Source organism: Carya illinoinensis, chromosome 14 (genome assembly GCF_018687715.1).
Source record: "Carya illinoinensis cultivar Pawnee chromosome 14, C.illinoinensisPawnee_v1, whole genome shotgun sequence".
Taxonomy (NCBI): domain Eukaryota; kingdom Viridiplantae; phylum Streptophyta; class Magnoliopsida; order Fagales; family Juglandaceae; genus Carya; species Carya illinoinensis.
The window spans coordinates 20210110-20282198 of record NC_056765.1 but is presented as its reverse complement, the minus strand read 5'-3'; the positions used below and the strand labels follow the sequence as shown (position 1 = coordinate 20282198).

General features: G+C 36.1%; 1 protein-coding gene and 1 non-coding gene across 3 annotated transcripts; both read left to right on the top strand.

The window, feature by feature from the left end:
- Positions 1-43618: 43618 nt before the first annotated feature.
- On the top strand, positions 43619-52858 carry LOC122294226 (protein FAR1-RELATED SEQUENCE 3-like). 2 transcript variants are annotated; one of them, XM_043102799.1, is made up of 6 exons: positions 43619-43778; positions 44571-46944; positions 47107-47196; positions 47428-47577; positions 51089-51205; positions 52440-52858. In XM_043102799.1, the coding sequence occupies exons 2-6, from the start codon at positions 44704-44706 to the stop codon at positions 52488-52490; spliced, it is 2649 nt and encodes an 882-aa protein (XP_042958733.1). In that variant the 5' UTR covers positions 43619-43778; positions 44571-44703; the 3' UTR covers positions 52491-52858. The 2 variants fall into 2 exon arrangements, with proteins under 2 accessions (XP_042958733.1, XP_042958734.1); XM_043102800.1 differs by having other exon boundaries at positions 43621-43778; positions 44575-46944.
- Positions 52859-69081: 16223 nt separating this feature from the next.
- LOC122295260 lies at positions 69082-69186 on the top strand. The gene has a single exon (XR_006237921.1). It is a non-coding gene; the product is annotated as a small nucleolar RNA R71 (small nucleolar RNA).
- Positions 69187-72089: the final 2903 nt, after the last annotated feature.

Below are 72089 nucleotides of genomic sequence, written 5' to 3'. Positions count from 1 at the left end.
GCCTCATGGCTCAAATAATCAAGCAATCACAAATAACCAAAACCAAGCACTCCGTCCTCAATCTATCCAACCCCCGAACTTCTCAGACTCAGTCCGGAATCAGCCAACCAATAGCAAATATTTATTGTATGAGCAAAATATATTTAAATCCAAAAGTAGAGTTTAGAAAATACTTACAACGCTATAAGGTATTTTTTGAAAGCTTGAGGCATTGCAAACGGTGGAAGAAAAGCAATGTAACAGTGAAATTTCACTGTGGCCGTGGGTTGTAAAATATCCACTTTTGAACGGGGACAAACCAAAGCACGGGATTGATAGGAATGGTTTAGGGATGTTTATGAAGCTAAGGGAAGTGGAGTTTGGCTATGGGTGGCGGCGAAAATGGCGGAGGAAGGCCAAAATACCCAAATCGGAAAGCTAGCTCGTGGGGACAGTTCCAGCAACAGATTGAGGCCTGAAATGGGTGGGTTAGGATGGCAAGGAGTCGGTGATGAAGTGGTGAAGAGGTGATAGCCGGAGGTGGAGCGACGGCGGCAAATCGGAGCAAAAGTCGTTCGGCTTTGAGTGACTATTCCGGCTAAACGGCGGCTCCGTTGGCGGTGGAAATTTGTGGGGTGGTTCACCGGAGGGAAGGGAAGAGATTAGTGGTGGTGGTGTGCCGCACGGTGGCCGGAGGCGGTGGGTCTGGGTGGTTGGGGCGTTCGGCATGAAGGAGAGGAGAGAGAGAGAGAGAGAAACGCACAGGGGAGGCGAAAAACGCACGGGAAAGGGGAGGGAAAAAAGAAATAAAAAGAAAAAGAAAAAGAAAGAAAAGAGAAAAAAGAGAAAATGAGAAAAGAGAAAAGAAAATATGGAGGAAAGATATGAGGTCCAGTCCTCACTCCAGAAACCAAAACAGATCCACCGAAAACGATATTAAAAACCATAAAACAACTAAATAAAATATACACAAAATCAAATAAATTAAAAACCAATTTAAAACGCAATAATTTAAAATAAATAAACCACTATATTAATTAAATTAAAAACAACCCTTCAGTGAAAATACACGTAAAAGCAGGTCATCACACACCACCTCTTCACCACTTTATCCCCTACCTCTTGCAGTCCTAACCCACCCATTTTCAGCCTCGATCCGTTGCCGGAGCAGCTCCCATGAGGTCAACTCCAATTAGCCCCTTTTTGCACTTCCACCGCTATTTCCACCACCACCCACGACCAAAGCTCACTTCCTTTAACTTCATAAATATCTCTAGACCATTCCCTATCAATTTCGTGTCTTGTTTTGTCCCCGTTCGAAAGTGGGTAATTTATTACCCACGGCCACAATATAAAATACACTGTTACGTTGCTTTTTCTCTGCTGTTTGCAACGTCGTGAGCTTTCGAAAAATACCTTATAGCGCTGTAAGTATTTTCCAAACTCTATTTTAGATTTAAATATATTTTTACTCTTACAATAAATTATTAGACTGGTTGGTTGATTCCGGACTGAGTTCGAGGAGTTCGGGGGTCGGATGGATTGAGGACGGAGTTGTTGGGTTGATGTTGATATTTGTTTGAGATATTTGTGCCTTGATGTTTGCATTGTATAGTGCACACATGTTCATGTTTAAAAAGGGAAAATAGGGTTTTCGTGTAGTTGCATGCATGTACATGTGTTTATAAAATGGAAAATGGGCTTGTAAGCGAGAAATGATTTATAGTATATGTGAACGGTTGTACTGACTGGTTCGAGTTAGAGGCACAGGTAGGGATGGTGGTAAGCAGGGACAGTGGTAGAATCCCGCCTATGATTTCAGCCTATGGTGCACGCGTAGGGATGGTGGTAAACAGGGACAGTGGTAGAATCCCGCCTGTAATTCCCACCTACGATGCATGCGTAGGGACGATGGCGAGCAGGGATGGTGGTAGAGTCCTGCCTGTGATTCCTACTTACAATGCTCTGACGGTCTGGTTTTTGGGCCATTATCGGGGATAATGGTAAGGTTATATTTAAAGGATATGTTTTGGGCCAAAATGGGATTTTGGCGTGCGTGGAAAAATGTGGTTTTATGGGATCTGTGCATTTGCATTCTTTCATGCATATTGTTTGAGTTTTAATGTGTTTTTATCTTGTAGGGTTTGGATCTTTACTTACCTGCGGCACCATTTTTGGTACCGTAGATTTTGGTGCAGAGATCGAGGAGAAGAAGGAGGCTGAGCCTGAGGAGGCGACTCCACCGGAGTATTGATTTGGAAGTTATGCTTTGTAGTTTGGTTTGAAGCAATATTTGTATCTCGTAATATTTTATTATGTATGCTTTGAACGAATTTATATTTAAACAAAGAAAAATTCTAATACTTAGTTATATGACTTGTTTATCTGCTACGTGTTTTTCTTTTGCACACTTGTTGCATATACACACAATTGACACTTGGTGATAGGGTGGTGACCCCGTGTTGTCATCATCTGGACGTATCGATTTTCCCGTGTCCGTACGTGGGATTTGGGGGCGTCACAATTAGTATAACTATATATTAGTATTAGTTATACTATTATGGTGATTTGGTATATTATAATTTATATATTATATTTATACTATAACTCTTATAATATATTAATATATACTAGTACTACATATTATAGTTATATATTAAAGAATATAATAATACATTCATACTAAATATATATAGTTATATTTCTAGTAATTTAATTATTAACTTATTATGATTAGTATAACTATATAAATTATATAATAGTATATTAGTATTAATAGCAGACTATTAGTATAGGTCACTATAGCTATTATTGAAGTATTAGTTATAGCGATTTAGTATAACTATATATTAGTATAAGTATAACTATAGTCTATATTAGACTATTAATATTTTTTATACGATATATAATTATATAATTAATTATATACAACTATTATACAAATAATATATATAAATAATAATTGTTTTCTTTAATTTCTATTCGGTCCGGTCGAGGGTGAAAAACCCCTGGACTGGGACTGGACCAAAATCCTTCGGTCCCTTGAAAAATGGACCGGATCCAGTCCAAAAGTGGCCGGTCCAGTCAGTTTATCCGGTCCGGACCGTTCGATTCTTAGCCCTAGTTACATGTAAGTCATGTCATGTAATGTTCACTGTTGTAAGTATGCCATGTTACAAAATGTTGTTTGTTACATGCCATGTCAAGTTACAAAATATTTCTGGCTCATGTATGTGGGACATCACAACAACTAAATCACAAATTGCACAATAGTCCTATCACTTTACACAGTGTACAACCACATAACAATTTCACCTTTCAGCTTTCCAAACATAATAATTCTAAAGATAAAGAGATAGAAATTATACCACAAATTGAAGTGATGTCGTGTGGTGATTCCTGGTATTGTATTTGGGGTAATAATGAGTTGTTGGCTAATGTGATGGTGGTCGGGGCTGGGCTGAGATTATTGGCCGTGTGTGATGGAGAATGGCTTGGTGGGTTAGCACCATATGTTGTGCTTGATTTGGTTTGTGCAAAGATAGAGGTGATAGGCTCTCGATTTTCTATTGGTAGTGGCTTGGTGTTGCGACTATGGCTGATGGTGGCTTCACACTTGCACATTTGAGACATAAATGGGTCTGGTGCATGAAAATTCCCTTGATGCCTCATAGTGGCATGGAGTTAGTGACTCTTGGTTGGTGGCCAGGAAACTCACAATGGGTGGCTTATGGTGGTTTCTAGCTATATTGTGGTTTAGGTGTGCATGGAGGGAGGCGACAAAATGGTTGAGCTTCATGGTGTTGGTTGGTTATGGATGATGGTGATGATTGAGGAGCAGGGGAAGTGCTGGGCAGCTAATTAGTTTCTCTTAGCATGGTGGTGGACCTCAGAGCAACACAAGGTGGCAGGAGGCATTTAGCGACAGATCTAAATTGAAATAGAGAGGGAGTGAGTTACTGAGAGAAAGAGAGAGGGAGATAAATAGAGGCTGAGGGGCTTACTGGCCCAATGCTTGTGTCAGACAGTAGCGATGGGGTAGGGCCTAGGTCATAGTAGTGACCCATAGAGAATGAAGACACGAGGTGGGTTGTTTGGCTCAGGGAAAATGTGAGAAAGAGAGATGGAGGAGCTATCGGCAACATACAATGTTGTGGTGTGGAGGATGGTGGCAGTAGAGCCTTAATCAAGAGACGGATGGAGAAGAGAACAAAAGAGAGAGAGAGTCCGTGGGCGAGGGTGAGGCCAAGAGGGAAGAGAGGGGCAATCAGCTGGTAAGACATTGTGGTGGAAGTCCAAGATAGTGTTGTCAATGACGTTGTGGCTAGTTTGCCAGGCTTGCAGGGGTAACAAGAGGGGGACGATGCCAAGATGGAGATGAAGAAGAAAATGAAAGAGAGGGATTGAGAATGGGGAACTATGTCTCAAAATGACGTAGTTTGCAGCCTTAGGACTTTGTCCTAGAATGACGTGCTTCCCCTCTGGATGGGCTAAGCTATCTTTAAGGGCTAGGTTATGTTCTCCTAAGGATTTGGGCCTTATTGCTGGCTGGCTTCACAACACATAGATGCTAGGTTTAATCCAAGAGTTGAAATAAAACATAGGGAATGAAAAAGAAATAAGAAAGGAAAACAAGATAAAACGGAATTGGACTAAATTTAAAATCCAACTTTATTTTACTTGATCCCAAAAATAATATTTTTCATTATAAAATAAGTTTTAGTAAATATATATAAAATAAATAAAATCATCTTAATAAATGGATTTTTTAACATAAAATGAAATATTAAATATTAAATAAATATTCTCGATGAAGTAAAATCATTTATTTAAAATGAATTTTTAAAACTATATTATTTTCAAGGCTTCCAAAAAGTAAAGAAACTTACTTACATTTAGGCTTGGTCTAATAACACTAAAAATTCTCCATTTAAGTAATTTTAAAATTTTAAAAATATTTGAAAGATTTTATAATACTTGAGTCGAATTAAAACTCATCCGCTAAATTCAATAAATATTTGAGATTTAAAAGGTTTAGCCAATTCTCAAATGGAAGAGTGGGTCACACCGAGGCATCACATGGCGAAAGTAAAAGTAGACTTTCCATACCTTAGAGTCAAACGAAGAATAATTAATAATGCACCACCAAATGGATCCGAGGCTTAAAAAGAGAGGTCGTAATCTCTATAAAATGGGCATCCAATAGAAGAGGAAGACATTCAACTATAGTCGAGAATCAATAACCTAAAGAGAAAACCAAGAGAGAAGATTTTTAGGAGAAACCCTCCCATCTTTTCTCATGTATCCGAATTCCTCTTTGTACGAGTTAAGATTTCAATTCCTATATCAAAGTCAAGAATATGTTAGTCCGTATTCCTGTTTTGAATCAATAAAGTTCATATTTGATTCATATTGATGGTTTTGTAGAGTGCTTGTATTAAGATTTGTTTGCTTTGACTCCAAATTTATATTTTCTCTATCTTCTCATTGCATCTTGGCATGATTGCAAATTGAGTTTGAACCTTTTTCCATTTGATTACTTCTCACCCCCTTTTTATGTTCATGCAACTACAACTATCTCCGAGCATTGTTCATCTAAGGACTAGGATGAGTCATATTCAAAATCTTGTTTTCATTTTCCATTGCTATTGATATTTATTGCCTTATGCTTCTGATCCTAGCTTCTTGTAGGCTTTACTGTATTGGTTGAACCCAATGGTTTAATTGTGATGCCCACAACCTCCGCTTGGCATGGATCAAAGACTTAGAGGACGTAGAACACAAAGTTACATACTCTTATTCATGATAGTTAATATGCAATGCATCATAAAATGTAACTAACAATGTGCAATAATCGCAATGGAATAAGGGTAAATAACTTATGCCAAAATGAACTAAAATATCCACTAGTCCATCCTGTCTATCCTCGTCTGGTCCTAATATAATTTCTATCATCCCGAGTGGAATGATAGTGGGTCCACAAGGGGTAAGATTTACTTAAAATTCTAATAAGTTAAACAACCAATGTGCGCAAAAATAAATTATATATGTAAATGATAAATATGAAATATATGCTATATTGAAAATCAATATTTGTCTCTCATCCAGATTCCTCAACTTTTTCATAATAAAATTTGATGCACATTTTCTTACAGAGAACATTTTTCAATTCAACTTTCAATCAAAAGTATAACATTTCATCATCGTTATGCATCATTAACAATCACATTAACATAACATCATGACGTATGGTATCATCACAGTTCTCCATATGAATTGCAAGTACTTACTGGTAACATAGTACAACTCATGTTGAAATTACGTTGTCTGCAGGCTCGTTCTCAATGCATTAGTAATATAACATAACATTATCAATATAACATTATAACATATACACCCACCAGCCTTTGGTGTCATAAAAGTTTTGACCTCGCTTTGGCATTCGTTAAAGAAAACACATTCTCGAAGCTTGTTAATTGTTCTTCATCAACCCAAATGTTACTACTACATTTTTACTCAATTCAGAGTGGACAGAGGAGTTTTACTACCATAAATCACCATCCTAGCTTTTGGGGTTGTGACAAAAATTAAGTTTTCATACTATGCTTGAAAATATTTTGCATGATATAGGTTTGTAAGTATGTTTCACGTGAAAAATTAAAAATGACAATTTTGTATAACATGCTCAAAGGATGAAAATTGCACATGTCATATAAGCAAGTAGTCATGCACTCCATGTATCATATAACATGATATTTCATGCTCAAATGACATTTTTATCATTAATGTGGCATTTATCAATAAATCATACATAAATTATCAAACTGTAAGTTAGAAACCAACTTACAAACTTCCTAAGTTTAGAAAATCAAAGTAGAGGTAATCAAAGTTATACTAAGTTAGATTTTGAACCACTAAGAAAGATGTTCATAATTAAAAGGGTTCAAAAATAGATATTTATAAAAACGCCCTTAAACTTTCCAAAATTTTCACTAAGGCCCTAAATTTTTACTATTTGCAATTTGACTCCAAAATTTACCAAACTTTACAAACCGCACATTTTCTATAACAACCCGCAAGAAATTCAATGGTGGAATTTCTATAGATTTTAGGAATCTCGTGAAAACTCCATAAGTTTTCACGAATCGACTAATCGCAAAGGTTTTAGTCTGTCAACATAGTCAATGTTATCACTCATTATAGTGTCAGAAATGCGATTTTATTTGTTTGAGCTAGTTGGAAGTGTCAAAATACATTATAGTCTATACCACTAAACTCAGTTGAATCTTTAGGATTTTATGGCACAATAACTCATTTTCATAATTTCGGACGAAATGCTTGTTCGAAATTGTGAAATCTTTTTTAGAGGCACTTCAGGATTTAGTTTTGGTAAACGATTTTCACTATAGGTTAATATGAATATTTAGGATTTTTTAGTACTAAGTTTATTATGTTTTTCTGGAGTGAATAGTAATCTGGATAAGCTTACTAAGTGCAGTGTTTTCAAAATCACAATGTGAAATGTCCAAATTAGGTTAGAGAAATTTTATTTGGACACTTGACAAGATCTTAGCCACACATAGTGAACAGTATTAGACACTTGGTACAAAGAGGAACCATTGGATGGATTTGTAAAGGAAATCAAGGTGTGAGGTCATGCCACCTAAGCAAAACCTTTTTTCATCTGATCAACCAGTTTGAGCCAGATCAAAGAGGGTTTCAATCCTAGTGAAACCTTAAATGGTTGGAATCCAATTGAAAAATCCCAAAAGCTTGGTTGAAACCGAAACCCTAAACTGTTTCCCCAAATCCTAAAGTTGGCCTTCAAACCCTCTTTGATCCAATTTCTACCATTGTGTTTAATCACTTGATTAAATCACTTCCACATCCTATTAATTTCTAAAATTCTTGTTGTGACATCATTATCCAACTTTTTAAACCTTGAAATTTTGATTGGGCCAAGAAAAATTAAATTTAGGCTTGGTAGCATCTCAAACCCTAACCAAACCCTCTTTAAACCCCAAATTGAAGCCCACTTGGTTGAGGCCCACCAAGGCCCACGAATTTTGGCCACCTTGGCAAGGCTTCTTGAAGAAGTTTCCTACCCCACATGTCAGACCATTCACTACCCTTGGCTGCACCCAATAATGCCTTGATGAGATGGAGAAACCCACCGCATCAACCCCCATACCTCATAGCTTTTGCAGGCTATCTTTTGCCCCTCAGTATTTTCCACTTTATGTCACATAGCCACCTCCAATCAAGGTCATTCAGGTCCATATCTTCCCCTTACAGAAGCCTTGAGTCTTGAAAGACACACTTCCTTTTTTTTCATCACTTATTCACCCCGTTCTTAGAGAGAAACTCAAAAGTGATTCTCAGACTGATTTTTAGGTCTTTTTGCATATAGTTTTTCAACCCTTTGTAAGTGTTTTCACACGATAATTCCCTCATAAAATTTGTTCTTCTTTGAGTCTAGTTTACATAGATATATTATTTGTATCATTCCATGGTCATTTGTTTGGTCAAAAGTATTTTTAACCATGGAAAAGTCATTCTGAGCATGAAACTGGAGAGTATGTTATGTTTTGAAATTTTTGACCAAGCTAATGGATATATCTTGGTCTGAAACTTTTATGGAGTGTTTTTAGCATGTGTTTAAGAGTATTCATTGAAGTTTTGTTGCATGACTAAAGTTTTTGATGATAGATTTTCTTAAATCTAGAAACATGAAAATTGGAAGTGGAAAAATAGTTTTTATTTGGAGAAAGTTTGAATATTTCGTAGTTTGATCTCACTCTAATGGCTTTGATATTTTTATATGATGATCTTAAGTCTCTTATTTTCATATTAGGATATTATTTTGAAGATATTTAGTATTAGTTTCAAAGATATGATTTTTCTATACAAGAGGATTTCAGTTAGGCCTAAGATTTGATATTTTTGAATTAGATCCATGTTTTATTGATTTTTAGCCATGTGATTTTAAGTTGATGGTTGGATATTCTTTAGGACACATTTTTAAACAATGTGATGCTCTATTTCGAAGATCTCACCTTCTTAAGCCATTGATCAAGAGATTTATCAAAGCTAGTTGAGGAAAAAGTTTCTGTTTTTGGACTAAGTGTAAAACCAAAAACTCCAAGTGTTATTTTGTGATTTTCTTGACTTTATTTTGATGATTTAAAACATGGTTGATATTTGGATGATGTTATGAATATGTTAGAAGTAAGATTTGATTTTTTTAGAATTCTTGGAGATGTTTTGATTTAAGGTCAAAACTTGTGATTCAAGTCTTTGGATCTTTTTGCAAAAAGTTTGGAGTTGATTATTAGCTTTTTGTAAATGGATTTTTTAAGTATGGTTTTAAACTTAGGATAGGAAGATATTTGTTTCAAAATTTTAGTTTAAGCATGAGTTTTGAAGTTGGAAGGAATTGCAACAAAAATAAGAGAAATGACCTAGGATGTTTCAGCCATAGTGTGTTTTTCGTAGTTGTGATTTGTTTTAAATTTTTTCTGAGTTGATATTTGAGTTTAGGACAAAATTTACATAAGGAATGTAAATTTTGAAAATTTTTAGAGTTAAGATGTAAAATTCTTAAGTTATGGGTAAAATGGTCATTTTTCTAAATGTAGAGGGTAAACTGGTAATTTTATTCTAAGTTAGCTTGTTTTCATGTTTCTAATTGTTAGTAATTAAATTTCTAATTTTTAGAATATCTTCTTACAGTTCCTCGTGTTTTGCGCTTTATTTTTCTAGAGCGCGACAAATGAGGTAAGTTAGTTTCTAACTTACTATCAGTTTACTGCGTATGTATGATGGATAAGAAAACTAAAATTTATGAATGTATGTTATCATATATGCCATGTCATGCCAAGTCATTACATGTTTATCTGTTATGCATGATTTATTCAGTTACAAATATTTATCTATTATACAATCTATTCTATCACGTATTGTTATATGTTATAAGTATGCCATGTTAAGTATTTCATATATTACATATATATCATATCATGTAATATTCACCATTGTAAATATGTCATGCTAAATAAAGAAGTCAAATCAAGTTTTTGTTAAGTCAAGTTTTGTGACGCCCCCAAATCCCCACGCACGGACACGGGAAAATCGAGACATCCGGATGGTGACAACCCGGGTCACCACCCTATCGACGAGTGCCAAGTATGTGCAAAAGCAACATATGTGCACGAAGAAACACGCAGCGGATAACGAGAGTCATATAACTAAGTACCAGAATTTTCTTAATATAATACAAGCTGTTTAAAACATACATAATTAATATATTACAAAAACACAAATATAGTTTTAAACTAAATACAAAGCATAAACTTCAGCACCTCGGCGGAGCCGCATCCTCGGGCTCAGCCTCCTCCTCCTCCTCGAATCCTGCACCAAAATTTACGGAACCAAAAATGGTACCGTAGGTAAGTAAAATCCAAACACCACCAGATAAAAGCATATAGAACTCAAACAATATGCATGAAGTGATGCCAATGCGTAAAACCCATAAAAACATATTTTTTCACGCACGCCAAAAATCCCATTTGGCCCAAAAACAAACCCTTTCCAAAATATCACACCAAAAGTCACATTTGGCCCATATCCATCTCAAACCATTATCCATTTTATCCGTATGCACCATGACCTCCCCTAGGGATCATCCGCACACCCTGGCTCCAGTGCCACACCGCAGAGTACCACCACGCATGTGACACCTAACGAGCGATGCCCAGTTCCGCGCCCCGCGAGTTCGTAGCCAAGCATCCTCTAGCCCTCACCAGCGAAGGGCCACGGAGTCGGTGAGTAGGGCGATACCCGGTTCCGCGCCCGGCGCGTTCGTAGCCAAACATCCCCTAGCCCCCGCTCCCGTTGTTGCCCAGCGACAACCTAGGGGACATCACTCAGTTTATTCCGCTCCCGAGTGACCAGAGGAGCTCCACCGAGATAATTCCCCATCCCAGCTTGGGGTCGTGATACACACGCACCCGTAAGTCCACTTATGCCAATTAAACAGGCTTTTCTCAATTAAATAAAAACACACGTGCATGCACCATGTAAATGCTATGTCAATGCACAAAAATAATCAACCAACATATATCAAAAAAATAAGCAACTCCGTCCTCCATCCATCCGACCCCCGAACTCCTTGGACTCAGTCTGGAATCAGCCAACCAATAGATAAAATTATTGAATGAGCAATATATTTTTAAATCTGAAAATAGGGTTTGAAAAATACTTATAGCGTTATACGGTATTTTTAGAAAGCTTGCGGCATTGCAAACACCGGAGAAAAAGCAACGTAACAGTGAAAATTCACTGTGGCCGTGGGTTGCAAAATATCCACTTTTGAACGGGGACAAACCAATGCTTGGGATTGATAGGGAATGGTCTAGGGATGATTATGAAGCTATTGGAAGTGGTGGTTGGCCGTGGGTGGCGGCGAAAACGGCGGAGAGAGGCCGGATTTTCCAAAACGGAAAGCTAGCTCGTGGGAGCTGTTCCAGTGGCTATTAGGGGCCAAAAATGGGTGGGTTAGGACGGCAAGGGACCGGTGATGAAGTGGTGAAGAAGTGGTGGCCGGAGGTGGAGCGACGGCGGTGGATCGAGGCAAAAACCGTGGGAGCTTCAAGGGCGTTTTCCTGCCAAACGGCCGGCCGGATGGGGCTAGGATTTGGTGGGGGCTTGCGCCGGAGGGAGAGGCTTCGACCGGTGGGGACGGTGTGCCGCACGGCGTCCGAACGGCGGCGGGTCGAGGGGTTGGGTGGCTTACGGCGTGGGAGAGAGAGAGAGAGAGAGAGAGAGAGAGAGAGAGAGAGAGAGAGAGAGAGAGAGAGAGAGAGAGAGAGAGAGCCGATCGGGAGAGGAAGGAAGAAGAAAAAGAAAAGAAAGAAAAAAGAGAAAAAGAAAAAGAAAAGAGAAAAAGGAAAAAGGAAAAAGGGAAAAAGAGATGTAGGAAAGAGATGAGGTCCAATCCTCACTCCGGGAAAACAAAACAAAACCGCCGAGAAAGAGATTAAAAACCGCAAAACGACTAAAATAAATAAAACACAACATCAAATAAATTTAAAACCAATTTTAAAATGCAATAAATGAAAATAATTAAACTAATATATTAATTAAAATAAAAACAACCCTTCAGCGAAAATACACGCGAAAGCGGGTCATCACAAGTTTCAGATCACGTTCATGTTAAGTTATTCATGTCAATCACGACCCTAAGTGCTAGGATGGGGTAATATCCTAGTGGAACTCTTTTGTTCACTCTGGAGTGTCTAAATAGGTGTGAAATTCCTTGGGTTGACGAAGTACAGTCAACATGTTGCAAATGGGGCTTAATTAACTAGTCACTGGAGTGTACCAGGCACTAACGCCGATGGTGCCATATTTTATTTTACGTGTGTTGACTCACTAAAAAATGAGTAGCACTAAAGCTATCCCAAATGCAGGAGGATGTCGTGTAATAATTAGGAATAAATTCCTAAATCATCTCCTCAGGGAAAATTACTTAAAAATCAAACTCGTTGAAGAGGGTGAAAAACTTCACAAAGAGAATAAAATGATGGTATGTGCAATGGATGGAAAAGGGTACTAGTCATGGACTAGATTCATGTTTTTAGATTTTGATTGTCAGATTAGAATGTAAAGGGCTAATAGATTAAACTCATAAATTAATAAAACTAAATTAAGAATTAAACTAAATTAGGAAGTAATTGACAAAACATACACTGAAAATTGAAAAGCCCCAAAATCAATGTTCTAAGGTTCATCATTGTATTCAAAACACAAATTCTCAAATAAAACCACCGTAATTGTAATCACTATTAAAATGAAAGCTTCACGAAACGATAAAAGTAAATAACATGAATTAAATGAATAACAAATAAATTACTCAAACGTCTAAATCAAAATTCTTCAAAATAATTCAGAAACTTAAAACTGAAATGAAATAGCAAGTAAGGAATTGAAAAGATCAAGCCAATTGAATGGAGATGAAGATTCGAAGCGGTGGAGGAGGCTGAGCTGCAGTGGCAATTGGACTCCTCGAGTTCTTCAATCTGCTGCAGTGTGAGTGAATGATCCAGTAGAAATTGTGTAGCTACGTGAATGATCGATTATATGAATCTTCCTCTCCGAATCTAAACGAAAATCAAAGGAAAAATAAATTCTAAGTGTTTCTCTAATCAAAACAGAGTTTTCCAGGCCAAAAGTCGGCCATAAGATGTAAAAAATCATTTATATACTCTGACGGCAGAATAAACACTAATCTGTAAAATGTGATATTCGCTCGAGCGGAGTGTCGAGCGAACATCGAGCATTCAACTCTGCCTAAATTCGCTCGAGCGGAGGGTCGAGCAACATCGAGTGTTCCACTCTGCTTGACTTCGCTCAACGGCCAAATGCCTCCGCTCGATCAATCTTCTTTCTTGCACACCCGTTTGAGCCCACTGTCGAGCGGAAGTCGAGCGTTTAAATCTGCTTGAATTAGCTCGAGCGGCCGCTCGAGCGATATGTACCATAATCCATAGTAATCAACAGTTGATAAAATTAAAGCAGAAATTCATGCTTTTAATTAATTAAAATTACAAGTTTGATTTATTCATTTTTTCATATAAAAGCAATGATAAAGTAATGAAAGAATTAATATATATTGATTCCAAAAGCATTAAAAATGCAATAATTCAGCTCAATCATGTGTTCACAGCAAGTGTGGCACAAATAATTCATGAGGCCACAACAACTATGGAGCATGAAGTATGAGGCCACAATAACTATGGAGCATACACTACGTGAGACACAGCAATTGTGACACGTAGAATATGTGGGGCCACAACAACTGTGGAGTACGTATTAACGCACTCATAGCTGGTGTAAATACCTGTGTTGTGATACGGTAATCGACAAGGACACACGACTCAAGGGGACCCATGTAGCACTCATATAGTCACGTTATTAATTAAGTCAATTGAACAAGAGTCCAAATTTATGTCAAGGAGTTAAGAATAAGTAATCATGATGACCCCATGAGATAAGACTAAGTTTCAGATCAAGTTCATGTTATGTTATGTTATATTCACGTACATGTTATGTTCATGTTCACATTAAGTTTCAAGTTCATGTTTATATCATGTTATGTTATGTTCATATTCACGTTATGTTTTAAGTTCACGTTCATGTCATGTTATATTCACATACATGTTATGTTCAAGTTCACATTCATGTTATGTTATGTTCATGTTTACATTATGTGTCTCAAGTTCACGTTTATGTCATGTTATGCTCAGGTTTATGTTAAATTCAAGTTCATGTTTATGTTATGTATGTTCACGTTCATGCTATGATTCAAGTCCATGTTATGTTTCAAGTTCACGTTCACGTTATGTTGCTAGCCCATGTTATATTATAAGTTCAAGTTCATGTCATGTCAAGTCAAGTTCAGTTCATGTTTCAGTTCAGGTTATGTCAGTTATGCCATGCTATATGTCAAGTTATGATATGCTTACTTATGGTTTTAATTATGCATTCATACTTTTACTGCCATGCATGCATCATTAACCTGTGTGTAAGTTTTTTGTTCACTTGCTGAGATTTGTAATCAAATCTCACCGTGGTAGTCCCAACTACCATTCCCCCTGAATGGTAGGCGATGTGTCAGGATCAGAGCAGGGAGTGGATGTTGGTAGACTAAAGGACGTTGACTAGACGCCACAGACACGACATGGAGCTTACAGCTTCCATAGTTAGTTTTTGGACAGTATTCTGGCCTCGTTAGTCGAGTTACACGAGTTACTCGACGAACTTCCTTAATAGTGTATTTTGGTAATGTAAATATGAAGTCTGGTCTCCTATGTTTTTAAGATTATAGCCTTCTGAGACTCGTACTGAATTTGCGGATGTTTATTTTGTTAAGTATGCTTGGATTACGATTTAACTGTTGGGATGTTATAAGTTTGGTGCATAATTTTGCTAAAAAGAATTATCCACTGCAAATATTGCATAATGCTAGATGCATCTTAGAAATATTGCATCTTATATGTCATGAACTGGGGCAGGTAACTTTGTGTTGCATGTCCCAACGCTTCAGATGTCCGTTCGATCCCAAGTAGAATCTGGGGGCGTCACATTTTTTATGTTGTAGAACCATCTATACCCTTGTAATTTTAAGAATCAAAGTGAAACTATGTCAATTACACCCAACCTCTGGCATGCATTTCATTAAGGCCTAGGTGTTTTTTCAACTATTCAACTTCTATAGATGCATGTACTCAAATACATAGAGTAGAAACCTTGAATATAACCTTAGGGATAATTTAAAAGTTAATCTCAAGTCATAAAAGTTCATCTCGACATTTAAATATGGCTTAAGACCTAATTATCACAAAGCCATCTATTAAGCATGCATGATGTTTCTAGCTTTTTTTACCAGAGATGTTTCAAAACTTAATCAAATCATGCATTTTTATTTTTATCACAATCACAAAAATTTTCTAAATGCTCACTATTCAAATCTAGGCAAATTAATCAAAGCTTCATAAGTTAAACATAAATCAAGCAAAACATTAGCATGCTAGATGATCAACATGATATGAATTTATAGCCAATCATAGCATGCTTTTAACCTCAAGTTTAAACCTTCAAAATTCATTCTATGACATTATATATCATATAAAATTAAATTAATACATGCCATAGCTAAAAATTCAACTGAAAATAATTGATGCATTTAATATTTCCCAATTAACCCAGTTTGAACTTAGCATGCTAAACCTTATTTAAACTCAATCACAATTATTCCCATGGCATAAATTAAAGCCTAATATGCTATGCTAATACTAAACAAAGATTAGGGCAAGGTTACTTACAAAATTCGTGGCCCTTAGAACTCTCAAACTCATTCACTTCAAGAACACTCTCACAACTCACTTGGTTTCACCGTTTTGCACACTAAGAGGAGAAAAGCTCTCAAGAACTCAAGAGAGGGCTTGACAAGTGGTGTGAGGAAGTGAGGAGGTGAAAGTGGGTTACTTATAGGGTTCATTGGAGGGGTGAGGAGAGAGAGAGGCACAACAATGGTGAGGTTAGGGATTGATGGAGGTGGGCGGTGGATGATGAGTGCCAAAAATTAGATTGTGTCATCCTTTGTGCAGGTGCATAGTGCCCTATAACTTCATGATGTCATCAAGGTCAGGTGCTGCAGTAAGCCTATGTTCAAGGGCTTCTTTGGTTCAGATTTTAAAACCAAAACAAAAAAAGTTTCCAGGAGGGAATAACACTAGAGGCTGACGGGTTTGATTCCACCAAGCTGACTAGTTTCTGCTCACTTGTTTGTCTCATCTTTGTGGTCCATTTTGCATAGATGATGGCCTTCTTTGGAGCATTTTCAGGTGAGCAAAAAAGGCCATGTGATTATACATAAGCAGGAAATGAAAGGGAAGTAAAGTGATGGTGGTTCCATCAAGTGACATGCACAACACTCTCCCTTTGCCAATCGATTTGGCTTTCTTTGGGGGATAAAATGAAAAATGAGCTTTTGAGTTTTTTAGGGTTCTCAAGGGATTGGAGGGGAGGGGTGGTGCCATGTAGGAATGGCTCAAGGAAGAGCAGAAAAATCATGAAGAAACCAATCGTACGCGGTTTGGTTTTAACTAGTTTGCCTAAGGAAATGGTTGGACTTTGGTTCGGTTTCTTGGAGTAATTTCGCTCAATGCTTGGTCTGGTTCAAAAGTAATGAGATGACGTATGACTGGTAAAATTATAAATGAAAATATGATGGAAATGGTGTGGGCTAGGGTTTGATTTGTTGAAGTGCACAAGGTGATGCATTAAGGTGCCGATTAGTGATCATTTGGGTATTGACATGGTTTTACTTCTATTGACATATATTGGGTCAGGTCCAAACTTCTAAATTAGTCTAAGAATAATGTAAATCAAAAATAAAATCATGTATAGACAGAGCAATGGCCAACAAGGAGTGGAATGAACTCTTAAAAGGTGCTACATGTACTGCACTAGCAGCGGTAAAATCTAACCAATCCCCCCTTTACATTAACAAACAGAACCCAAACCAGTGTAGGAAAAGGTGGAAAAAATGTTTTAGATATGAAGCTACCTGGGATTTGCATGGCGACTGTCATAGTATAGTGGCAAATGGATGAAAGATCATCAGAATAGGAGGTGCAGAAGCCTGTACAATGAGACAAAAACTAGAAACATGTCAAAAGACCCTTCAGAAATGGAGGAAAAATACACAGCAGGAAAATCACAACCCTACTATAGAGGCACTATAGAGGATAAGTCATCTCCAAAACACTAGCACTGGCTCCCATATACTAGTGATGCAACAACTCCAAAGGAAAGTGGAAACCTCTCTAGTAGCAGATGAACTGAAGTGGCGCCAAAGGGCAAAGCAACATCAGCTTAATTTTGGGGACAAAAACACACATTATTTCCATCTATAGGTTTCCTAAAGAAGAAGAACTAATGCAATTAGAAGCGTGGATGATCAACAAGGGAAAGAAGTTGCTGATCAGGAAGGCATAGGTGATGTGTTCACAAGTTATTTTTCCTCACTATTTACTACCTCCTATCCCATTGGCTTTGATGATTATTTGTTTGCATTGCAATCAACTCTTACAACTGATATGAAAGCTTGGCTTCCAAAGCCCTTCACTCGGGAGGAAGTCAAAGCTATTGTTTTTCAAATGAATCCCTTAGGTTCACCTGGACTTGATGTATTCCTAGCACACTTCTATCAAAAACATTGGGAGATGGTGGGTGAGGAGGTGTGTTCTTATGCCCTCCAAGTCCTCAATCAAAATGTTTCACTCCAAGATGTAAATGACACCTGCATCTCCCTTATTCCCAAAGTAAAAGACCCCAAGAAAGTAGATGAGTTTAGACCAATTAGTCATTGTAATGTATTATACAAAATTGTGTCTAAAACTCTTACTAATAGATTGAAAGGTATCCTTCATAATCTCATTTCCTTGAATCAAAGTGCATTGGTACCTAGTAGTCTCATTTCAGACAATGTTTTAGTGGCTTATGAAGTCCTCAACTCCATGAATTCAAGAATGAAAGGAAAGAGAGGTTGTATGGATTAAAACTTGACATGAGTAAGGCATACAATAGGATAGAGTGGAGTTTTGTAGAAGTTGTAATGACAAAAATGGAATTTCCATTAAACTGGATTAAGCTCATTCAATCATGCCTCAACTCAGTGTCCCATTCGATCCTGGTTAATGGGGAACCATAGAGGAAATTTATGCCCTCAATGGGACTTAGACAAGGAGACCTTATGTCTCCTTGCATATTCATCATGTGTGCTGAAGCTCTTACCTCACTCTTGAATAGAGCAGAACAGTCTATACATATTACACCTACACCAATTGGAAGAGACCCCATCACAATTAATCACCTCTTTTTTGCGGATGACAGCTTACTCTTCTGTCAAGCAACAACTAAGGAGCTCTCTTGTGTTCTCAGAATTCTTGCAGTTTGTGAAAAGGCATCGGGTCAGGTCTTGAACAAAGAAAAATCCACAGTTTTATTTAGCAAGAACACTAAGACAATGGATAAGGTCCAGATAATATAGCTAGCAGGAGTCAAGGCTACCAGCAACTTTGAGAAGTATTTGGGACTACCTGCTCTAGTAGGAAGGAAGAAAGTGGCAGCATTTCATTCACTTCTAGATAAAACTTGGGCTAGGATGGAAAATTGGAAGAATAAATATCTATCGAATGCACGAAAAGAAGTCCTCTTAAAAGCAGTGCTACAGGCCATTCCCACTTATGCAATGGGGATTTTTTTGGTGCCAACCTCGATCACACGTAAGCTTAACCAACTTATCAGAAAATTTTGGTGGGGCTAGGACACCTCTAAGATACAATGGGTCAGGTGGAAACAGCTTAGCTACAATAAAGAGTCAGGTGGTCTTGGCTTTAGAGATTTCAAAAGTTTTAATTTAGTTTTGTTAGCTAAACAAGGTTGGAGAATTCTACAGAATCCATCTTCTCTAGCTGCTATGGTACTTAAACAAAAATACTTCTCCAAGGTTGGGCTATTAGATGCTAAATTGGGGTCAAGGCCATCCTTTGCATGGAGAGGCATGTGCGTAGGATTGGAAGTGTTGAAAAAAGGGCTCATGTGGAGGGTGGGCAATGGACACAAAATTAACATATGGAAGGACTGTTGGATAGCCTCCTTTCCATCAAACAATGTAGCTTCCCCTCTACCAATTGACTATTGGTGTGAACAGGCAAGTGATCTTATTGATACAAACCTTAAAATCTGGAAGCACCCTCTCCTCCAGGAGCTATTCTCTCCACAAGAAATTAAAGCAATCAAAACTATATCTCTAAGCATTGCAGAAAGAAACAACACGATGGTATGGCAACTCACTACCAATGGTCAATATTCAGTAAGAAGTGGATACCACCTTCACAGACGAATGAAAGATGATCTTGAATGGGAAACATCTAATAAAGCACAAGTCAAGCACGTATGGAAAAGTATCTAGAAGCTAAGGACCACTCCAAATGTCAAATTGTTTATTTGGAGAGCATGTAGCGAGGCTCTCCCAACTCTAGCCAACCTAGAAAAAAAAAAATTGTGGAGGAAAGTACATGTTTCATTTGCACACAAGCCCCTGAAACCTCGAGTCATGCCTTACGAAGCTGTGCTACTAGTCAGGATGTGTGGAACCAAAGTTGCAGAAAGGTTCAAAAAATGACTTGCCATAGTGACCTGTTCTTTGATATCTGGTCTACTCTAGTAGAGAGTTTAGATGTTATTGAACTAGAGGAGACTACTGTTACATTGAAAGGGATACGGACCAGAAGGAATGATTTATGTCATGGTAAAGCTTTCATGCATCCTACAAGAGTACACCAGCAGGCCATAGAAGAGCTATATACATTCAAAGAGACCACCAGAGTATCAAAGGGGGTAATGAGATAGGCTACTGCAGTAGTACATAAGTGGTCTAAACTAGTTCTGCATTACTTCAAACTCAACTGAAACGTGGCTGTCAAAGCAAAGGAGGGTAGAATTGGGGTAGGAGTGATAGTCAGAGATTACCAAGGCCAAGTTATTGGTGCTTTACGTGCTCAGAGGCCACTAAGAGGTAGTCCTTTCAATGCTGAAGCTTATGGCTTATTAATTGCAGCTGTTTTTTGCAAAGAGCTAGGCCTGCAACAGGTCTGTTTGGAGGGGGATGCTAAACATGTAGTGGATTTGTTGCAAAGCCAAGCTCTGGACTAGAGTTTGGGGGGCTACCTTATTGAAGATGCAAGATTGGTGCTGAACTCTAGTGTCAACTAGACAGTAACACATATCCATAGAAAGGCAAACATGGCAGCCCACCAACTTGCAAAAGCAGCCATCGAAGAAGCAGAGGATGTTTATGATATTGAATGGTGCCCAACTTGTATTTTGTCTATTGTGCACAAAGAAATGATGTACTATGTAACTCTATGTCATTTTGGACCATAGAGTGTTATGTTCAAAAAAAAAAAAAAGATTGGCCTAATAATGTTCTAGGAGGCAGGAATTCAACTAACCCTAGTAACAAGCCGAATCAAAGGCCACCTGTCCAAGCTCGTGTTTATGCCATTACCCCTAGAGAAGTAGACTACAATGCACTAGGAGTATAGGAGATGGAAGTCATTATTGTTTTTTTTCTTAAGACCCCTTTTCTTTTTGTTAGAGATTAGTCCTTTGTTTTAGTTGCTAAATATTTGGTAGATGATGATTACACTTTATGCAATATCACATTGTACGGATATATGGCATGTGACTTATTTGACTCCAACGCAACGAGGCCTTTTGTGTCAGTGACATTTGTACAAACGTGTAACTTGCCGACAGAATCACTACATCAACCAATAATAGCTACAATTATTGATGGAAGTATAGTCATGTGTACCCGAGTCATTAGAAATTATCCTTTTAGTCTAGAAAGAAGGATTGTGGAAGCAGAACTTGTTATCTTCAGTCTATTGGGGTTTGATTTGATATTAGGAATGGACTATTTATCCAAACACTATGCTAAGATAGATTTTTGGAGGAAAGAGATTGTGTTTGACTCACCTAAAGTTAGTATGATTCCTTGTATGTGAGGAATTGTATAGGTTATTCCCTCTTTGATCTCAACTTTTTAAGTTAGGAACTGCATCGCTAACGGTGTTGTAGCCTATTTAGCTTTGATAATTAAAGACTCCAATAGGGATACGGAGATTCAGGGGATATCGGTAGTTGAGGGTTTTCCTGAGGTATTTATAGATGAATTACCAAGGTTACCCCCCAATAGGGAAACAAAATTCGTTATAGAATTGGAACCTGCCATAACCCTCATTCATAGAGCACCATATCAGATGGCCCATTTAGAGTTAAAGGAGTTGAAGGTTTAGATAGAAGAACTTATGGAGTACGGATATGTATTGACTATAGAGAATTGAACAAGATAATGATAAAGAATAATTATCCATTACCATGTATCGATGGTTTATTAGATTAGTTACAAGGAGCGTCAATGTTATCAAAAATAGACTTAAGGTTGGGTATCATCACCTTAAGATTAGGGAGCAGGACATCCCTAAGATGGTGTTTCAAACAAGATATGGGTACTATGAGTTCCTAGTAATGCCCCTTGGATTGACCAATGCTCCCGTTGCATTCAGGGATATGATGAACAAAGTCTATCTAGATAGCTTTGTTGTCCTATTCATTGACGACATACTGGTCTACTCTAGAAGTGATAATGAACATAAGCAACATCTTAGCTTAGTGCTAGAAAGATTGAAGGAACATAAGTTGTATGCCAAGTTTAGCAAGTGTGAATTTTGGCTCATGGGAGTAAAATTTTTAGGGCATGTGATTTCAAGTAAAGGAGTAGAGGTTGGTCCTAGTAAGATTGAAGTAGTAGTGAATTGGTAGCGGCCTACATGTACACGAGGTCCGGAGTTTCTTAGGACTAGTCGAGTACAACTGAAGGTTTTTTGATGGTTTCTCTAAACTATTAGGACCTCTCACTACCCTAACCAAGAAGAATGCCAAGTATGTATGGACAAAGATATGTGAAAAAATGTTTTATGGAGCTCAAGAAAAAGTTGACAACTACACCAATGCTCGCATTGCCAAAACCGCATAAGCCTTATGTGGTATTTAGTGAAGCATCTAAATTAGGACTTGGGTGAGTGCTTATGCAAGATGAAAGCATTGTCGCCTATGCTTCCCTACAACTGTAGAACCATGAGCAGAATTACCCCATCCACGACTTAGATTTAGCCGCCATGATTTTTGCCTTGAAGATTTGGAGGCATTATTTGTATGGCGAGACTTGTGAAGTATTCACAGACCATAAGAGTCTCAAGTATCTGTTTAGCCAAAAGATTCTGCATATGAGGCAAATGAGATGGTTCGAAACAATTAGTGACTACTAGTGTGAGATTAAATATCACCCTGGTAAAGTTAATGTTGTGGCTAATGTGTTAAGTTGTAAAGCCAAAGTGAAAGGTTCTTGGGAATCTGCTCGAGAAATGGAGTCCCTTTTGAATGGCAAAAGGAGTTTGCAAATTGGGAGCCTTCATCAATATGCAACCCTCGATGCAATACAGGAGATTGTACCTATACAATGGGAGAAAATAAAGAAGCACTAGATGGAAGATGACAAATGGTCAGAAATTAGGCAGAGAGTGGAAAGAAAGGTAGGACCAGAAGGATTCACAATCGGAAAGGATGGTTTATTGCACTACTAGGATCAAAAGGTGATCCCGACTAATCCTGGAATTAAAGACAATATATTAAGGAAAGCACATCAGACTCCATACACCGCTCATCCAGGAAGTATGAAGATATACAAGGACTTGAAGCAACATTTTTGGTGGGAAGGCATGAAAAGGGACGTGATAGATTATGTAAATTAAAGATCTATACATAGAGTAGTCAAGGCAAACCATAAAAAACTCGGTGGAGATTTACAACTACTACCAATCTCATAATGGAAATGGGAGGATATTTCAATGGACTTTGTAATTCAACTACCAAGAACCTCAACAGGAAACAACTCTATTTTGGTCGTTGTCGATCGCTTAACAAAAAGCTTTCACTTTTTGCCTATTAAAAATACCAACCCCATGGAGAAGTTAACCCGATTATTCGTAGTAGAAATAGAACACTTGCATGGAGTCCCTAAAACAATCGTGTCAGATAGGGATGCTCATTTACCTCCCAATTTTGGCAAGGTTTACAAGATGCAATGGGCAAAAAGTTGAAGGGAAGTAGTGCTTATCATCTCCAAACTGATGGACAAATTGAATGGATAATACAAACTTTGGAGGACATGCTAAGAGCCTGTGTTTTGCATGGGAAAGGCGATTGGGAGAAACAATTGCCACTAATATAATTTGTTTACAATAATATCTTCCAAACCACTATCCAAATGGCACCATACAAAGCTTACTATGGAAGGAATTGCAAATCTCCCTTATACTGGGACGAGATAGGAGAAACAAAGATTTATGGTGCAGAGATTCTGTAAGAAATGAGAGAGCAAATTCTATTGATAAGGGAAAGGAAAAAGGTAGCTCAGGAAAGACAAAAGAGCTATGCTGAACATAGAAGAAGGAGCATCAAGTTTGAAGTTGGTCACTGGGTCTACATCAAGGTATCACCTATGAAATGGGTGATCCATTTTGAAAAGAAGCGCAAACTAAGTCCAAGATACGTGAGACCATATGAAATAGTAGAAAGAGTGGGTCTAGCTGCGTATACGTTGGACCTCCTAGCTGAATTTCTAGGGATTCACAACGTATTCCATGTATCTTCCCTTAAGAAAAGCTTTGGATGTATCTTCCCTTAAGAAAAGCTTTGGGAAATAGTTGCCACAGATCATAGATACAAAGTACATTTTGCTTCAACCTAACTTGACATAAGAGAAAGTTCCTGTTCAAATCATGGATTGGAAGGAAAAGGAACTTAGGAATCGGAAAATTTGTTTGGTGTAGGTGCTTTGGCAAAATCACGACATTAAAGAAGCCACTTGGGAGAAAGAGGATGAAATTAAAACCAAGTACCCTTACTTGTTTGGGCTATAACCTATTCAACATCACATTACTCTTCATAGCATCCATACATGTACTCACGACATCCATTTCTTTTCATTCGTGTAATTCGATCCCCTCATCTATTATTTTTAGTTTGATATGGCTTGAAGCAAGAGGGCAGCACATCGACTTATTTTATCTCCTAGGCAGGTATGGAGACAGAGAGAAGAGCGCAGAAGGAGGAGGTTAAACAATATGGTTAACTAGTATTAGATTCAACGAGAAAAATTGGAGTATCATAGGATTCAAGTATTGGGTCACGATCGGTAAGGTAATATTAGGACTAGAAGAGCATTGCCACATGAGAAGCTCCAGCCACCACTAGACCCTGTCCATTGGACCAGTGAAACCAGAACCCACAAGCTTAGTGTCAGGAGGAGAGACACAGCCCAAGCAATCACACCCTGCATGACCAACTAGAATCTAGTCGAGCGGCTGAGCTACACCAGGCAAACTAGGAACCATCCCATTATCTCTTCCCCGGATACCTCAGAAATATCTGACTCCTCTATTCACCGCTGACGATACCATGAGAAGGGATCTCCAAAGATAGAGGACGCATCAACAGAACACTGGAGGGAGTTAGAAGAAAGAGTTAACATGTACTATGACTCAGAGGAAGATACCATTTTCTATCATACCCAGAAGGAGGTGTCAGAGGATGAGAACGTCGATGAGGATTCCTCGTCTATTACGGGACTTTAGAGTCTTTGGTAAGTACGTATATATAATATATGTATTGTTAAGTATTATTCATTTGCACTAGTTCATACCCCTAATTTCAAGGAAAAAATCTTCTTATAAGGAGGGATGATGTGACATCCAAATTAAATGCACCTTAGGCTTAACCCTAGTAGCCATAACCCTAGCTAAGTAGAAGTTATGATACTTGAGAAGAAGAAAAGCTTTTACGCTTTTGGTTTAGTTAGAATTATTAGAAAATTCTAGTGCTTATTAATTTTAAGAAAAAGGTGCCAAGAGGCCAATGGAAGAATCACACATATCATATGGGAGACTTGACATATTGGTGGGCTAAGTGACTTGGTTAAATACTAGATGTGATATGAACCTGCAGAATTGGAATCCCTTAAACTTACAATGATGTGAACCCCAATAAACTCGCTTTGAGACCCAACAATAATATTGGAAAACAAACCCAAGAATGTCAAACTCAAGTCTATGGATGGAGAATTTAGACCTGTTGAGAACTTGTTTCAAGAACCTAGATTATATAAAAATCTAGACCCGTTGAAATCCCTTCTCAAAAACCTAAATTACGAGGAGAAACGCCACAAACGTTGTGATTTACCTTTGATAAGTTCAAGAGTTCAATTAAGAACAAGAGGAGAAAACTCACTCACAATGAAAATTCAATAAAAAATGTCTTACCTCCTCAAATGAGGCTACAAGTGGTTTAAATAAACAATCTCCAAAACCCTAAAGGAATAGTGTCGCGGTACTGTAGCATGAACAGTGTCGTGCTACAGTAACATCTAAAACCCTAGTTCAAATAAAATAATAACTTTTCAAATATGCCCTTGGCCAAAATATAAGGTCTTCCCAAAAATCCTAATTTATTAAAAATAAGACATGTGTGGGCTGACATCTTCAAGCTCACTTATTCTAAACTAATAAAATAAGCTCTTTTAATGGAATACATAAGTCCAAGGCCTTCAATAACAATAGATTCAAGTCGTGTCTTCCGTAACGTATCACATAGATGAAAACTGAATCTCCTCCTCTTAAGCCCATCTTGAAAACTGGATCTCCTCCTCTCAAGCCCATTTTGAATGTTGGTTTCTTGCTAAACACGTCTCAAGTGGATTGCACCCTCATCCATGCATGGCTTCCTTGATCTTCCTAACTCTTGATCTTGTAATTGATCTTTAAGACTTGGTCCTCCTTGGGCCCATCATTCCCCCTCTCCTCAAAAGGATTCGTCCTTGAATCTCCACCTGGATCAAAGGGAAATAGTTCAATAACATTGAAAATAGCAAGCACATGATACTTACCTGGAAGATCCACTATATATGAAATATCATTAATTTTTTCAAGAATTTGGAAATGTCCATCCAAACTACTTCTGTTATCAACAAGTAAAGGCACTAAATCAATAGGAATAAATAGATTAAAACCATAAACAATTTTGAAAGGACAATATGAAGTAGTAGTATGCATGGTCCTATTATATGCAAACTCTCTAGATGACAAATAATATTCTCACAAACGTTCATGCAACAATTCAATGAATGGAAAATGATACTCCCACAAACGTTCATGTAACAATTCAATAAATGGAAAATGATACTTTCACAAACGTTCATGTAACAATTCAATAAATGGAAAATGATACTCCCACAAACGTTCATGAAACGCATCTAAAGTCTTCCTTATATCAAAATGACTACTCTAATTACATGCAATCTCAATGAATGGCAAACCATACTCCCAAAAGTATTCATGCAATATGTCTAAACTCTTCTTTACACCAAAGTGACCATTCCAACTATATGCAAACTCAATGAATGGGAAACAATACTTCCACCAATGTTCATGCAATATGCCTAAAATATTCTTTATACCAAAGTGACATCTCCAACTATATGCAAACTTAATGAATGGCAAGTAGTACTCCCACCAATGGTCATTCAACACGTCTAAAGTTCTCTTTATATCAAAATGTCCCAACAAACCACATTCATGCACAAGCAACTCACGCATAAGACTAATAAGCACACAAAGTATTTTCTCTCTAAACAAGTACCAATCTAGTCTATATAAATGAGAAAATGACGCTTTATCACATACTCCATACACACTAGCCAAGCCATCATCATTAACAAACAAGTTCTTATCATATTCAAGTCTCAATAACTTTTCATCTATAATGATGACAAGGACGTACCTTCTTGCATAAGCATCAACCACAAAATTTTCTTTACCTTGTGTGTATTTAGTTACATAAGGAAATGTCTCAATGAATTGCACCTACTTGTCATGCATTCTATTCAACTTACAGTGTCCTTTCAAGTGCATCAAGGATTTATGTTATTCAAAGAAAGGTCCGGTAGTCATTGTCGCACCCGGCACAAAATCAATATAATGCTCTATCTCTCTAATAGATGGCAATCCACTAAACACACTAGTAGGAATCATAATCTTATATCCCTGCAACAAAGAAACAACAATACTAGGCAAAGATACGTTAAGTTCATTAGTATTAAAATTTACCTTAGTATAAAAACTTACTTCTCTCTTTATTTTTCTCTCACTTTTTTCACTCTCACTTTTCTTTTCACCCTCATTTTTTCTTTCACTCTTTTTTTCAACATCTTTTTTTGAACTCTCAACCTCATAATTGTTTTTCAACTCACATTCTCTTTTTCTTGAAGTTTCATTATTGCTTTCTTCCTCAATCTCACTCTCACTCTTTCTTTTTCGCTCAACCTCATTTTTACTCTCTCTTTTTTGATCAATCTCACTTTCTCTCTTTCTTTTTTGATCAACCTCACTTTTCAACTTCAGTTGGTTCTCATGGACCTGTGTTGGAGTTAAAGGAGCAAGTTTGATTCTTTTTCCATCCTTTTCAAAACTGTACATATTTCTAAACCCATCATAGATCACTCTCCTATCACACTACCACGGCCTCCCTAACAAAATATGACCAGCATGCATAGGCACAACATCACAAAGTACCTCATCCTTGTACCTCCCAATTGAAAAAGAAACTAGCACTTGCTTATTTATCCTAACATCCCCATAATCATTCAACCACTGCAACTTGTATGGTCTAGGATGTTTCAAAGCAGGTAAATTCAATTTCTCAACTAAAGTAGTGCTAGCAACATTAGTACAACTCCCTCCATCAATAAGCATACTACATACCTTATTGTTGATGTGGCATCTAGTACGAAAAATGTTCTCTCTTTGTTGCTCTATACCATCCATCTTAAATTCTGTATTGGGAGCACGCCTAACAACAAGAGACTCGCCATACTCTTCATTCTTATTGTACATATTCTCAATACTAGGCTCACGTCTCCTCCTATCTCTCCCACTTTGCAAATTTCTAATCAATGCACCTTGTTGTTCCATTTTATCCCTTACTTCCCCCAACTTCAAATTTAACCTTTCAAACTTTTGTTACATGGACTGCAATAAAAAGAATGAATTGTCTGACATCATCTTTGGTTATGAGTCACTTTAATAAGACATCGTATGTGCTACACAAAAAAGAATGTTAGTGGAAAAAGACCTCACACGCTCTCCCCCACGTGTTTACACTCAAATAATGACACTCCACTCGTGTTTCACTCTTAATTGGCTTTTTCCCGATAATAATCTCTCACTCTCTTGCCTTTTACCTCAAGAGTTTTCCCACTCAAGTTCTTTCAGAACTAATTGAACACAATCAAGACAAAGCAACCTTATTTAATCCCAACTAGCAATTAGATCCAAGAAACAAGAACAAGAGAAACACCGGAAGGAACAACAACGACACGAGAATCAAGGAAATTATACAAGAGAAAGAGTAATTACAAAACAAGACACCAATTAGAAGAAATGTATTCAGCCCCTTTAAAGATAACGCTCAATCAATGCCAAACCACTCAATTTCATATGGCAAAGTATTTCAAACAACTATATCCAAAATCATTTTCTTTCTCTTCTTTTTTTTTTTTTGGATTTTTTTTGCCTTTTCTTTTCGAAATTTTTTTCTTTTTCTTTTCTTTTCTTTTCTTTTCCTTTCTTTTCTTTTCTTTTCCTTTCTTTTTTTTTTTCCTTTTCTTTTCTCAACAATTCAACCACAAACAGAAATATTCAATTGTGATAATCAAACAATTGAATTCAAACACATACAAATTGACAAGAAAATAGAAGGGAATCAATGAAACACTAGAAATTTCAAACTTTAGATGGTGCAAATTTTTGCAGCTCTCAAACAAGTAATTTAGACACCCTATGATGATGAACATGAAACCCAAAAGATAGAATAATTTAGTAGCCCTAGGAAATTCGAATTTCTGCACTTTTTTTTTTTTTTTGTGCAACCTTAGAACAATGAAGTCCTAGAATTAACGATACAATAAATAAAGATAGAATCAGACCTGATTGTAAACTTGGTTCTGATTACCAAATGATGTGAACCTCAATCGACTCGCTTTGAGACCCAACAACAATATTGGAAAACAAACCCAAGAACGCCAAACTCAAGTCTATGGATAGAGAATTTAGACCCATTGAGAACTCGTTTCAAGAACCTAGATTATATGAAAATCTAGATCCATTGAAATTCCGTCTCAAGAACCCAAATTACGAGGAAGAACGCCACAAAAGTTGTGATTTACCTTTGATAAGTTCAAGAGTTTAATTAAGAACAAGAGGATAAAACTCACTCACAATGAAAATTCAATAAAAAATGTCTTACCTCCTCAAATGAGGCTACAAGTGGTTTAAATAAACAATCTTCAAAACCCTAAAGGAATAGTGCCGCGGGTACTGTAGTGTGAACAGTGCCGTGCTACAATAACATCTAAAACGCTAGTTCAAATAAAATAATAACTTTCCAAATATGCCCTTAGCCAAAATATAAGGCCTTCACAAAATCCTAGTTCATTAAAAATAAGACATTTGTGGGCTGACATCCTCAAGCTCACTTATTCTAAACTAATAAAATAAACTCTTTTAATGGAATACATAAGTCCAAGACATTCAATAATAATAGATCCAAGTCGTGTCTTCCGTAGCGTATCACATGGATGAAAACTAAATCTCCTCCTCTCAAGCCCATATTGAAAACTGGATCTCCTCCTCTCAAGCCCATTTTGAATGTTGGTTTCTTACTAAACACGTATCAAGTGGATTGCACCCCCATCCATGCATAGCTTTCTTGATCTTGCTAACTCTTAATCTTGTAATTGATTTTTAAGATTTGGTCCGCCTTGGGGACCATCATACAATCAATTTGAAAACTCAACAAAAAAAGTCAAAATCAAGTCAATTGGATGGAAGAATCTAAACTCGTTGAGAAACTCATTTTAAAAACTTAGATTATATTAAAATCTAGACCATTAAAGAACCTGTCACAAGAACCTAGATTACAAAGGATGAATGACACAAAGGTTGTGATTTATTTTTGACAAGTTCAAATATTCAATCAAGAACAAGAGGAGATAAACTCAACTTATAATAAATAAAATTAATGAATTTCATAAACTGTGGCTACAAGAAGTTTAAATAACCATTCCCAAAAACATAAACCTAGCTAAAATAAAGCCCATTCTTTCCAAAAATACCCTTAAGTGAATAGTGCCACAGCTACAATGCGCAACTACAGTACTACTATAGTAACTTAGTCTCTTGAAAATCTAGTTCAACAAAATAAAACATATGTGAGACAAGTATCATCAAACCCAATTATTCTAGACTAATTCTTATAACTAATAAAATAAACATTTTTAATGAAATAAACAAGTCCAAAACCTTAAATCACATAAACATAATAATAGGCCATAATTTATGTTGCACTCTTCCATTGCTTGTATCACATAGATGATAATTGGATTTCCTTTTCTCAATCCCATATTGAATATTAGACTCTTGCTAGACTCGTCCCAAGTGGATTGCATAAATTTTTACATTACTTCCTTACTCTTCTTAGCTCTCGATCTTTTGATTGCTCCATTTGAAACTTGTAAAGGATATTTAAGACTCGGTCCACTTTGGAGCCCATCAATATGGATTTGGAGAAGACCCAAGAGTGATTTAATAAGGTCCCTAGCTTACTAATATGAAAGGGCTAAGGATGGGCACATAGATCTTAGGCCCAACTTACTAGATATAAGACAATTAGGCCCCACTTGATGGATACAAGACATTAGGCCAACTTAGTAGACATAAGATTATTAGGCCCAACTTAGTAAGATCCAAAGCTATAGACCCAACGTGATGAAATCCAAGACTAAGATCCAACCTAGTGGACTGTTAAGGCCAAGGAAAGGCCCAATAAAAATGTGGACATGGGGCCCAAGGAAGGTCCATTGCAAGGTCAACACAGAAGGTTTGATCATATGACCCAATGAGAACTCAAAACTTGAAACCCAAGTCTAGTATTTCATATCACTCTTCCAAATGGGACCCACATACTGACATACACCATACTATTGGTTTCATTTCTTCCCAAGTCCATCCATACGCTCCTAAGGTTTGTTTTTCAACCATGTTAAGATCTCTAACTTGAGTTTAGATTACTATTTCAAAACCCTCAACATTTCTATGAATAGTAACTCAAATATCATGACTTGCATAGTTTTTTTCAAGCTCTTTTCTTCATAAGTTTAGATCTGAAATTTTTATATTTTCCACTTGTTTTGTACACCAAAAGGGAGACTGTGCATGCAGACTCCAAAAATCCTACCTCCTGGCCACTACTGGTCTCCCATATAAGCATTTTAATGACCATTTCTGTATCTCTTACCCCTCGTTCACATTTGTCTAAATGTGATTATTAGAGAAATTTAGTATAGTAAACTTTATATCATCCATCCACACCGAAGCTTGCCCCCACGTTGTCCCACAAAATCCACTACAAAACACCATGGTACAACAATTTCACCTTCGATGTCTAGAGCTTGAAGATTTTGAACTGTTTAAGAATTCTTAAGTCATCGACAATTTCAACTTAGCACTTCTTATGAAACCAAAAGAAAAATGATATGACAAGACAAAGCATTGTTATTCAATACAAATCTCATCCTATACAAGTGAATGATACCCATATATATAAGAGTATAAAGGTGATTTTTGTATAACTTAAGTCATAATTGATGGCTAAAGATGATAACTAAAGATGGTCTAATTTATGGCTAAATGGTCTTAATTGATGGCTAAAAATGGTCTTAATTGATGGTTCAAGATGGTCATACAAATCAGTTTATAACACTCTCCGGATGACCATACATAAAGAATATGCATCGTTAAAATCTTGTCAAGGAAAAATCCATTAGGAAAAATCAATGGCGAAGGAAAAATAATACAATATTCATGTGTACTGTTAAGTGCTTTAAGATCGCCTCATTAAAATCTTGCAAAGAAAAATCCAGTGGGATAAAACCTTAGCGAATGAAAAATAGTACAATCAGCACTAGTCTTCAAGACATTTACTCCCCCTGAAAAGTGCATGATAATAGGTTTTCAAATTTCTACATTTCAATGTTCTACACAATCTTCTAAAATATTACAATTGGTAATACTTTAGTGAATAAATCTGTCAGATTATCACTTGACTGTAACTGCTTGACATTAATTTTACATTTCTCCTGAAGTTCATGGGTATAAAAGAATTTAGGTAAAATATATTTGGTTCTAGCACATTTGATATATCCTCGTTTAATTTGAGTAATATAAGCAGCATTATCTTCATATAAAATTGTTGGGCTATCATTAATTACAGGAAGACCGCACTTTTCTTTAATATGTTGAATCACTGATCTTAGCCAAATACATTCTCGACTTGCCTCATAAATTGCAATGATCTTTGAGTGATTTGAAAATGTAGTAGATAGTGTTTGCTTGACAGATCTCCATGATATAGCAGAATTTCTATAAGTAAATACATATCTAGTTTGAGATCTACCTCTTTGTAGATTTGAAAGATAACTTGCATTTGCATATCCAACTAATTGTGGACTTGATCCATGTTGATAAAATAATCTCATATTAATCGTACCTCGGAGGTATCGAAGAACATGTTTAATACCATTCCAATATCTTCGAATTGGTGCAGAACTATATCTTGCAAGTAAATTAACTGAAAATACAATATCAGGCCAAATGTAATTTTCAAGATACATCAGGATTCCAATTGCACTGAGATAAGGTATTTCAGGATCAAGAATTTCTTCATCATCTTGATAAGGATGAAATGGATCTTTCTGCACATCAAGTGATCGAACAACTATTGGAATACTCAAAGGATGAGCTTTGTCCATATAAAAGTGTTTCAAAACTTTCTTTGTATAAGTTGACTGATAAATGAGGATTCCATTTTGTTTTGCTAAGTTCTTTCATTTCAAATTCATTCTTTAAATATGTAGCGGTTCTTTTGATCTTTTCAGGAGTTCTAACAAGATTTAGATCATCAACATAAACTGCAATAATAATAAATCCAGAGTCTGATTTCTTAATAAAAACATATGGGCATATTGGATTATTCTTAAATCCTTATTTCAATAGATATTCGCTAAGACGTTTATACCACATGCGTCCGGATTACTTTAACCCATATAAAGATCTTTGAATTTTAATAGAATACATATTTGAATACATATTTCTGGATATATTTAGATTAAAAGTTTCAGACATTTTATATCCTTCAGGGATTTTCATATATATGTCATGATCCAATTATCCATATAAATATGCAGTGACCACATCTATCAATTGCATATCCAATCTTTTTGTAATTACCAAATTAATCAAAAATCTGAATGTGATTGCATCCATAATAGGAGAGCATGTTTCCTCATAATCAATCCCTAGTTTCTGCAGGAACCTTATGCAACAAGTCGTGTTTTATATCACACAATTTCATTACTCTCATTACGCTTACGTATAAATACCCATTTATATCCAACAGGTATTACACTTTTTGGTGTTTGTACAATTAGTCCAAAGACCTCTTGTTTTGCTAGTGAGTTTAATTCAGTTTCAATAGTTGATTTCCATTTTGGCCAATCATTTCTACTTCAACATTCTTCGACAGTTCCTAACTCAATTTCTTCATTATTTTTGGTAATGTCAAGGACTATTTTATATGAAAATATATTGTTGACAATAGTTTTATTTCTTTCCAAAATTTCTCCAGTACTCATGAAATGTATCGAGATCTCGTTATTTCTGGTACATGTCCTTTTTCAAGGGAAGACATTTCATGAAATATCTCTTAAAGATGTTCTTTTTCAGGAGATTTAGTCTTTTCAAGAGCATCAATTACTCTTATGGCCTGTGTTGTGGGTATGGACTCTTCAAGAGTACTAAATTCATTTTGTATTTTTCTCTTCCGCAGAATTTAGTCCTTTGCACTAATAGGTCATCCACGCTTTTGCGGAATTTTTCTCTTCCGCGGAATTTAGTCTTTTGCACTATTGCAAGAGAAAGTATTGTTATTCAATACAAAATCTCATCCTATTCAAGTGAACAATAGCCATATATATAGGAGTACAAAAAAGGTTTATATATAACTTAAGTCATAATTGATGGCTAAAGATGGTCTTAATTAATGGCTAAATGGTCTTAATTAATGATTAAATATGGTTTTAATTGATGGCTAAAAATGATCATACAAATCAGTTTATTACAACACTATCATTTGTTTGCATTATCCCCACCAGAACATGTCAAACTCCCCCTCTTTCTTAATAAATAAATAAATAAATAAAAAACCCTCCATTTGTTTTGTTTACTGCTACGTCCGCCTTCTGTTCCTTGTCGATTGAAGATGCCTTGGCTTTGGTGCCGGCTTATGTCCCTTCTTCCTTACCATATATTCTCATTACGTGCTTGCTTGTCTTAACTTCAGTTTGGCCTATTAAAATTTTTATCTCAAATTCAAAATTCTTATCTCATTATTACAATTTTTTCAAATTTCTATATAAAATATAATAAATAATTTAACTTTTTCAAATCCTAAAATAATAATAATATTAAAATATAATATTTTAATATTTTATCTTAAAATTCAAAATTATCATCTTACTACCAAATCATACCTTAATGTTTTGTTACTGCTATGTTGTCTTCTTGTAGCTTCCTTTGAGATCGATTGATCTGATCATGTGTTAATCATGTGTTATATTGTTCATCAGCTTTACATGAATATTTGGATGAGATGAAACATTTATCAAAATTATCATAATTTCATTTCTAAATATTATTTAAATTCAAAATATTTTTTAATTGTTAATTTATTATCTAATTATTATCCAAACACAAAATCCATACAATTTTTACAAACTTTCAAATAAAACACAAAAATAAATATCTATTTTACAAAATTCCAAATAAAAATTATATTAAAAAATTATATTTATTCTTCTGTAATCTTGTTTAAACTTGTTTATTTTAATAAACTTGTTTATATTCAGTACTTGCTTATATTTTCATTATTTATTTTCTGCAATCATATTTATATTTCAGTACTGCATTTCATGCATTGGCAGTCTGAGACGCCCAAAATATCTGCTCACGTTTAATTCTTGCTATTTATTTATTTGTTTATATTTTCATTATTTATTTTCTGCAATCAATTATTGCTTACGTTTAATTCTTGTTATTTATCATCGTGCTAATCTTTTGTTCCTCATTCTCTTCATCTTATTCCGCTGTTCTTGGTATCAGAGCCATCTTTTCGGCTCCTGGTAATTGATAGTTCGTAATTACTTCTTACCATTTCACCTATTTTGTTGTTCTACAAACCAAAGACCGAGCTCCTACTCTGTCTAGTTATTCCCAGACCTGTCAAGAGACCTACTGTCCTGTAAGACCCGTTGCTAGGTGAGCGTAGGGCATCTGGATGCCAGGGTGAGATTAGTTTTGAGAGTACCTGAGACTTCTGAGGTGTGAGGCACTGTTTTGTTTAAGAACAAAATAAGTAAAATGCATAGATCTAATTCAACTATTAGTTCCAGTTCCAGGATTGAACCTCCTGATATCATGAATGAGGAAGATTTCTCAGTTGAAGAAACTGATTCTTCTGTTAACTGGAATCAATGGACGATTCCACGTATTCAACCCAGTTCTATTTACCAAACAAGTTGGTTTAAGTCTAATCTTAGTTTTAATTCAGAATTCAAAGTTAAAACTGTTGAACAAACTTGTGAAGTCTCCAATGTTCAAGAAAAATATCATCTTTTCACTAAGAAATCCATACAGGAATTCTTGTCAAAAGGTTATAAGTTTCTTCATATTGGATCTGTCCAGATCGCTGTTAAACCTTTAACAAGATTAGGAATTAATGCTTCTATTCTTTTATGCTTAAGAGATGCTAGACATAATCAGTTTGAAACTAGCATTCTTGGTATGATTCAATCTTCTTTGTTCAATGGTCCTGTTTACTTTGATTGCTTTCCTGACTTACCACTTGCTTTGAATGATCCAAATATTCTAAAAGCTTTAACTTTAAACATTGCTACCTCTGGTTATGATATGGTCAAAGGAAGCAAACCCCTTGCTGTTATTTACCGAATTTATTACAGGGTTTTAAAATCAACTTTAAATCCCAAAACTGTTCTAAAATCTACAGGAGGAAAAACTTTGTTAATCCAAAGTTCTACCCCTGATGCTAACGTAAAGGTTCCAACAATGATTCATTGGAAAGATATTTCTCTTCCTAATGAATGGATCCTAAACCAAGAAGTGCCACCTGCTCCCATCTTAACTGCCAAACCTGATATTGATTATATTCAACAATATTTAGATGGTACTGTCAAAATTAGCTTTGAACATACTCCGGCGACAAGTTTCAGAAGAAACTCTTTTGCTGGATCTAGATCTTCTTTTAATCCTGCAGCAGAAGACTGTGAAAGAAGAGATCAAAATCTCAATATCTTTCTTACGGATTCTGCAAAAGCTGCTCAACCTGTTTTAAATAATTCTGATTTAAAAATGAAAGGGCTCTCTACGTCCTCTCAAATTACCTCTGCCTTTTATTCAGCCAAAGATGTTGAAACATCTAAAGGCAAGTCCATAAAGGAAGAAGCTAATAAGGATGATGAAGATGCTTCAACATTGTCTCCTACAGCTTCAGATATGGCTGCTTCCATTGCTCCTTTACCTAGTCAGCTTAATGTCATTAACAGAAATTATTTTGAAATAGATCTAATTTCTTTGTTCAAAGATTACAATTCAAAAGAAAACCGTGATAAGAGAAAAAATTATCATGCGACTTTTTCTGATCTTGAAAAATCACGTGTTAAACGCAAATGGAAAGAAGAGATGAATACCAAACAAAAACATATTCTCTTCTTTGATTTCCTTGAAAATTACTATGTTTCTAAAAATAGTTTGAATGTTTTACAAACTGATTTCGTCAAGGAAGAAGGAAGGACTACTGTTAAGTCCAGTCACCCTCCTTCAGAGGCAATTATTATTTCCCATTTAGGTGTTGATTTAACTGCTTCACCTTTTAAAGCACCTAATGCTGAGTCCAATGATCGTGAAACTAACACAGTTTTGTCTGAAACTAAGAAAATTATCCAACAGAATAATTTTTCTAATACTTATCTCCAAACCATAGGACAACAACTGGATAGAATCGAAGAAAAGATAGAAAATCCAATTTCTATCCAATCTTCAAAACCTGTTTCTCAGTCTATTGAAAATTCTTTGCTTATTTTACCAGAAAAAAGGCCAATCTTTGATCCCAAAACCAAACAAGCCCGAACCCTTGATCAAATTAATCAAATGCTTCAAAAAATTAAGACTGAAAAATCCTCCTCTAGTAAACCAGAAAAATCCTCAAATGCTTTGACCAACAAAGAGGAAGAAGATGGTTTTATTCAAACTACAGATGAAGCCTCATCCGAAAGTGATTCTTCAACTGTACGAAACATTGATTTACTCGAAAAGAATTTTCAACTTGCTGGTCTTGAATCTAAACCCAATCCAATGAGCTTTACAAGAAATTGGTATTCAAAACCTACCCCCCTGATTTACAATTCGAAGAAAAGATCTTCCAATCCCAATCCTCTTATTCAACTGATAAAACTTACGAATGGAATATTGATGGAATGTCTGAACAGGAAATACTAAATACCATGAGTAAAATGTCTTTAGTTGCAAATGCTTACATTAATAATAATATTAGAGAACCTGATATTGTTGTTATCTTAACCACTGGTTTTACTGGAATGATCCGTAACTGGTGGGATAAACACCTTTTTCCGGAGACCAGAGAAGCAATCCAACATGCCGTCAAAAAAGATGACAATGGACTTCCTGTTTTTGATCCTGCTATTAACTCTACTCCTTTTGATGGTGTTAATACTTTAATCTATACTATTATTAAGCATTTTATTGGTACTCCTTCGAATATTACAAATCGTGTTTCTGATTATTTAAATAATCTGCGATGCCGTCAGATGTCTGACTACAGATGGTATCAAGATGTTTTTACCTCCAGAGTAATGCTTCGAAACGACAGTCAGAAGCCTTACTGGAAGGAAAAATTCATCGATGGTTTACCCCATCTTTTTGCTCTCAAAGTCAAGGATGAACTTACTGATATTTCAGGATTTCTTAATTACGATAATCTCACTTATGGTGATATTTTCAGTGTAATTAAGAAACTTGGTATTAGTATGTGTAATGATCAACGTATGCTTCATCAACAATTGAAAAATAGTAAGAAAGCCAAATACGAAATGGGAACATTTTGTGAACAATATGGCCTTCCTCCTATTGCTCCTTCTAGACGAAAGCCCAAACAGTTTAAACAGTTTTCCAAACCTCGTGGTGGTTACAAGAGAAAACCCCGTGATGATTTTTACAAAAAAATCTCCTAACAAGAAATCCTTTCCTAAAAAGAAGAATTTCCAAAATGCTTCAAAAGGAAAATGTTTTAATTGTGGGAAAAAGGGACATTTTGCTGATAAATGTACCCAGAAACCTAACAAGTTCAAAAATAAGCTTAATGCGTTGAATATTAGTGTCATTGATCAAGAAGAGTTATTCCAACTCATGGAAATGAAAGCTTCTTCCTCTGACATGAGTGAATTCAGTTCTAGTGATTCAGAATATCACTCAGAAACTGGATCTTCTGATTCTCCCATTATCAAGCTTGGTTGTAACTGCACTGACTCTTGTTGCAAACCTACAGGAAAAACAATTAATGTTTTATCCAAAGGTGAAGAACAAGAAAATCTTTTATTAACTATGATTTCACAAATTCAGGATTCAGAGCTTAAACAGGAATACCTTCTTAAGCTCAAAAAGACACTGACTCATCAGAGCCTCCTAAACAAAGGATCAATTTTCAAGAAACTTTAGAAAGGTTTCAAAAGAAAAAACCTAAAGAAGTTTCCACCCAAGATTTACAAAATGAAGTAAATCTAGTCAAAAAAGAGATTATTGAACTCAAGACTGAGGTCAATAAACTCAAAGATTCAAACTCTGCTTTACAGCAAGAGCTTTTATGTATTAAAATTGATAAACAGTTTGATCATAACATCCCTTCTGACGATGAGCAACCTTCTAGTTCTGAGAAAAATGAAGAGAAATCTTCAAAAAATCAGATTGCTTTAATTCGCCATTCCATTCCACCTAAATGGTTTTCACGAGTTAACATTGTCATTGCTCATGATTTCAAATTCTCTGTTATTGCTATGATTGATTTGGGATCGGATATGAATTGTATCCAAGAAGGATTAGTTCCCAGTAGATATTATGAAAAATCTACTGAAAAGCTATCAGCGGCAAACGGCTCTAGAATGAAGATCAATTATGAGCTAAGCAATGCTCATGTTTGCCAAGATAATGTTTGCTTTAAAATCCCTTCTATTCTTGTCCGAAATATGTCTGATAAAGTCATATTAGGAATTCCTTTTATCTCTATTTTATATCCTTTTATTTCTGACAAAGATGGAATCACTACTGATCCTTTTGGACAGAAAGTGAAATTTACCTTTGCTTCAAAAGTCGAAATCGACACTGATAAGAGCTTAAAATCCTTGCTTTTAGCAAAAAACCAACATTTGAATTCCCTTCAACAGGAAATCAAATATAAAAAGATCTCTGAACATTTGTCTAATCCTCTACTTCAATCAAAAATTGCTGATTTTAATCAGAGATTAATCTCTGATGTTTGTTCTGATCTTCCCAATGCTTTTTGGCATAGGAAAAAACATGTTGTTTCCCTTCCTTATGTTAAGGATTTCTCTGAGAAAAACATTCCCACTAAAGCTCGCCCTATTCAGATGAATAGTGAAACTTTAGAATTCTGTAAACAAGAAATCAAAGATTTGCTTGCTAAAAACATTATTAGACCTAGTAAATCTCCTTGGTCATGTGCTGCTTTCTATGTCCAGAAAAATGCAGAAATAGAGAGAGGTACTCCTCGTTTGGTCATTAATTACAAGCCTCTGAACAAAGTCTTAGAGTGGATCAGGTATCCCATCCCCAATAAAAATGACTTAATTCAGAGATTGAGCGATGCAGTAGTTTTCTCCAAATTTGACCTTAAGTCAGGATTTTGGCAAATTCAGATCTGTGAGTCAGATAGATACAAAACCGCCTTCACTACTCCCCTTGGTCACTACGAGTGGAACGTGATGCCCTTTGGTCTAAAAAATGCCCCTAATGAATTCCAAAATATCATGAATGACATTTTCAATGCCTTCACCCATTTTACCATTGTTTACATTGATGATGTTCTCATATTCTCCAAATCCATTGATGAACACTGGAAACATTTGCAATCGTTTCTTGATATCATCAGATTAAATGGTCTTGTTGTTTCTGCAAAGAAAATTAATTTGTTTCAAACCAAGATTCGTTTCCTTGGTTATGATATTTCAGAAAGCAAAATTAGACCCATCAATCGGGCTATAGAATTTGCTGACAAATTTCCTGATATCATCATTGATAAAAATCAGTTACAAAGATTCCTTGGTTCTCTCAATTATGTCGCTGAATTCTATCAAAACATGAGAAAACAATGTAAACCATTGTTTGATCGTTTGCATACTAATCCTCCTGTTTGGACAGATGTTCATACCAATCTCATTAAACAAATCAAGGCATATGTCAAGACTCTTCCATGCCTTGGTATTCCTACTCCTGATTCATTCAAAATAGTAGAAACAGATGCCTCAGACATTGGTTATGGTGGCATTCTGAAACAAAAAGTTTCACCAGATTCTTCTGAACAGATTGTTCGTTTCCATTCTGGAGTCTGGAACCCTGCACAGCATAATTATAGCACTATTAAAAAAGAAATACTTGCTATAGTATTATGCATATCAAAATTTCAAAGTGATTTATTAAACAAAAAATTTCTGCTACGCATTGACTGCATGAGTGCTAAATATGTATTAGAACAGGATGTTCAAAACATTGCATCTAAACATATTTTCGCCAGATGGCAAGCTATTTTAAGTGTTTTTGACTTTGATATTGAGTATATTAAAGGTTCTGATAATTCTATTCCTGATTTCCTTACTCGTGAATTCTTGCAGCAACCATGAGCAAAAAACGAGATAAAGGAAAACAAATTGTCCCCGCCCCACCACCACCTGTTTCAACCAAACCGGCACCTCCTGTGGAAATTACCAACCGATTTACTACCTTGGGTAGTATATATCAACCTACTTCTTTTGCTTCAACTGTTTCAACTCCATATGATCCATATGCCAAACCTATTGCTTCAGCAACAGCAAGGCCTACTCAATTATTCCTCCCTGCTTCAAAAACCCAATACATCAAAAAAATGTATTCTTGGAACCTATTCTACATTGAATCCAATCGATCCATAGACACAGATCCCTATAAGATAGCTACCCGCTATTTTCCCCCCAATTTCCATTGGATCCCGGAGAATCCAGCCAAAAATCTCCAGTTTTATTCCAGTATTCTGATCCACACTGATTCCTTAACCATTAAACCCATTTATAATAAAACAGATGATTCCAAACTGATTTATCATAGTGCTTACATTCTCAGATTCATTACTAAAGAAGATTGGGGTACACACCCCTCTACTTCCAAGAAACTCTGTGATTCAGAAATTACTTACAATTATTATGACTACATTGATGCCTGGTTCAGGTTCATGCTTTTCCAGACACCAGATATGTCACATTCGTGGTTTTTCAACTTTGATAAGAATTTCAGAGGAAAAATTCCACTGTGGTTCAATAAATGGTGGCACCAATTTGGACTCATTCCCGATATTTTCCCAGAGGAACTCCAACGGGCCTACAAATCCTTTATTCAAGCAATCTCTTCAAAGTTGGATGCATATGAGTCTAAATTTCCATACTGCATTCATTTCAGTAAAAGATTCAAACTTCCATGGATCCTAAAATGGTCCTACGAGAAAAATGGTGATATTCTACACAGGTTTGCCTTTGTTAAATGGTGGGACAGATTTCCTCACATGGCAAACATGATCAATACTATTTCTAAAGAGTTTGGACAGACCACCCTTAATCTGAAAAACTCTGAAGATTTCCCTGCTATTGACCGATCAGCGCTTGAATATCCATTAATCCAGGCACCTACCAGTTCGACCACTTCAAAGAAGAAAGCAACTATTTCCTCTTCTCAAAAGTCTGTTCAATCCTCCAAGTCCAAGAAAAAGAATATTTCTACAGGACTAACAAAGAAGGATTTAATTCACCTACTCCAACAATCGCTGAAGGAAGACAGCTCTGACCCAGAATCAGAAGCCTCCTCTGAAGCCTCCTACAGTAACACATTTGGACATGATTCAGAAGACACTCCAAGACTATCTGATGACTGATCCATTATTATCCAGCTGACAGCCAGCTACCTTGATTCACGAGATTGAATACACTGTTCAATCACGGGCGACATATTTACTGTACCTCTACTCATGATTGTGTACAGTACCATTTACTATTCTACTTTCACTGTATCTCTACTTTAATGATTGTATACAGTGCTTCCTTGCTCTATAAAAGGAATGCCTGGCTTCAGCATTAGGCACAACTTCTTTTAGAGCTTCTCCCTCGACTCTAGGTACTACGCCCAGAGCCTCTCCTCTCCCTCACCTTCCTTCTCTTCTTCTTCATCCCTAACCTCTCCAGATATTCTTCTGTAATCTTGTTTAAACTTGTATATTTTAATAAACTTGTTTATATTCAGTACTTGCTTATATTTTCATTATTTATTTTCTGCAATCATATTTATATTTCAGTACTGCATTTCATGCATTGGCAGTCTGAGACGCCCAAAATATCTGCTCACGTTTAATTCTTGCTATTTATTTATTTGTTTATATTTTCATTATTTATTTTCTGCAATCAATTATTGCTTACGTTTAATTCTTGTTATTTATCATCGTGCTAATCTTTTGTTTCTCATTCTCTTCATCTTATTCCGCTGTTCTTGGTATCAGAGCCATCTTTTATATTCAAATAATTTTTTAATTTTATAATATTTTTATTTAAAATTTTCTTTTTTTCTGAATACTTAAATATAATAAATTATTTTACTACTATTTAAAAAATTATGAAATATTTAATGTCCAAACATAACCTATAAATTTTTAGTCGAACATAATTGATGAAAAACAAAGTATTTATGGTCATTATTGCAAACATAATTCTACACATTTTATATGATCATATGTCAAAATAATAAAAGAGTCGAAAGAGAAAAAAGATATGGCCTAGCATTGAAACCCTACAACGTATGGGTCCCACAGTTGAACTAATCTGGTAAAGTGGGATGGGTTTGTTTTGAAGGAATATCAGTCGCCTGATCTAAATCAACGGCAAAGATTACGCGCGTCTACTTATGTCATCTGGAAACTGTGCGGCACGCACTCCCTCTCCCTGTTTTCTCCGTCTCTCCGACTCTGCGGTCGCCCGGTGGTGGGGCAAAAACCCTAAAAACGCACGACGAAACCAGTTCTTGTCGAACTCATCTCGTGAGGTGTGAGTCACCTATATTCGCAATTTCTTGTACCTTCTAATGATTTCTTATTATTATTTTTTCTTTTCTACCTGCAGTCTTCTGCCATTCTAAGCTCAAAAACCCTTAAATCTTCCATCCTAATGTCCTTTGCATATTCTTAACACTTTTAACTTCTCATACTCTCGCTTTAACCTTCATGTAATATGTATTATTATATATGTGTATGTATGATTTTTTTTTTATAAGTAATGTGTATGTATGATGGTCCATACTTATTTATGCGTGAGCTCTGTGATAGTTCAAAGCTCCACTTTTTTTTTGATAAGTTAGTTCAAAGCTCCACTTATATGAAAAGAGTCGTCTATGCAAATGGGAGCCTTTCGATTTTGGTTTTCCCGTTCCTAATTTTTCATTTCTGAATGATGCATGGGTAAACATTGATATGGATTCTGTCGAATAATTGATTCTATTATTTCTATAATAGTTTAAGGTTTTTATGATGTGTAAAGAGTTTCCCAGCTCTCAGTCATTTATTATTTTTCTTTTCGATGTGCAATTTTTTGGCAGTCAAATGGAGTTTGGTTTCTTAGTTTCCATTAGGCGTGGTCTGATGTTCTAGGTCCACAAAGAAAATTACGAAAATAAAACTTAATGTGGTATATTAGACTGTAAATCTCTTTTTATTGTAAGTTGGATTTGACATACTGCATCAAGCTATGTCAGCTTGCTAAGATATTCTCTTGATGGATCAAATATTTCTCTTTTCATTTTGATGATTTATTTCTTTCGGATATCCTTTTACATTGCTAGACAGAGAATCAATTGGCATGGTTGGAGAATTTGCGCAGATTGTACCTAGGCTGTGAAAGCCTGTATTGCATTGCAATGGAATTGGTCTGTGAATAGGACACTCAATAGCTTAGCACTGTTACCGTAGATTGGTATGGATGTTCAAGTGATTGATGTGGAAGAAGGGATGGGTCATCGAGGTGTGGCAGATGATGGAGGTGCTGAACTAAATGGAGGTGAAGTAAATATGGGCAAAACTTTAACAGCTCATGATGAGGATGGAAATATTGAGCCATATATGGGTATGGAATTTGATTCTGAAGATGCCGCTAAGACTTTCTATGATGAATATGCCAGACGGGTGGGTTTTAGCTCCAAAGCTGGTCAGTCTAGTTGCTCTCAATCTGATGGGACAATTGTTGCTCGAGACTTTGTTTGTGGACGAGAGGGTTTGAAAAGAAGGCATGCTGATAGCTGTGATGCAATGCTCAGGATCGAGTTAAATGGTGAAGACAAATGGGTTGTGTCAAAATTTGTTAAGGACCATAGCCATCCCATGGTGAGTCCAAGTAAGGTCCATTACCTCCGGCCTCGCAGACATTTTGCTGGTAATTCAAAGACCATTACCGAGACTTATGAGGGTGTGGGAATTGTTCCAAGTGGTGTTATGTATGTCTCCATGGATGGTAACCATGTCCAATTAGAGGCAAATCGTGGAGTTAGGAAAACCCCTCCTGTGGAATCAAATCGCCTGGGTAAAAACAGTGGGGCAACGAATTATGTTATTAGGCCTTGTAATCGAAAGATGACACTTGGAAGGGATGCTCAGAATTTGCTTGAATATTTCAAGAAAATGCAGGCTGAGAACCCTGGATTCTTTTATGCTATACAACTTGATGAGGATAACCGCATGGGCAATGCATTCTGGGCAGATGCAAGGTCAAGGACAGCTTATAATCGTTTTGGTGATGCTGTAATGCTGGACACCATGTACAGAGTAAATCAGTATAGAGTGCCGTTTGCTCCATTTACTGGGGTGAACCATCATGGTCAGACAGTTTTGTTTGGCTGTGCATTGCTTCTAGATGATTCAGAGGCCTCTTTTACGTGGCTTTTTAAGACATTTCTTACTGCAATGAATGATCGCCAACCCGTCTCTATCATCACTGATCAAGACAGAGCAATACGGACTGCAGTCTCTCAGGTGTTTCCAGAAGCCCGCCACTGTATTAGCAAGTGGCATGTTTTAAGAGAAGGCCAGGAGAAGCTGGCACATGTATGCCATGTACATGCTAATTTTCAAGTGGAACTGTACAATTGCATCAACCTTACTGAAACAATTGAGGAGTTTGAATTTTCTTGGAATTCAGTTCTTGATAAATATGATCTGAGGACAAACGATTGGCTTCAATCATTGTATAATGCTCGTACTCAATGGGTTCCTGTTTATTTTCGGGATTCCTTTTTCGCTGTTGTGTCTCCTAATCAAGGATTTGATGGTTCATTTTTTGATGGTTATGTGAATCAGCAGACCACATTGCCTATGTTCTTTAGGCAGTATGAAAGAGCTATAGATAACTCATTTGAAAAGGAAATAGAAGCTGATTTTGATACAATTTGCACTGCACCAGTACTGAGGACACCATCACCAATGGAAAAACAGGCTGCAAATCTTTATACGAGGAAAATCTTTGCTAAATTTCAGGAAGAACTAGTTGAAACATTTCGATATACTGCTAATAGAATTGAAGGTGATGGAGCTATCAGCACATTCAGGGTTGCAAAGTTTGAGGATGATCAAAAGGCATACGTTGTCACTTTAAACCATCCTGAGATGAGAGCTAACTGCAGTTGTAAAATGTTTGAGTATTCTGGCATTCTTTGTAGACATGTTCTGACTGTCTTCACAGTGACAAATGTGCTTACATTGCCATCCCATTACATATTGAACCGATGGACTATAAATGCAAAGAGTGGAGTTGGAGTAGATGAACGTGCTGGTGAATTACATAGCCAAGAGTCTCTGACATTGCGGTACAACAATCTATGTCGGGAGGCCATCAAGTATGCTGAAGAAGGGGCTACAACTGTAGAAACTTATAATATGGCAATGGTTGCTCTTAAAGAAGGTGGGAAGAAGGTTTCTTTGGTGAAGAAAAATGTCGCAAAAGTTGCACCCCCGAGCTCTCAGGTTAGTGGGATTGGCTATGATGACAGGAAGACCTCTACATCAGCTTCAGATATGACCCCTCTGTTGTGGCCACGCCAAGATGAGATGACACGACGGTTTAATCTAAATGATACTGGTGCTCCTGCTCAATCAGTTGCTGATTTGAATTTGCCTCGCATGGCTCCTGTGTCTCTTCACCGAGATGATGGTCCTCCCGAAAACATGGTATGAAAAGAAAGAGTTTTTCTTTGTTTTTATGATTTCACATATCCTTTATTGATACCTTTCCCCTTATGTTCGCATATAAGCTCTATTGTTTCAAATATTCTTTTATTGAGTATGAAGGCATGACACTGATCTGGGCTCTTGTTTGGGCCTTTTTCACAGGTTGTTCTTCCTTGTCTAAAGTCAATGACCTGGGTTATGGAGAATAAGAATTCAACACCGGGAAATAGAGTAGCCGTGATTAATCTGAAGGTATGTGTCTGATGAAGTGAAAGTATAACATAACCTGGAACTTTTGTCATCAAAATGCTCATGCTGGGAAACATGTTATCTGATAGCTAATTGCCCATAGATCACTGCTTACCTGGATGGAAGTTAGAAACTTATTATGTCCATTTAGGTTGTTTTTGACCATTAGCTTTGTTCTTCTCTTTATATTTAATTTACAGCTGATTACCATATACGTCCCTCTAACCTCTGCAGTTGCAAGATTATAGCAGAACCCCTTCAGCTGAATCGGAGGTTAAGTTTCAGCTATCGAGAGTATCACTGGAACCTATGTTGAGGTCTATGGCCTACATTAGTGAACAGCTGTCAACACCAGCTAATAAGGTTGCTGTCATAAATTTAAAGGTATGTGAATACAAATTCTAGACCATGCTGCTTAAATGTATCTCATCTGTTGGGTGAGCCACTTTGCTGATCATTATTTTGATGGAGTGATTTATAAAAAAGTAGAAAAGTTCATTTTAGCTATGGACACCTCCTAGGTTTGCATATGTTGGTTCATGAACTGGAGATCATTTTGGTTGAATTTTAACCTCTCTCTCTCTCTCTCTCTCTCTCTCTCTACACGTAAATGTTATAGGCCTATCAAAAATGAATATAAGGCTAACTCACTCTATATGCACATCTATTTGCAATGGAAGTATTTGACAACAATAGGTTATTATCCAGGCTAAACTTCAAAGTTTGGGAGAAGTCCTTTTTAACCTTATAACTAGGTTTGCCTCTCTCTCTCTCTCTCTCTCTCTCTCTCTCTCTCTCTCTCTCTCTCTCTCTCTCTCTCTCTCTCTCTCCGGTCCTGAAAGTTGAGTGCCTGGTACAACCGTTCAAGCAGCTGTTGTTTCAAATCAAAGCAAACCATGGTTCAGGTATTGGAAAATCCTCTAGCGTTTCAACCCATGTCAAGGGGAAGTAGGTCATGGAATTCCAAGCCCCAAACCCTTCATTTAGCCTAGATATAAATATATAGGAACATTAATAAATGGTTATTGGGTTTAAAACAATTTTTTTTTTTTTTTATAAGTAAAATAAATTATATTATCAAAAGAAGGCAAAAGCTTGATACAAAGATTAGTGACCACAATGGTTATTGGTTATTCGAATTTTGAAGGCCCTTCTCCTTTGTTTTGAAGTAACTTCCGGATTGAACGTTAATTTGGGAAAATTCCAAGATGGTGCCTATTGGACATGTTCGGCATATTAGACAGTTGGCTAGTATATTGGGATGCACAACTGCATCTTTACCCATGACTTATCTGGGACTTCCATTGGGGGCGACCTCGAGAGCGGCTTCTTTATGGGATCCAATTATTGAGAGAGTGGAATGTCGGCTAGCTGGATGGAAGAGGTTATATTTGTCAAAAGGTGGTCGGATTACACTAATTAAGAGTACTCTTTCTAACCTACCCACCTATTTTTTGTCATTGTTTCCTATTCCAGCAAATGTTGCACTTCGGTTGGAAAAATTTCTAAGGGATTTCTTGTGGGGTGGAATGGGCGCGGAACAAAAATTTCACCTTGTTAGGTGGGACAAGGTATGTAGCCCTATCTTGAATGGGGGCTTGGGCATTAGAGATATGAGAACTTTCAATCGGGCGTTACTAGATAAATGGCTGTGGAGATATCACAAGGAACCTAAAGCCTTGTGGAAGACGGTAATAGAGAGCAAATATGGGGGCCTATTTTGGGGGGGGGGGGGGGGGGGGGGATGGTGTACAAAAGAAGTGAGAGGAGCGCATGGAGTGGGTTTGTGGTTACATATAAGAAAAGGGTGGGAGGTTTTCATTCGTTATACCCAAATCCGTTTAGGAGGAGGAACCCGTATTAAGTTTTGGTACGATACTTCGTGTGATCATGTGGCACTAAAGGAATCTTTTCCTTCGCTATTCAGAGTTGCAAGAGATATTGATGCCTCAGTAGCAAATGTACTGGAAAGATCAAGGGAACAAATTCAATGGAATATCATATTTAGTAGGGCGGCACAAGACTGGGAGATGAGCAGTATTGAAACCTTTTATAGCCTTTTGTATGCTACTAAACTGGATAATTCACAGGATAGTTTATGGTGGATACCTATAGTTAAAGGTAATTTTTCGGTGCGCTCTTTTTATAGGTCTCTTTCCCAAGAGACACCTATTCAGTTCCCATGGCGAAAGATATGGAGACATAAGGCGCCACCCAAAGTAGGATTTTTTGTGTGGACTGCAGGATTGGGACAATTTAAAAATGACTACTAGAATTTCAAAATTTGCATTCATTTGAGAGAGGCAGATTCTTGATCCAACTTTGCTAGCAAATGTCTAGTATTGGTAAAAGTGCAAGGTGCACTTAACCACAAATGCCGTCTAGAGCCTAGGTGCAAAGCGCAAAGTGCAAAGTGCAGATATGCATTTGATTGAAGTAAAAAAATCCACAAAAAAAAAAAAAAAAGGTTTAAAAAAAAGATGGGGTAATATATTTAGCCTATTAACTTTAGTAGAGTAATGTAACATGAAAATCAAGTAATCTACTAATTATATAGATTTAGAAAATTCTGGTCAAACATGCTTGTGCTAAGGGGTACTTACGTTTAGGATCCTGTAAAATGTTTTTGAGAAGTAACCATGTGTGGTATGACTTATGAGCTAATTAAGGAAGAAAACACAAAAAAGTGGAACAGCCACTATGGGGGTGGCCCCACCCATGTGGTGGGTGAGCTCTAGTTAAATACAACATTTTGTATAATTCTCTTATGCTTTACTTGATATACACATATATGATTTTGATAGCCACTAATTGAAAAAATATTGATACTCCTAATCAAATTAAAGTACATGCTTGAATCAAAATATACCAAAAAGGTCATGACCAATCAAGCTCAATAATTGCAGGTATTGACCTCTCTGCTAACATAAGCAATCAAATATCATTCCATCTACAGCCAATTTGGACTATTATATTGAGTTCAAAGCATATACATCACATATGACATTATGTGGAGCTATGTTATGTAAATGATCTACAATATCATCTAAATACTTGATCATATTTGTTTACATCAATTTCTCAGTCTTGAAATGATATTTTATAATTTTATAATATTATAAGTGCACGCTTATTTGCTCTTTAAGCTCACACAAAAAGATCCGAAAAGCGTGCTTTTGTAAATGCTCTGTTGTAAATGCACTTTGCTTTTGATAAGTGAAGAACTTTGGCCTTGGCACTTTGCGCTTAAGTGTGCTTTTAACGACACTGCAAATGTCTTGAGAATAGATTTGGATATGGGGTATCAATAGTGCTTTGTAAGCTGAACTTAAAAAAGCATTCAATTACGTCAAGTAGTACTTCTTGTCATCTCCAGTGCTTTTCTTCTGTACCCATGAATGGTTCAGAGATGTCTTACATTTGGTTAATTGGTAATCATGTTTTGAGTTCATCTATGAGATGGATCACTGGGAAAGATATTATTCCTAAATATTTTTATTCTTTTGGTAAGAAGAGCAAAAAGGGGCAGCTTGGATATGCTTTAATCATTAAATTTCAACATGATTAGATTTGCTATAATCTCAAGCTAATCTTCGTGACTTGGTGGTAGCGACTCACCCCATAAGAATGATGTGGAGGTTAATGCCATCAAAACCTATTGTATGTCTGTGCCATTCACTAACCCTCCCTCCTTCCTCCAAGTTCATACAAAAAAAATTGAAAAATAAAAATGTAAAAAATATGGTCTCAACGTTTTTATATCATCCACATTTGTTCAGTTATGATTTTAGTGGCAATCAATTGACCTGGAATAATTTTTCATCTTGCTTTGCATATAATGCTTATCGATTAAATCATTTAATTGATGAATATGTTGTCTTCTCTGTTATTTCAGCTTCAAGATACTGAGACCACTTCAGGAGAGTCGGAGGTTAAATTTCAGGTGTCCAGGGATACATTAGGCGCCATGCTTAGATCAATGGCTTACATACGCGAACAGCTTTCAAACTCTGTAAGCATTCTCTACCTACTGTTTTGGTGACATATTTTCCTTTTAGAGCATGGATAATAAGAGTTTTTCTTAAACTGAGAGTAAAATGTGTCTAACAATTGGGGCATGGTTGTCAGAAGTACTTAATTGTATTTTCCTTAATTTGCATCATATTGGAGACAATCTTCAACATAATTAGAAAAACAAATATGTGAGGTAATACTTATCAAAAAAACTAATATGTGAGGTAATGGAAAAGAAAATATATGGCTTAGGTCCTAGGACAAGCCATTATGGCATTGGATGAAATCAAACATGGCATATTCTTGTGTTTGGATTGGCAATTAGGTCACTTGCCTCTCTCGGGATTGTGATTTCTTTTGGCTTGCATAAATGTTTAGATATTTTTACCATACCCACCACGCTAAACATTCTTGGAATACGGAAGTTCAATTTTGAATCTTGTTTACCCCTCAATGTTTACCCCAGGAGAAATTAGGGAAGATTAAAACGAGAACACTTAAATCTGAAAGGTTTGGTTGGATAGAGATGGAGGGGTGAAGGGAGGCAGGGAGAGGGGAGTTGATATGTGCAAAATCTCTAATATCCATTTATAACAGACCCCTTGTTGTGTGAGTAAATCCCTTATGCGGAATAGACATATTTGATCCATTTTCAATTATCAACTTGTCTTGGTAGCCTAACAATTAATATTTGGTGGATGGATTTGCTCTCTCAACCTTTGTTTCGTCATGTTACTGATGAAAAAAATCTTTTTATTCGTCATCTTTTTTCTCATCTGTGAATCCTCTGTAACTCCATTCCATGCATTTGCCCTTATATGACTTGATACTTTTAATATTAATGTTTTATGATATACATCTGTGCTTTAGCCATGCATGTATCTGTGCATGCACACGAGTGTGGGATCAATCAAACTATATGATGTTTATATATTATGCTTACAGCTGCTACAGCTGCAAAATGTGGAGGTTGATTTTGAAATTGATAAAATTTGAAAGGGTTCCTGCCCTGAAATGTTTTTGGAAGTGTTAAAGATGAGACTGGGTTGGGATGTTAAAGAACTGAGAAATGGGTGCAAGCATACTATAACAAATATAGCTATCCCTAAAGGAAAATGATTTTATTTTTAATAAAATGGCATGCTTGCATTGGTTGATTGTGAAATGGGTCAGTCATGTCGAATGAACATTAGGATTCTATGTCTTTTTTTTCATGAGATTTTATTTGGCAGGCCGAGAACCAGTCAGAGCCGTCGTCCAAAAGGCAAAGGAAGGCATTGTAATTGTGTACCACCAATTTCATGACCAGATGGGAGCAATTATGATCCCTGTAGATGGAAAATTACGGTCAGCACTCAGTATTTTAGGATGATTATATTTCCTTATTTTATGTAGGATAGCTTTTTCCCTCGCCTCTTTCCCTATAAGCTTGTCCAACATATTTGTACATGTAATCTATCAAGCTTGTGAATTCAAGACATAAGTTTAGGTCGGTCTGGTCCATATATATTGTATCTCTCTCCATTGGCAGACGACATCTTAAGTTTAGAATGATTGTTCTTGTTTTTCTTCCATTATTTGTGGTTGGTTAGATTTCCTCCCATAAGAATCGGGCTGTTTAATTAATCAATTCAGGTTGCTGTGTGAATAACCTACTGTTCTCCTTGCAAAGAAGCAACATTCTTAGGTTTGCTTTGTTTCAGTAAGAGTTATGTAATCTAAAGATTGTCCCAATATGTCGTTTGAAAATATTTTGATCAGTCAGTGAATCATGGCGTAAACTAGAGCCAAGCTGTTCACCAGCTTTACGAACTACGAACTTGGCTTCTACATTTGAGTGTGTATATATTTATATTTATCTGTACTAATTTCTTTTTGAAAAATATTATTTATACTTACAATTTTACTTGTCTATACGAAATTTCAAATATTGAAAAGAAAATTTTAAAATTTGAAATTCAAATTAGGAAAGAAAATTTTGAATAACTTATCTGTAGTAGAAAGGAATGGAATATAATTGAGGAATGGAATCAACCTGCTCTATCATATGGGGGATTAACAAAAACCTCAAACAAGAACTTGAAAGATTGAATAGTGCAACTAAAAACAAAACAATTGCAAGACTCCATCAATCTTTGACTGCTGAATCAGTTGAGGAAGCACAACTTCTAAAAATGGACATTGATGGCATACTTGCGAGAGAGCACATTTGAAATGGAAGCAGAGAGCAGAGATGACTTCGCTTCAGAAAGGGAATTGGAATACAAAGTACTACCATCTTCGTGCAAGTCAGTGAAAGGGAGAAATACAATCACAAGGATCATTGATGATGATGGGGTTATTATTTCTGGTTCTAATGGAATAGGAAGTGCTTTCACACAATATTACAAAAGCTTATTTGCCACCTCTAAGGCCGGAAAACATTGTTGCTTGTCCTTGCACCAAGAGTCACTCAAGAAATGAATGATGATCTTCTTAAGCCTTTCACAATGGATGAGGTAGATTCTGCACTTTTTCAAATGGGTCCTTACAAGGTTCCTGGTCCTCATCGGTATTGTGCTTGTTTTTATCAAGATCATTGGTTCGCAATAGGAGATGAGGTTAATAAGGCTGCCTTTCCCTTCTTAAAGACATAACTTTACTCATTTGGTTATGATACCAAAGAACAAACCCATAGAATAGAAGATCATTGAGTATAGACCATCAACCTTTATAATGTTTTGTATAAATTCATTATAAATCGTTTGAAACTGATAGTGCGTTTAATAATTTCACAAAACCAGTGTGTTTTTCTTCCTAGATGTGTAATCATAGATAATTGACTACCAAATACATTGGAAATTCCCATCTCTACTTAGTGATGAAACTTAAGAAAGGGTCTTGTTTTTGGAAAGGGATCATGGATCTCATGCCACGGGTTTTAAATAACTCATGGTGGATTATTTGGGAAGGCCAAGTGAAGTTTTGGCTAGGAGAGGCGTTTAATTGCTTATATTCCTATTATTGGTAATGTGAAGTTGCAGGTAATGGATGTTTTCACGAGAACATGGCTGAATCTTCAGGCATTGTGGGAGGTTGTTCTGGAAAAAAACTTACACATATCTGTGGTGCTAGAATCAGGCTACGTTCGAGGGTGGACAGGTGCGTCTGGAAGCCTAAAATTAGTGGTGAGTTCAATACCAAGTCCGCTTGGAATATGATTCATCAACATGGTGAAATATGCCCCTGGAAGAAATGGCTTTGGAGGAATTGGCTTCCAAAAATGTGGTCATTCTTTGTTTGGCAAGCTAAGAGGAAGGCAATACTGGTGGATGACATTTCTATTGTCTCTAAGTGTGAGTGATGTGATCACCCTCAAATGGAGTCTTTGAATCATAATTTATATGGGGGAGAAGGAGCTCAAAATATCTGGAATTGTTTTTGCGGAAGCATGTCGAATGATAGTACAGCAGATTCAGAATTGGGAGGGGATGATGAGTTTCTTGTGGCAACAAGCTTCCATGTCCACGTAGGTTGGATGGCTTTGGGGGGCTCTTCCGATTATTATTTCATGGCCATTATGAAGAGCTAGATGTGCAGCAAGAATGGAAGGTATGAAATTTAATCTGGATGATCTATTAAAATTCTAATTAGAGATCTGTTGAGTAAGATAAAAGAATTTCAATGGACATATGGAGAGGATGATCCTGGAGAAGATGGCGTGCCCAATTATTCTTGTTGCTACAAGGAAATTAAAATTAATTGTGTGGCGACCATAGGAGAAAGGGAGGGTTAAATTGAATGTAGATGGCGGATCTTGCAGTAACTCGGGAAATTCAGGGGGGTGGTATTATTCAGAATTCGTACGGTGGAGTAGTGGCAGGTTTTGCTCATTCATATGGTCATGCTACTAACAACATCGCTGAATGTAGAGCTTTATTTGATGGGCTTCGGTTGTGCCAGGAATTCGATTTGAGATATATTTTGGTAGAGTCAAATTCAATGGCCATAGTTGGATAGTTGGCGTTGGGAGTGTACAAATATTGGTTTATTTGGGATTTTTGAGAGGAAATTTTAGCTATTGTTGGGGAGTTAAATGTTCTCTTTCGTCACATTTACAGAGAAGCTAAATATGGTGGCTAAGTTTTTAGCTAAGTAGGGGACACAAGGGGTCAATTTAGAGTTTTGCAAAGATACTTCCATTCAAGGCCCTATTTGGGGAATTATTCGTATGGACAAGTTTGACATTCCTTGTCTTAGATGTGGTTGATGTATTGGTTTTGGGGGGGTCTTTTGTTGGTTTTTTTTTTTTGGGTTTTACATGTGGGGTTTATGTTTTCAGGAGATTTGTTTTATAGTATTCCTTTGCCATAAGTGGGGTTTTTTTAATAAAATTGGGAATGAGTCACTCTTAGATATGTGACCTCGGCCCTTAAAAAAAAAAAAGATAATTGACTGACTGCATATGAAACTCTTCATACAATGAACACTTAGCTTCATGGAAAGAAGGGTATATGGCTTTGAAATTGGATATGAGTAAGGCTTATAATCAAGTTGAATGTGACTTTGTTAGAGCTGCCATGACCAAGTTGGGTTTTGATTCTCAATGGCTTGTTTTAAGTTTAAAATGCATTACATCTTCTGCTTTTTTAGTTTTATTGAATTATATTCCTCACGAAAGATTTAAGGCTCAGAGGGGATTGAGATCAGGTTGTCTCTTATCACCCTAATTGTTCATCCTTTGTACAGAAGCTTTGAGTTCACAACTCAAATGATAGCTCCCTGTTTTTTAAGCAAATATGTAGTATTGGGTTTGCTTAAATCAAATTCTTGGGGTATATGACGAAGCTTCAAGACAAAAATTCAATAGGGAGAAGACTTCTTTCTTTTTTAGAAAAAATACTAAGCAACTAACAAGTATATTATGGATTTAGTAGGTTTAAGAGTTTCTTCAAGCTTGGACAAATATATAGGATTACCATCTCTTGTTGAAAGATCACTAATAGTAGCTTTCCAAGGGATTGTTGAGAAGGTTGGTAGGAGATTAAATTATTGAAGACCAAATTTTTATGACAAGATGGGAAAGAAATCCTCATCATCCAAGCTATACCAACTTATAGTATGAGTGTCCTTTTATTGCCGAAGGTTCTGTGTAAAAAAACTTAAATCTATGATGTCCAATTTCTAGTGAGGGCATCAAGACAACTTTTACAAAATTCAATGGAAGAGCTAGGATACTCTGAGCTATGGGAAAACACGATAAGGTTTTGGTTGTAGGGATTTAGAGAGTTTTAATTAGGTCATTTTGGCTAAACAAGCATGGAGATTGCTTACAAACCTGACTTCCCTTCCAGCCAGGATTTTTAAGGCCAAATATTTTCCTACTACTAATATCTTGCAAGTTGGTTTGGGGCCTAAACCTTCCTTTACTTGGAGAAGTATCATAACTGCCACCAATCTGTTGAGTAAAGGACTTATGTGGCATGTTGATGATAGGAAGAAGATTCACATATGGAAAGACAAATGGATGCTAAGGGCGAGTTCATGTAAAATTCAATTCACAATGATATTACTGTCAACAAATGCAGTAGTTACAAATCTTATAGATAAAAAGGAAGGTTGATGAAATATGCATCTGCTAAAAGATGTGTTTCATTGATGAAGATATCTTGGAAATTTTGAAATTACCTAAGTTTAACTTACTATGAGGATAAATTGATTTGGGGGGGCACTTCTAATGGTTGCTTTTCAGTAAAGAATGCATATCATCTGCATAAATGGCTTCTAACATGCAACAAAGGGGAGTCTTCACTTCAAGGTGTTTATGATGTACTTGGAAAATAATTTGGATGATGAATACAACTAAACATATTTAGTCCAAAGAATATGACCTATTTTGTCATCAGACATATTGGTTACTTAGCAGTAGAGTTGTAACATACTAAACATATATTTGGAGCATATAAAATAATTATATCATTTAGTTATTATTATTATTATTATATTGAATTTTTATTTATTGAATATTATTATTAATATTTAACCCAAAATTTGTATTAATTTTATCGGATGTAAACACCACTGACCAAGTCTCTAGTGAATTATCAAATCCTCTCTAAATGTAAAAAAGGTGCCTAAGCCAGTTTTAACTACACCGAAATTCACTACAAATAAACCACTCTTCACTTCAGGCTACCCCTTCTTTATCCCTCTATTTTCGGTGTGATCACCGAGTCTTTCTCTTGCAAATTTCCTAAAACACTTTAAATTGAACACGCACAAGATGGTGTCCATCTATTTATCCCTTCCCTGTCTGTAACTTCAATCATAGAAAAGTCTCAAGCAACAACATCACAACTCCCACAATCCGATCTATCCCTCCATCTTACTCAAAACCAACATTCATCCATTTGCCTCTGTACTTCATCCTACTTGAAGCTACTGACATTGTCGGCTTAGCCACTCAAAACCACCATGCAAGACGTTTTTGAGGTAAGCCTTGATCGTTCACCCTCTCTATCTGCTCCTTTGTTTCTCGATGAACACTATAAAAATTAATTTTCTTCTCTCAATATTTCACCACAAACAGAGACCTCACTTAGTGTTCCACAGTCGTCGATCTTCACTAGACCTACTGTAATAGCCTACTAGAAATTCAATAGTGGAATTCCTCTAGGCTTTAGGAACCTCCGAATCAACAAATTGCTTAAGTTTTAATCTGTTAGAAAAGTTAGTGTTACTATTCACTATAGTGTCAGAAGTGCAATTTTATTTATTTGAGATAGTTAGAAGTGTTATAATACAATATGATTTGTGCTATTAGACTTAGTTGATTATTTAAGATATTATGGCACAATAATCCCATTTTCAATTTTCAAACAAAACGCTTGATCGAAAATGCGTTTTGTTTATTTCAAGGCACTTTGGGATTAAATTTCGATAAACAAACTGTATAGTTAGTTTAGTGTGTATTAATATTGTTTATAGTCGAAAAGAATAGTAACAAGAGGTTTTTCAAACCAGAATATCTTTTTATCCTTTTTATCTTGAAATATTTCTAACTTTAAATTTTCTTGATTCCCATCTAGATAACAAATTTCATAACTTGGTCTATTTTCATAGCGTGTCTCTTTAAAGTGGAATTCATCCTTTGTGTTTCCCTTTCCATCCATTTGGATCTCTTTTGTTTCATCCATTTTGTCAAGATCCTCCTTTTCTTCCAAAAAAGAGAAGGAGAACGATTTTCTTCAGTGGATTCCTCTTGTTCCTGTTTAGTTTCCTTGTTTTGGAAATTGTTTCTATTTCTACATCTGTTTCTTCCTCGCTTTCCTTCCTTTCTTCCGTTTCTGAGGTTTATTTCACTTTCTTAGTAATAATGGGTGACGGTACTTGATGCAAATTCAGTATTTAAAATGCGCGTTGGAATTATGTAGCATATTTTCATATGTCAATTTTTTTTAATTTGCATCACACGTGCATCATTGTTATATGTGTACTCATTCTTATTCATAACCATCTTCGTGAATTCATCAAACCCACCATAATCATTTTTGCTGAAGCATTTACAGAACCCTTAATGCACTTATCCAAGTTTTGTGGTAAGATGGTAATTTGACACATGTAGCTAGAGAACTCTTTTGCTTAAGTATTCATGTGAGTTTGGAGAGGATTGAGAGCATACAAATGCAATAAATTGTGATAAGCATTTATTAATCTGTTGAATTGGGCACTTCTTTTGAGAATATCATTACATGGTTTGTGGTACGATAGTGGATATACTTAGGATATGACGAAGGTCAACTTAGAATTAACGTTTGAGCCTTTCAAGTTATCATTTTCCTTCATAGACACCTAGTAGCCAACTTTGAGGCAATAAACACATGTAGCATTTTCTTTTCATATGCCCATATCATCCATGTCTCTCCACATTGAAGTATAACTTATACACTGATTTTCTTACCCTTTTTACTTCCAAGTGTATACTAGATGTGGAATTTGCATTCTTTTTCTTTTATTTTATCATGGCATGTGTTTGTCCATCAAATTGTTGAAAAAAAGAAGAAAAAAAAAAGAGAAGAGGAAGAAGAAGGAAAAGCATTATTATTTGATGATCTGAAAAGTTGGAGTGTACATCAAGTGAGAAGTGTGGTCTATTGAGACATTTAATAAAATTTCCTTTGTATGTACTTGAAAGTTTTTGAATCCCTTTCATCCTTTCTTTTTCATATAGCCTCGAACCCAAGCCAGATTATAACCTTTTGTGTTGACCGTTCTGATCCTAAGTAAGTTGTTGGAAAGACTGGTGGAAATCTCATTTGTTAGTGCTCCTATCATAAGATCAATGTTTGCTTGTTTCTTGTACATAATTGCCTAATTTTCTATGAGAGTGTGTGTACACATTGTCGACTCTATAGAGAGAGTCATTACACAAAACACAATTATACCAATGAGTTATGGAGTTGAACCTTTTGCTTGAGACATTCTTGATGTTGCATGTGCAAGGTTAGTGGTAAGATAGTTATGACTTGGAGAACACAAACAAACTTTGTAGATTGCTATAGGTGGATTGATCTTGATGGGTTATTGGATTCCTTAGATTGTTTTGATATGTGAATCTGGTAAGTGTGACTTGATGGCCTTTATGTGTGATTTTCTTTGGTCTCTTTAATTGTTTTGACATGAAAATTGCTAGGGACTAGAAATGAATAAGTTGGGGGTGAACCACCAAAATTTGATTACGCCCAAAGAATAACACGGTAATTATAGCATAGCTTTAGGATGTCGATTCCATAGGAAGACAAATTAAAATAATAGCAAAAGAAACAAAAAAAACTAAAGAAAAATATTAAATAAGTAATGGAGAACAAATATTAATTTTAACTGTAAATTAAAGTGAAGTAAAGTGATTAACAGAAAAAGTACTCAAATTTGACGAACAATAGAGCGTCAAGAATCCCTTGCACAAATCTAGTACTTAATTATTTTTAATTTATTAGATAACTCAATTGAGAATTCAATTCTCGAAATTTCCAATCGGAAGGTATAGATTTATAAACAAAAATTAACTCAAATGTAACCTTTCGAAAAATCATTCATCACTTTTAAAATACGTAAATTATTATCCATATTGAGAAAATCTAGCGACAACAATATACTCATGGAGCAATATTGCAGCAAAGAACTAAATCAAAATAGGTAAATAATTGATTCAAACATAATCAAAGAACTAATCCATTCAATAGAAAAAGCATGACGGAATCCATATACAGAATAAATTATATAATTATTCGAAGAAGAAAACATCAACGATAAATTGAGAATGATAAAACAAAAGAGTTTTACTAATTGAAGATCAAATATATGAATTAAAAATAAATTAAAAATACCATCTAATGTGCAAGTTCATCCCTAACCCTACTTGAGAATTTAGTTACCCATAAATATAATGGACGACAAAAATCTCCAAATAAAATTGAAGTGAATGGCGGCCATGGAAGTGATTTTCTCATCTCTACAGATTTGCCTCTTGTGCCTCCACTTCTCCTATATTTCGTACTAATAATATGCTTATATATGGTCGGAAAGAAACCCTAATGTCCTCTTAATTTCCGCATAAAAAAATCGCTTAAATTTTAGAATTTATCTTGGCAGCCATGTACATCCTTCAGGAGTTTGAATTTGGAAATTCTTATTAGAAACAAAGTTAAAGCCCTTTAAGATAACTTTTTAATGCATTAAGAATCGCATCAATCTGATATGTGAGTAAAAGGATAAAGTCAAAAAACTAAAATATGTCCAAACTATCTCCTAGCGAATTTCAGATTTGGACTTCTTGTGGTTTCATTTTGTGATTGTTTTTCTTTTTCTTTTCTTCCAAATTTCTCTCAAACCCCATGAATTTCTTCCTTTGAATTTGACTGGACTTGACTTGCTCTTATATAAACTCTGAAATTAAACATAAAAAACTGCTTAGGAGTATCTCAACCTAAATAGAAACTCAATTTAAGAATACACATTAATTCCTATGATTTCTATTCACATTTTAACATTTTAGTCCAATAATAGGGTATTTAGAGTGCACTTTTGAACACTCATCACACCCCCCAACTTACTCATTGCTAGTCCCTAGCAGTTTTCATGTCAAAACAATTAAAGAGACTAAAGAAAATCACACATAAAGGCTATCAAGTCACACTTTCTGGACTCACATATCAAAACAATCTAAGGAATCAAATAACTCATCAAGATCAATCCACCTATAGCAATCCACAGAGTGTGTGTGTGTGTTCTCCAAGCCATAACCATCTTACTACTAACCTTGACACATGCAACATCAAGAACGTATCAAGAAAAAGGTTCAACTTCGTAACTCATGGGTATAATAGTGTTTCGTGTAAGGGCTCTCTCTATGGAGTTGAAAATGGGTGTACATATACTCTCATGAAAAATTAGGCAATTATGTACAAGCAACAAGCAAACATTGATCTTATGATAGGAGCACTAACAAATGAGACTTTCATAAGTCTTTCCAATAGCTTACTTAGGATCATAACGGTCAACACAAAAGGTTGTAATGTGGCTTGGATTCGGGATTATATGAAAAAAAAGAATGAAAGAGATTCAAAAACTTCCAAGTACATACAAATGGAATTTTATTAAATATCTTAATAGACCACACTTCTTTTTTTAACAATTTGATGGACAAACACATGCTCCTTTTGTATTCTTTCCATTTCTACCAACTTTTTTTTTTTTCGGAATTCACTCAATTGAACACTTTGCAACTTGTACTGCTCTTTTTTTTCTGTTGTCTTATTCTTTTTCTTTTTTAATTGAAAATGATAAAATAAAAGAAAGAAAATGTAAATTCCACACCTAGTATACACTTAGAAGTAAAAATGATAAGAAAATCAGTGTATAGGTTATACTCCAATATGTAGAGGCATGGATAATATGGGCATATGAAAAGAAAATGCTACATGTGTTTATTGGCTCAAAGTTGGCTACTAGGGATCTATGATAAAAAGGTATAGCTTGAAAAGCTCAAACGTTAATCCTAAATTGACTTTCATCATATCCCAAGTATATCCACCATCGTACCACAAATCATGTAATGATATTCTCAAAAGAAGTGCCCAATTCAACAGATCAATAAATGCTTATCACAATTTACAGCATTTATATGCTCTCAATTCTCTCCAAACTCACATGAATACTTAAACAAAAGAGTTCTCTAGCTACATGTATCAAACTACCATCTTACCACAAAACTTGGATAAGTGCATTAAGGGTTCTGTGAATGCTTCAGCAAAAATGATTATGGTGGGTTTGGTGAATTCACAAAGATGGTTATGAATGAGAATGAGTACACATGGGAAAATGATGCACGTGTGATGCAAATTAAAAAAAATTGACACATGAAAATATGCCACAGAGTTCCAAGACGCATTTTAAATATTGAATTTGCATCACCACCCCCCAACTTAAATTAAACATTATCCTCAATGTTTAAGAATCAAAATCGAATGGGGAGTAACTGAAAATGGTAGAATACACCTGATGAGTGACGATGGTAGCTCGCTAAGCACCAAAGATGGTAACCTGAAATGACGAAATGAAATTATCCTACAATAAAAAACAATAGCAAACAAAAAGGAAAAGAAAGAAAATAAGAGAAAACAAAAATAAAACAAAGCAAAAATAAATAAATAAAGAAAAACATATTTGGGTGGTGTGGTCAAGGTTGATAGACTGGATTCACAAGTGGAATGTCTTCCACTTCCAGAACTTGCCTATCAATTAATACTTTAAGGCGTTGACCATTTACTTTAAAGATCCAACCATCCTTAGAATCTTCTATTTCTACAGTCTCATTTTCAAAAATATTTTTCACTAAAAATGGGCCAGTCCACCTAAACCGAAATTTTCTTTAATACTTGGAAAATCCAAAATCATATAAGTATATTCGGTCATTAGGTTCAGACCTCTTCCTAAGAATATTTTTATCATAAAATGTTTTCATTTTAACCTTATAGACTTTAGACTTAGGCAAATGTTTCAATTTAACTCTTGGTGTTTTTATACTTACAGGAATCTGTTTTCCACCTTTGTTAGGCAACTCCTCAAATTTCTGTTGCCAAGCTTATGTGCCATAATCCTAAGTTTCATAAAAAATAGCACAAATATCAATAACATCAGATTAATTACTAATAGTATCAAACTCATAATTCACAAGGGAATATTCAAGGGGATCAAAATTATGAGTTGTGTGAACTCTCTTATCTATGAGTGCATCAATCATGTACGTTGGGTGGCACTCGTCATCTGTTGGCTGTTTCTCAATATGGAAAATGTTGACCTCCATGGTCATGTTTCTAAAAGATAGCTTTATCAACCCATTCCTGCAATTTATAAGTGCATTAGCCGTAGCAAGTAAAGGTCTACCTAATATGAGAGGAACCTTAGAGTTAGACACCACAACTGATTGAGTATCCAAAATCAAGAAATTAACAAGATAATAAAACTTGTCGATTTGGATCAAAATATCCTTAACTATCCCTCTCGGTTTCTTAACTGAACGATCAGCCAACTGAAGTACAACAGAGGTAGGCTTAATTTCACTCAAACCAATCTGCAAATAAATGGAATAAGGCATTAAATAAACACTAACTGTGATGCCTCCAAATCCCCACATACGGACACGGGGAAATCGAGACGTCCGGATAATGACAACGGGTTACCACCCTATCGACGAGTGTCAAGTGTGTATAAGCAACAAATGTGCAAAAAGAAACATGCAGCTGATAACGAAAGTCATATAACTAAGTGCCAGAATTTTTTTTGTTTAATACAAAGCCGTTCAAAATATATATAATAAAATATTACGAGATACAAGTACTGTTTCAAAGTAAACTACAAAGCATAACTTCCAAATCAATACCCCGGCGGAGCCGCCTCCTCGGGCTCAGCCTCCTCCTCCTCGATCTCTGCACCAAAATCTACGGTACCAAAAATGGTGTCACAGGTAAGTAAAGATCCAAACGCCACAAGATAAAAACACATTAAAACTCAAACAATATGCATGAAAGAATGCAAATGCACATATCCCATAAAATCACATTTTTCCACGCACGCCAAAATCCCATTTGGGCCCAAAACATATCCTTTAAACATAACCTCATCATTATTCCTGATAATGGCCCAAAAACTAAACCGTCAGAGCACTGTAGGCGGGAATCACAGGCGGAACTCTACCACCATCCTTGCTCGCCACCGTCCCTACGCGTTCACCGTAGGCAGGAATCACAGGCGGGATTCTACCACCGTCCCTGCTTACCACCATCCCTACGCGTGCACCGTAGGTGGGAATCACAGGCGAGATTCTACCACCAATTCTGCTTACCACCATCCCTACGCGTGCCTCTGACTCAAACCAGTCAGTCCAACCGTTCACATATACTATAAATCATTTATCGCTTATAAGCCTAGTTTCCATTTTACAAACACATGTACATGCATGCAACTAAACGAAAACTCGGTTGTCCCTTTTTAAATATGAATATGTGTGCACTATACAATGCAAACATCAAGGCACAAATATCTCAAACAAATATCAACATCAACCCAACAACTCCGTCCTCAATCCATCCGACCCCCAAACTCTTCGGACTCAGTCTGGAATCAACCAACCAATCCAATAATTTATTGTAAGAGCAAAATATATTTAAATCTAAAAGTAGAGTTTGGAAAATACTTACAGCGCTATAAGGTATTTTTCAAAAGCTCACGACCTTGCAAACGGAGGAGAAAAAGCAACGTAACAGTATATTTTACACTGTGGCATGGGTAATAAATTACCCACTTTCAAACGGGGACAAACCAAGACACGAAATTGATAGGGAATGGTCTAGAGATATTTATGAAGCTAAAGGAAGTGAGCTTTGGCCATGGGTGGCGGTGGAAGTGCAAAAAGGGGCTGATCGAAGTTGAGCTCGTGGGAGCTGCTCCGATAACGGATCGGGGCCAAAAATGGGTGGGTTAGGACGGCAAGAGGTAGGGGAAGAAGCTGTGAAGAGATGGTGGCCGGATGTGGAGCGACGGCGCCGGAAACGACTCAAAATCGTGAGGAAAGATGGGGCTGTAGGGGGTGATCGGCAGCTCGGATGGGACTGGAAATTGGTGGGGGTGTTCACCAGCCAGAGGGAGACCAAACGTTGGGGGTGGTGTCGGCCACGTCGGCCGGCGGCGGTGGTTCTGGGTGGAAGAGGCTGACGACAACAAGAGGGAAGGGGAGCTGCTGCGCGCACACGGGAAAGGAGGAAAAAGAAGAAGAAAAGAAAAAGAAAGAAAGAGGAAAAGAAGAAAAGGAAAAAGGAAAAAAGGAAAAAGGGAGAAAGAAAAAGAGAAAAGAAAATAAATGAGATCCAATCCTCACATCCGGAAATCCAAAAACTGATCCGCTGAAAACGATTTTAAAAGCTGTAAAACGACTAAAATAAATTAAACACCACATCAAATAAAATAAAACAAATTTAAAATATAATAATTTAAAATAAAAGAACTACTATATTAATTAAATTAAAAACACTCATTCAATAAAAATACACGTAAAAAGGGGATATCACACTAACTCCTAAATCTAGCAATACTTGTCCAAACTCATGATTCCCAATATTACTTGTAATTGTTGGACAATATGTGATGCCCCCAAATTTCACGTACGGACAAGGAAAAATCGAGACGTCCAGATGATGACATCACGGGTCACCACCCTATCGCCAAGTGCTAAGTGTGTGTACATGCAATAAGTGTGTAAAAGAAAACACGCAGCGGATAAACAAAGTCATATAACTAAATACCAAATTTTTTCTTTGTTTAATACAAACCCATTCAAAACATACATAATAAAATATTACAAGCCACAAATATCGTTTCAAACCCAACAACAAGGCATAAACTCTAAATCAATACTCCAACGGAGCCGCCTTCTCGGGCTCAACCTCCTCCTCCTCCTCCTCGATCTCTACATCAAAATCTACGGTATCAAAAATGATGTCGCAAGTAAGTAAGATCCAAACGCCACTACATAAAAACATACTAAACTCAAACAATATGCATGAAATAATGCAATGCACATAACCCATAAAATACATTTTTCCACGCACACAAAAATCCCATTTTGGCCCAAAACATATCCTTTAAACATAACCTCGCCATTATCCCTGAAAATGGCCCCAAGACCAAAACATCAGAGCACTGTAGGCGGGAATTGCAAGCGGGACTCTACCACCATCCTTGCTCACCACCATCCCTACGCGTGCACCGTAGGTGGAAATCACAGGTGGGATTCTACCACCATCCCTACTTACCACCATCCCTATGCTGCGTGCACCGTAGACGAGAACCACAAGAGGGATTCTACCACCCTCCCTGTTTACCACCATCCCTACACGTGCCTCTGACTCAAACCAGTCAGTCCAACCGTTCACATATACCATAAATTATTTCTCGCTTACAAGCCCAGTTTTCATTTTACAAACACATGTACATGCATGCAACTACACGAAAACTCGATTTTTCCTTTTTAAAACATGAACATACATGCACTATACAATGCAAACATCAAGGCACAAATATCTCAAACAAATATCAACATCAACCAAACAACTTCGTACTCAATCTATCCCACTCCCGAACTCCTCAGACTCAGTCTGAAATCAATCAACCAGTCCAATAATTTATTGTAAGAGCACTAATATATTTAAATCTAAAATAGAGTTTAAAAAATACTTACAACGCTATAAGATATTTTTAAAAAACTCACGACGTTGCAAACGACGGAGAAAAAGTAACGTAACAGTGTATTTTACACTGTGGCCGTGGGTAGTAAATTACCCACTTTCGAACAGGGACAAACCAAGATACGAAATTGATATGGAATGGCTAAGAGATGTTTATGAAGCTAATGAAAGCGAGCTTTGGCTGTGGATGGCGGTGGAAATGACGGTGGAAGTGCAAAAAGGGGCTGATCAGAGTTGAGCTCGTGGGAGCTGCTCCAACAAAGGATCGGGGCCGAAAATGGGTGGGTTAGGACGGTAAGAGGTAGGGGATGAAGTGGTAAAAAGATGGTGGCTGAAGGTGGAGCGACGGCGCCAGAAACGACAAAAAGTCGTGCAGCTTAGATGGACTATAGGGGGTGATCGGCAGCATAGATGGGGCTGGAAATTGGTGGGGATTCTCCGACTGGAGGGGGATTTTTCTGGGTGGGAGGTGTTAGCCACGCCGGCCGGACGGCAGTGGTTCGAGTCTGGAGGCTGGACGGCAACGGGAAGAAAGGGGGAGGTGCTGCGCGTGGGGAGAGAGAAGGAAAAAGAAGAAGAAGAAAAAGAAAGAAAGAAGAAAAGAAGAAAAGGAAAAAGAAAAAAGGAAAAAGGGAAAAAGAAAAAAGAGAAAAGAAAAGATGGAGAAAGAAAATGAGGTCCAATCCTCACTTCCGGAATCCAAAAACTAACCCGACGAAAACGATTAAAAGCCATAAAACGACTAAAATAAATTAAACACCACATCAAATAAAATAAAACCAATTAAAATACAATAATTTAAAATAAAATAACCAATATATTAATTAAATTAAAAACAACTTCTTTAGTGAAAATACACGTAGAAATGGGGTATCATACAATCAGGATCCTTATACTTAGAAGGAATTCGCTGCTCAATTAGAGCATTAACTTGCTCTGTCAGAAATGCTATCTTCTTAACATGGTGCTTCCTCTTAACTATACACAAATCTTTAAGAACTTTTGTATAAGTTGGAACTTGTTTAATAACATGCAAAAGAGGAAGGTTAATCTTTACCTGCCCAAGGTTCTCCAAGATTTCATTGCTAGAATCCAAAGTTTGCATACTAAATTTTAAAGCTTGAGGAAATGGTACCTTAACTGGACTCTTGATTACCTCGGCTTCCTTGGGGAACTCGGTACTATCATTACTTTGTTCCTCTTCAACATCCTTTGGCTTATCAGTTGTTGGGATGTGTAAGGACTTACCACTTCTTGTCACAATGGCATTTACCTCTTTCAAATTTTTTTGTGCCATATGCTGACCTTGGGGTGCAGATTGAGGTTGAGAAGGAAACTTGTCACGCTCATTCACACTCAAGGAGCTCATTATCTTGGATATATAACTCTTTATCTCTTTGTTTTCTTCAACAACCTGCATAATCAAATATTTGAACTTTTGATTAGTTTTACTCTGTGCCTCAATAAAAGTATGCAAAGTGTCTTCTAAAAGACTCTTAGAAGATGAAGGTGCATTAAATGGTGCAGGATATGATCTAGGGGGTTGTGCAGGTGGCTGGTTTTTAGACTTCCAGCTAAAATTGGGGTGATTACGTCACCCCAGATTATAGGTATCAGACAAAGGTGTAAAAAGCTTCTTGTACATACTTAAGGCATTACATTATTCCTCATACATCCCTCTCATCTCAGCAAATATGGGACACTCTTGGGCAAGGTGATCTACCCCGCCACGTATAAAACATAGTCCAAAAGACTCTGCATGATTAGCCACTTGTATTGGCTTTAAGTCTTTATTCTTCAACACCTCTAGCTCCCTAGTGAGCATCTCAACCTTAGCCTTTAGGTTATACTCTTCCCTGAAATGGTAAATTTCACCACCATTTAGGTTTCCTGCAGGTCGTGACCTATTTGTGCTCTCAGTAGCACTAGGTCCAATCCAAGTGTGAGCTTTTTCAGCAAGCTCATTGAGGTATTCTATGGCCTCATCATGATCTTTCTGTAAGAACTCACCATTACACATTATCTCCACAAATTGACAATCTTTAGGTGTAAGTCCCTCATAAAAATAGCTCACTAAGCGTCAATTCTCATACCCATGGTGGTGAGGACATATACTCAATAACTCCTTAAATCTCTCCCAAGACTGATACAAAGTTTCACTGTCCTTTTGAGCAAAGGTGGAGATTTGCCTTTTTAAAGTATTGGTCATATGTTGAGGAAAATATTTATTAAAGAAGACCTAAGTCATCTCATTCCATGACCCAATAGATCTTGGTCTCAATGAGTATAACCAACTCTTACCTCTATCCTTCAAAGAGAAAGGAAAGAACTTAAGTCTCACAATGTCATCAGTTGCATTTTGACTATGAAAAGTCGCAACTACTTCCTCAAACTCTCTAATGTGCACAAATGGATTTTCATTTTTCAAGCCATGAAAAGTAGGGAGTAACTGTATCATCCCCATTTTAAAATCTAATTGGCTAGTATTAGTTGGAAATATGATGCATGATGGTGTGGTTGTGCGTGTAGGGTGGAGGTAATCCTGAAGGGTCCTAATGGGTTGATCTTCGTGTTCACTCATTTCCTCAAAATTAGAAAAATTATCAAACAAATGATTAGAAAAATTAAGTTCTAACTCTAACTCGAACGAAGGTCTACAAGCAAACCGACCCAAGACGTCTCTATACCTGTGCATGCAAGGTAGAGAAAAATGTAATACTAAAAAAAACTACAAAAAGAAAAATAAAATAAAATAAAGATGCAGCAAGCTAAAAGAGGGAACAAAGTTACCGCCTTTGCAAACTGTTGAAAAGAAAAACTATCTCACAATTCTTCTATCATGTCCCCGACAACGGCGCCAAAATTTAATTACACCCGAAAAATAACGCAGTAGTTGTAGCACAGTTTTGGGGTATCGATTCCATAGAAAGATAAATTAAAAGAATAGCAAAAGCAATAAAGAAACTAAAGAAAAATATTAAATAAGTAATGGAGAACAAAGATTAATTTTAAATGTAAATTAAAGTGAAGCAAAGTGATGAGCAAAAAAAGTACTCAAATTTGACGAGCAATAAAGCTTCAGGAATCCCTTGCACAAATCTGGTATTTTAATTATTCTTAATCTATTGGATAACTCAATTGGGAACTCAATTCTCGAAATTCCTAATCGGAAGGTATAGATTTATAAACCAAAATTAAATCAAATATTTCAAAAAATCATTCATCATTTTAAAATACGTAAATTATTATCCCTATTGAGAAAATCCAGCGACGACAATATACTCAGGGAACAATATTGCAGCAAAGAACTAAATCAATATAGATAAATAATTGATCCAAACATAATCGAAAAACTAATTCATTCAATAGAAAAAGTATGACTGAATCCATAAACAGAATAAATTCTATGATTATTCAGAAAAGAAAACATCAATGATGAATTGAGAATGATAAAATAAAAGAGTTTTACTAATTGAAGATCAAATACATGAATTAAAAATAAATCAGAAATATCATCTAATATGCAAGTTCATCCCTAACCCTACTTGAGAATTTAGTTAGTCATAAATATAATGGAGGACAAAAATCTCCAGAGAAAATTGAAGTGAACGGTTGCCATGGAAGTGATTTTCTCCTCTCTTCAGATCTACCTCTTGTGCCTCCCTCTCCTCTCTATTTCGTACTAAGGATATACTTATATAAGGTAAGAAAGAAACCCTAATGTCCTCTTAATTTCCGCATAAAAAAAATTGCCTAAATTTTAGGACTTATCCTGGCAGCCATGTATGTCATTCAGGAGTTTGAATCTGTTAATTCTTATTAGATACAAAGTTATATTCCTTTAAGATAGATTTCTAATGCATCAAGAATCGCATCAATACGATATGTGAGTAAAAAGATACAGTCAAAAGACTAAAGTATATCCAGACTGTCTCCTTGTGAATTTTGGACTTGGACTTCTTGTGGTTTTATTTTGTGATTTTTTTTCTTTTTCTTTTCTTCCAAATTTCTCTCAAACCCCATGAATGTCCTCCTTTGATTTTGACTGGGCTTGACTTGCTCTTTTATAAACTCCGAAATTAAACATAAAAAACTGCTTAGAAGTATTCCAACGTAAATAGAAACTCTATTTAAGAATACACATTAATTTCTATGCTTTCTATTCACATTTTAGCATTTTAGTCCAATAATAGGGTATTTAGAGTGTACTTTCGTACACTCATCAGTACTCTACCTAAATAGTAGACACAGGTAATAAATTAGAGAATACTAAAGATTCGAGCCATATTAGGATTTTACAGTGCAAAGTTTATTTTCACTTTTCTTGAAATAAATAGTAACCTCAATAGTAGTACTAAGTGTAGTATTTTCAAGGAATATCCAAAATAGATTAGAGAAGTTTTATTTGAACACATGGCAAGATCTTAGCCACATTTGACAAATTGTACTAGACACTTAGCACCAAGACGAACTATGAGATGAAAATGCAAAGAAAATCAAGGTGTGAGATCATACCATCTAAGCAAAATCATATTTCATCCAACTATCCAAATTGTGCCAAACCAATTAATGGGGTTTCAACTCTAGTGAAACCTTAAATGGTTGGAATCCAATTAAAATCTCAAGAGTTTGATTGAAACCAAAACTCAAAACAGTTTCCCCAAACCCTAAAGTTGGCCTCCAAACCCTATTTTATTCGATTTCTAGCATTGTGTTTAATCGCTTGATTAAATCACTTCCATATACTATTAATTCTTCCCAAATTTTGCTACTTATTATCCCCGCACACCATACCACACTTTTTTTAAAAAAAAATTATTCTTCATAAACTAACAAATTTTTTCTACTCGTCATCTATATATCACACATTTGATAAGTGAAAAAAAATTAAAAAACATTAAAAAAAATTATGTGTGGTACATGGTGTGAGGATGATGAGTAAAATTTTTCATTCGTCAAATTCATGTTATGACATCATTATTCAACTCTTTAAATCTTGAAATTTTGATTAGGTCAAGAAAAATTAGATTTGAACTTGATAGCATTTGAAATCCTAATCAAACCCTCTTTAAATTCTAAATAAAGCACACTTGCTTAAGGCCC

Bases quoted from the DNA above. Each gene is read 5' to 3' on its own strand.
- LOC122294226 (XM_043102799.1), top strand. From the start codon at position 44,704: ATGGATGTTCAAGTGATTGATGTGGAAGAAGGGATGGGTCATCGAGGT. The intron at 47,197-47,427 runs GTATGTGTCTGA...TAACCTCTGCAG, and splicing joins TAGCCGTGATTAATCTGAAG to TTGCAAGATTATAGCAGAAC. The intron at 51,206-52,439 runs GTAAGCATTCTC...TTTATTTGGCAG, and splicing joins GCGAACAGCTTTCAAACTCT to GCCGAGAACCAGTCAGAGCC.